Source organism: Lepisosteus oculatus, unplaced genomic scaffold, assembly GCF_040954835.1.
Source record: "Lepisosteus oculatus isolate fLepOcu1 unplaced genomic scaffold, fLepOcu1.hap2 HAP2_SCAFFOLD_113, whole genome shotgun sequence".
Classification (NCBI taxonomy): domain Eukaryota; kingdom Metazoa; phylum Chordata; class Actinopteri; order Semionotiformes; family Lepisosteidae; genus Lepisosteus; species Lepisosteus oculatus.
This window is the reverse complement of record NW_027167664.1, coordinates 54,687-110,548: the sequence shown is the minus strand read 5'-3', so window position 1 is coordinate 110,548 and position 55,862 is coordinate 54,687. Positions and strand designations below refer to the sequence as shown.

Sequence of the window (55,862 nt, the reverse complement as noted above, 5' to 3'; positions counted from 1 at the left end):
ATGGAAAAGGGGGGTGTCAGAATCCCCGCCTGCACTGACATGTGCCTGGTGAGTGATGGTGAGTTCGAAGACAGTGAACTAGCTATCCCAGTGCTGGGGCAGCTCCCTGAACCCCTAGAGAGGGAAGGGGGGAGCGAGCAGGTGTCCTACACCCACGCCCAGCGAACGATTGTAAAGATGCCAATAGAGGGATTCCTCAATCAGGAAGTGTGCAGGGTGGACCTGAACAGTGAGAATGGAGTAACAATCCCAGATCCCTCAGGTGCTCCCGATGACCACTAAGCCAAGGGTCAGGCATGCTCCACCGCTGCACCACCCCCTGCAGGGTTCCTAGAGCACAGGCATGAACAAATCGAAAAAGCAGATGTCCTGGAAATGGAGGAGCAGCATCAGCAGCTGCGTCAGATCTCCTCAGATTTCCAGGATGTTGGTGCCAAAGATGCCACATGGCATACTGAGAAAGAGACCATGTACATGCTGTGCCAGCTTAGAAAGGGGACAGTCACTCAGAAGGAGATGACTGGGATCAGCAACCCGAAAAGACTTTTGGGAGGACTGATTGCTGCCGCCACTGTTGTGTGTTTGCTATTTCTGGTAGGTTTGCGTGCTACTGGCACTCTCACCCTGACTGCCCCAAGAAGGCAGGTGTCAGAGGTGCCAGAGGGTAGTGACAGACTGTATCAACAGCAGCAAAAGTTGGAAAGCTTAGGGAAAACCCTACAGGCAACTTCCTATGCAACAGGGTTGAATCTTATCCCCCACCTAGTGGACATGATTGTTGGTGTTATACAGTGGGTTTATGCTTGTGTGCAACAGGCCAGAATGTTGACACAAGACCTGTTAAGGGAGCTTAGTGCCACTGTAGCCAGTCTAGCCATAGCACAAATCCCAACCCACTTGATTCCACTCTTCTCAGTAGAAGAGTATGTGACATTAAACCCATTGCTCATAGCTCACCAAGAAGGCAATCCAAGATTGAATTCGGTTCCAAATCTTGAGATGGGTATGGCTACCAAAGCTATCCATTGGCTGTGTCTAACTGATCCACCAATGAAGGGTGTAAAGCTACTAACGAGCAGAGGGAGGTTAATGAACCCCATGAAGAGCAGGTGGGAAGTAAATGGCTGGTCAGCACACCACATTTAACTGTCACTATAACTTGTGACAGGCATGATACAGCTACCACAATGCAGCTACCTAACCAACAGTTTCCTGCAAGTTCCCAAGGAGGCCATAGTACAGCATGGTAACTTAACACTGTACGGTCTGGAACCAGACAACATAAGACCAAACTTGAGGTCGTGGATGCCTTCAGGTGCCACACTATTGAATTGTCTGTCGGCACTATGTGGCAGCGTTGTATGACAACCCATCTCACCATGGAAAGGAACCTAACAGCTTTGGTAAGAGAGGAGAAAAGGACCTTGGCGTTATTAGCACCACGCTCTAACCAACTGAGCTAACCGGCCTCACGACAGTGCTCCTCTCTGTGCCGCAAAAAATCGAACTCAGGGAATTTCTTTTGCCCTCCTTTGAATAGAAAGCCGTGTAATTCAGTGTACGGGCTTTCTCGTGCAGTTTCATGGTTCTTGTAACCCAAATCCTACACTGGCCTGAAGTGCCCCCCCATTTCACAGCATTTTTCAGCTGATTTAAAATGTACCTAAAGGAGAAGCATTATTGAAGACCATCAATTACCAAGAGCTTTTGTCAAAGGTTTTGGTGGTCATTTTTAATGACCACAGAGCGCTGTGACCTCGGTTTTACATCTCATCCAAAAGACAGCGCCCTCTTACAACACAGCATCTCCGTCACTATACTGGGGCATTGGGACCCGCACAGACCTCAGGGTGAGCGCCCTCCGCCGGCACCATTAACACCGCTTCAAGCTGGAAGCTTTGTTTTTCCCTGTAGCTCACCCTCATCAGGGTACTGACCTGGCTCACACCTGCTTAGCTTCAGTGGGTTTTCAGTTGCGTTTCAAAAGTTGGGATGCAAGTGATGGAGCCGCTCGCTGCAAAAGCCACTGCATTGGCCAGGAATCCAAACCAAGCCTCCCGCGTGGCAGGCGAGAATTCTACCACTCAACCACCAATGCTCAGTGCCTGCACCTTCAAAAAGAGGCATTTTTGGTGTTCTGTTCAAAAAGCGTCGACATATGCTTCCAGCTGCAAAATGCCATCCGCGGACGCTGAAGAATTTATTTATTTAGACACCGCTCAGAATCCCCTGTAAGATTCTCCCTCAATTCCATTGTGCAGTGTTTTACCTTTTTCAAAAGGCTTCACTTTCCTAGTCACATTCCAAGGCTCATCAAACCCGGGCTGTTTCCTCCAGCGGTATATTATTGCAGTGAGACAGCACAATGCCTGCAAGACTATGTCACGCTAAACGCTACAGATTGTGTTTGTCCGTTCGTGTCAGTCGTCCTGCAGCCACGGGAAGTGGGACACAAACATACTGCAATGCTTTCAGGACGTTAGGATTTGTTTGTGCAACATCCGAGAAGAGTACTTGTGGCTTGAATGTGAACTGTACGTGCCCGCCCCCTTTCCTCTGTAGTGCATGAGTTCCTCCCGGCATGCCCTTCGTCATTGTTCTGTCATCTTGGATTTAAAGGGTTGTATTTCTGCTTCTGAAAATAAGCAACGGTTTTCTCACAACGGCCTTTGTTCCCGACGGAGCCCTTGTCTGTCATGAAATTCTTCAAAACCTCAAGCTAGAAGAAGAAGACGACAAATATGAAGCGTTACAGCAAGACATGCCATGAGACGATTGATAACGATTTCCATAGGATCCCCGCGGTGGCCTGGCAACCGTCAGCTTTGCGCAGTGGCAGTATCGTAGCCTGTGAGGTTTAGCCAAGGCGCGATTATTGCTCGTTGAAAACTTTTCCCAATACCCCGCTTCCGCCGATTTGCAATACAATCGGCGAAAGCAATTTTTGACAGTCTCGTCAGAGACTGAGTAAGGTGTTTAAAGACAGATTTTGTCATGGTGACATCATGGTAGAAAGAAACGAGCTTGTTACGTCTCAACAGAAACGCTCTTTAGCTCTTTCAGCATTATGCAGAGAACAGCGTCTGTCGAGATCACTTTTGAGTCAGCGCGAAACGCCGTGTGCTGTCAGTTTGATTTCATATTGCTCGTAGCGGCGCCCGGCTTTTGTCTGTCAAACGTTAGGTTGCGCTTCTTCATGCTGCATCGTCGGCATGAGTGGAGCTTTTTAAACGTCTGTACTTACTGCGCCCCATAAGAAATCGTTTGTCCCCGTTCAAAAGAGATTGTGCGATGTCCTGCAGCGTTCGCAAAGCAAACCTTTGACAGTTTGAAAAGAGGAATTTATTCTGCTTCCTGTGCGTGCAGTAGTTACAAAGTTGAACGTCTTTACACGATCTGCTGCAGTTTTCAGTGGGCGGGCTTTGTCAGATGGCTTGGAAAAACGCACTGTGTTTCGGCTCGGGAAACATCATGAGCAGTGTCCTGCATGTTTTCTGTGTATAGCTGTCTTTTAACGCATACAGAATTCATTTGAAATCATTGATTTCTCCAATTAACAAGGGTCCCTTTTTGAACCTGCCAAAAGCATTCTTTCAATGTAACAGATTTACTCCGGGGAAAGGCAGCATGACATTGAGAGTAGCTCAAGCTTTCAGCACCCGTATCGGACTGCGTGTATGCAGACACCGCTCAGAATCCCCTGTAAGATTCTCCTTCAATTCCGTTTTGCAGTGCTTTAGCTCTTTCAAAAGGCTTCGCTAGTCACAATCCAAGGCTCATGACAGCATTTGAAACCAATCGCCACCGCGTTGGCCGGGAATCGAACCCGGGCCAACTGCTTGGAAGGCAGCTATGCTCACCACTATACCACCAACACACACCCATAAATGCCCTGCAGGACACCACCAGAGAATGCTCACGATTTCGGAAGCTGTCTCCGGTACGTGCTGATTCCACACATCCTGAATAAATCATGATATTGTTAGTTGCTGTAGCTAGACGTTCAAATGAGTTTCATGGCCAGATGGACTGTTTCCTCCAGCGGTATAGTATTGCAGTGAGACAGCACGATGCCTGCAAGACTATGTCACGCTAAACGCCACAGATTGTGTTTGTGTTGGACAGTTGGACCCTACAGTTGGACTCTCGTCGACAACCTGAATAGCTTATTCAGAAGCAGTGCTGGACCGGGAACGAACCAGCTTCTTCCCAGGCACAAGAGTGACTTGTGAGGACTCGCGGTCACACTCTGTGCATAGAGACTTTCTACCAGCCAGCCAGACTGCTGGTAGATCCCCTCGGAGCAAAGACTGCCCTGCGCGCTGCAGTCAGATTCCTCCGCCCGTCCTACTCCGAGCTGCACCTTGACTGGTTGGCCGGTAGCCAGAGGACGCCGGGACAACGCCCATTGGACAACCGCTGGAACAGAGGCTGCAACAGAGCCTGTCAGCTGGTTTGGTGTTCGTGCCGGGAAATTCCAAATCCATACACAGTGGATAAGTAAACCCCATGTTCTACATTGCGTCTCGAGAATTCAATTGTACCTCAACACTCAATTTAATTCATGAGTAATGTATTTACTTCCGAGTTTAGAGTAACAGTGGGTAATAACACTGATTAGCGATTTGGTAACCGAACGATATATATTGACATATATTCTCTGTTGTGTATCTCTTTGTGTTTGCAACTCTTCGGGATATACCTCAATATACCTTGTATATTGAGTACCCTCACAGTAAGGTCTGCCACTCGTATCCAGGCAGACTAGTATATGTTTGGTGCACAATTTATATTAATAAATGTATCTAGTGTATTGAACCCCTGTGTGTGCGTTGTTAGTTGTTCTGACGATTGATTTTCTAAAAGCCCCAACGAACAACCTCGTGATTACTGCTACAATTAATAATTGTCTCAGTAAACCCATCAAACCATTACATTTAATGGCGTCCCTGGGTGGGCGAGTTTAGAATGAAATGAGAATCAGTCACACAGAATAACTGATGTTGCTGTGAGTTCAAGTTCAGCACAGCACCGCGGCTTCTATACGCGAATACCGGGTGTGCTGATAACTGCGTAAAGAAATTCCTCTGTTTTCTAGCGTTTAGTGTAACGTGTGCTGATTGGAAATCCATCTGCTCGGGTGTCTAGATTCCATACTGTATTTTGGAAAAAGAAAAAAAAAGTAATACTCTTAAAGTTTCTCTGACGTAATGACAATGGCTGCTAAAATGTCTGAAGTAGAGTCGCTTATAAGTACTATTTCTAGCGACGACAATCCTGGTTACTGGAGTGGTATCGAAAAGTTGAACTTTGATGATATTGAGAAGCTGCAAGTAGATTTAGTAGCTAAGGTAGCGAACCAGCTTAACACAGGAGGGTCTGTGAACGCAGTTCTGGTCCTATCGAGTTTCACCTTAAATCTAGCTAAACAGCTGGAACTGTCTTTGTCCGAGCTGACAAAGTTTCAAAAGCTTCAGGGAACGCTAGAAAGATATAAGGCGGAGCGAGTTGAGTTGTTGGATATAATCAGAGAAAAGAGAGTGAAAAATGAGGAAAGTGTAGACTGACTCAGGGAAGTTTTAGGTAAATTAGATGACTTGTCTGCTAGAGAAACTGCGGCTGAGGTAGCTAGGAGAGACCTGGAAGCGAGCTTGAAAGAAAAAGAAAAAGAAATTGAGAGTTTAAATGAGCTCAGCCAGGAAAGGCAAAAGGAGTCAGATGCTGCCGTACTGGAAGCAAAATAGACTAGATCCCACTTGCATGCCAGCCCACCTAGCAGCCCAGAGCGCTCACCCAGCACGCCGGGAGGAGGTTTCTCCCGGCCAGGGTCCGTGGTCGGATCGGCATGGGGGAGATCGCCGAGTCCTGCGCGAAACGCAAGGGCGAGTCAATTCAGGTATAGACCCCCTGCTCCTGATCACGGCCGTCTCCCTGCCCGCGGAGAAACCGTAAAAATTAACCTCCACTCCCTGAGGCAGTTAGCCAAAGATGTAGAAAGGTTTGACCCGTCAGTGTCAGGGAATAATGTGGAGACCTACATCGATGAGCTGAGATATACTTTGCAGTTTATGCCCGAAGCGTCCGAACAGGAAAAGGCTATGTTAGTAAGGAAAACTACCAGCCGAGTGGTCCACGAGTGGATGTCTAGACAAGGACCGGAGGTCTGTAATAGCTTTGAGGAGCTGTGTCAGGCAATGATCGGAGAATTTTCGGCTTTTATCGATCCCATAGCTGCCGTGGCCGCTGTGCACCATATTAAGCACGAAAAAGCTGAAGCCCCTCGCGACTATTATCAGAGGCTTAGGCGCACTTATTTTGCAGGGCGGAATGAAGAGGGTTGCGAAGAGAACGGGAATTTCAAAGGTTTATTCATTGCTAATCTGCATCCCTCAGTCAGGAAAATGATTGTGATGCACACTGATGCAAAAGCGATGAAAATGGCTGACATTAGAAGGTTGGCTCAAAAAGCCTGGGGAGCTGAAGTCTCTGCTTCCTCAGAGCGAAAACCTGCTAAAACAGCCGTGTTCGCCACTAAAGCCAGCAGGGTTGACGACTCGCCTCAGCTCGAGGCAGCTGAGGTTCCTGAGCTCGCTAAGCCCCGGCGCAAAATAGGCAGGCAGGACCGCACTAAGCGTCAGAGCCGCCGTGAGCGCTACGGGGAAGGCAAGGGCTCAGGCAGAGTCTATCATAAGACTGGACGAAGGGAGTCGACTGCAGCCCGCCTGGCCAGGCTTGAACAAGCCCTGCCTGAGAGATCAGGGCAGGGTAAACCTTCCGCACCGAATGCCGGAAGTGTGAATGAGCTTAGGGGGACCACGCCCCTTCTCACTGGAGGAGGCGGGGATCCGTCCCAAGCCCCTCCCTCAGTCTATCTGATTGGGTGGGAGGGTTCCTGCCTGGAAGAAGGCTGTGACTCTGAGTTGGGCGCTGACCCCGCCCCTGAAGTCAAAGAAAAGGCAGGCTTCCAACAATTCTTAGGGAATCTCAGCCAGAAAGGCAAAGCAAGGCGTATTTATATCAAGGTTTCTCTTGAAAACGTCTTAGATAGAGAAGCACTGATTGACACTGGGGCTGAAATTAGTTTGATGTCAGCCGATCTACTCAGCGAGCTCAAACGAGTAGCGAAAGGAAAAGGCATCAGACTTAAGGTAGAACCGTGTAAGATAGATATTTCCAGCTATACCCAGGATCATGCCAGGATCACACACCGAGTGTGGGTGGCACTTAGGTTCGGGCCAATAAACGTGGTGCATCCTGTTTACATCTCTAGGTTTAAAACAGAGCCACTACTCATTGGCCAAGACCTGCTTGACAGGCTGGAGCCTCTGGTGGACTGCCAGCGTGGAAAATTGTGGGCTCAGGTCAAAAACCCTAAGCCTGTTGCACAGCAAAAAGGGGGATTCAGTGGTTATGCTGTGATCACACAGTGCCCACTGAACACTATAGCTGAGTTGGAGGTTCCTCCTGGTTCCTCTGGACGAGAATAAATGTCTCTTCTTGCTTTCCAAAACTACAGGGAAGTCCTGCCCAGGCCAGCACTCCCACGGTCTCCCAACTACAGGAGCAGTGCTCCGAGCAGCTGCTTGACCCGCCAGGTAAAGCACACCCCCTTTTCATCCCTGAAGAAGAGTGGATCTCCCTGTCCGGTAATGAATGGGAGTCCTTTCTGTGCACCCTGGTACCTCAGGGGGTCCAGGACTACCACCCCATGGTGGTGGGAGGGGGTCCAGGTGGCAGAAGTGCAGGTTGATGATGTAATTCTTAGCCTCAGCTCTGAGAAGTCCATAATCAGTGAAGGTCTGTTCGAGGACCTGTCGCGAAGCTGTCAGGTGACCCTGGTGACGCAGTCACAGGTTCTGTGGTGGGCACCCCCACCTCATAGGTCCATTTGGAGCAAAGGAAGCTGTGTAGCTTCCATCTCCATCGGAAAAAGGAAGTTTGCTCACTACTTCCAGGTAGCACCTCAGCTGACCCATTCGGTCTGTATTGGTGCAGACCTATTGGTTCGACTGGGCGCCCAGCTGGACACAGTAAACAGTGTGCTGTGGACACGGGTGGACCCAGATGCCCACTCTCTAAGCGGTGACCCCGAGAACATTCGGTCAGGTCAGACGATTCCTCAGGCCTGCCAGGTAGTAAACGAATCGGACCTGATCGTTCCTGCATCAACAGCAGGGTTTCCGGTACGCCTTGCCCTAAAGAAGGGACAGAGAATGGACGCTGAGATGGTTTTCTTCCAACCATCAGCTCAGTTTATCAGACTGAACCTAGCAGTCTGTTGTACCCCCAGACTGGAACGGAATGGCCGAGCCACCTGCCTGTTGGTGCAGAACATAGCAAAACAAGATGTCAAAATCCCTGCTCGCACTGACATGGGACTGGTAATTGACAATGGTTTCTATGATTTCGAACTGGCCATCCCAGTACTGGGGCAGCTCCCTGGTCCCTTGGCCAGGGAGGGGGGAACCGAGCAGGTGTACTACACCTACCCCCGGCGGATGATTGCAATTATGCCAATAGAGGGATTCTGCAACCAGGAGGTGTGCAGGGTGGACCTTAGCGATAAGGATGAGATGGTTGTGTACACAGTACACGCAGGTGTTCCGATGGACCACTCAGCCGAGAGTACGACCCGGGATACCGCCATGCCGTCAAAAGCGGGGTTCCTAGAGCAGGTACAGGAACAGGTTGGCAAGGCAGATGCCCTGGAAACGGAAAGCCAGCGTCAGCAGCTGCGTCAGAATTTCCAGGATTTCCGGGAAGTGTTTGCACGGGACGCCTATGACTGCGGGGTGACGGATTTGAACACAGTGCGCATTCCAACGGCCCCTGGCGCCCGCCCAACCTATGTCAGGCAGTATCGCATTCCCCTCACGGCATACGAGTCCATAAAGCAGACGTTGGATATTCTACTAGAGCGTCAGATCATAAGGGAGTGTAACTCCACTTATAACTCCCCACTGTGGCCGGAGCTGAAACCCAATGGTAAATGGCGTCTGACCATTGACTACCGGCAGCTGAATAAACAGGTTCCTTTGTCACGATGGCCAATGATCTACCTAGATCAGGAGTTAGCCAAGGTGACAACAGCGAAATATTTCACCACAGTGGATGTGGCCAATGGGTTCTGGACCCTTAAGGTAGAACCAACAGACCAGTACAAACTGACCTTTTCCTTTGGAAACAGGCAGTTCACCTGGAATCGATGCCCCTTTGGGTATTCCAACTCCCCAGCGGAGTTCAACATATTTCTGCACAAAGCCATGAGTGATGCAGCCGCCAGGGGCAACCTGGTCTATGTGGACGATATTCTGATGAGGAGTCAGACCTGGGAAGAACACATGGCCGAGATCAGGCATGTGTTGACCCAGCTCTCCTGTGCAGGGGCCAAACTGTCCCTGGCTAAGGGACAGTGGTGTAGGACCCAAGTGGAGTACGTGGGACTGTTGGTTGGAGCCCAAGGCATACAGCCACAGTCCAGCAGAGTCCAAGCTATCCACAATATGAAGTCGCCCACTAACCTGTCTGAACTGCGCAGCTTTCTGGGAGTATGTAATTATTCCCAGCAGTTCATTGAGGATTACGCTGAAATAGCAAGGCCCCTCCACAAGCTGTTGCAGAAAGACGTGCCCTTTGAGTGGGGGCCTTCCCCAGAACCGGCTGTGATGGAGCTGAAGCGCAGACTCGGTAGTGCGCCGAGCTTGGCCTACCCTGACAAAAATAAGGTCTTCTACCTTGAAGCAGGGTTCTCAGAGCACTGCCTTGGGGCTGCTCTGAGTCAGGAATATAACCAAGAGCGAAGGGTGGTGGCATATGCCAGTCGAGCCCTGAGCCCAGTGGAGCAAAAGTTCTTGGACTGCGAGAAGGCCCTGTTGTCTACGGTCTGGTCGGTAGAACACTTCCGTAGTTATGTTGGGGGACAAAAGATCATCATCGAAACCTGCCACCAACCTGTGACATTCCTGCATAGCCAGAGACTGAAAGCGGGCAGGGTGTCAAATAGCAGGATTGTGGCATGAATGATGGCCCTACAAGGCTATGAGATAGAGGTACGTTATGCACAGAGCAAGAAAATGTACCTGGGACAGGGCCTGGCTTTGGGCCAAGTGTGTCACGGCTGTGACACTGACATGGAAGCTCCAGAAACAATTCCCGCTGCTGAGCTACCGAACAATCATCGGTACTACGATGAGAACGTGGGCCAGGGCTTACCCATGGCCTATGTTGACGGTTGCTCTTTTCGCCACGAACAGCAGGTGCTAGCAGGGGTATGAGTAGTCTGGCAAGACAATACTCCCTGTGGGCCGACCCGCTATAAGCTAGGACCAAAGACTAGTCAGTATGCGGAAGTAGCTGGGGTGCTGATCACCCTCCAGCAGGCCCTGACACATGGCCTTAAACAGTTTGTCATCTGTAGTGACTCGAACTACGCCCGACATAGCTTCGTGTCTCACATTCCGTATTGGAATGCCCGGGGCAAGGAAGTAAAGAACAAAGAGTTGTTCCTGGCCAGTGACAAGCTCACGACCGAGGCTGGAATGATGGTTTACTGGAGGAAGGTGAAGGGACACTCCCAGGTGAAGGGACCCGACAAAGACGGGAATGATGAGGCCGACCGGTTGGCCAAATCTGGCGCCTTAGAGGGTGAACCCTGGCAGTTCCAGCAGGAATGGCTACCCCCAGAATTCGTGGCTGAGGTCAAGGCGGTCACCCGAAGCAGGGCTAGACAGGATGTCGGAGCTGACCCTCAATCTGTAGTGCTTGGGTCACAGGGTTTTAACACCGATCTTGCGGAAATGCAGAAACAGGACCCAGCAGTTGGGCAAATGTATCAGCATATCGCTGACCCAGTGCGTCAACCTCTTTCGGAGCAGGTGCTGAGCCAGTCTCTGGAGCTGAAGGAGCTGGCAGAGGTGAAAGACAACCTAAAAATTATAAAGGGGTTGTTGGTTTGTGTACCAGTTGCACAAGGTGTCCCAAAGTGGGTAGTTCCCCACTGTCATCGGGGGGTCATGATCCAACACGCTCATGACGAACCCTGTGGGGGTCACCGGGGAATCAAGGCTACATACGACACTATCCAGCAGGTGGCATTCTGGCCTCACATGGGCCAAGACATCGCCGCGTATGTAAAGGGGTGTCTGACGTGTAGCCAGTTCCAACCATCACGGCCCTTGCACCGTGCACCACTCCAGAAAAAGGGCATGACATTCACCTGGTCCAATCTTCAAATGGATTGGGTGGGGCCGCTGGTGAGGTCATCCAGAGGGAACAAATATTTCCTCACTGTTACGTGTGCATTCACAAAATGGATTGAGTGCCTCCCAGCACCCAACGACACGGCAGAGACAACTGCAGTGCTGTTGGTGAACCATGTGTTCAGTCGATGGGGATTCCCCCTGACCGTGGACTCGGATCGGGGAACCCATTTCACAGCTACAGTAATGGCAACCCTGTGGAATATGAATGAAATCCCCCAGGTTTCCGTTCACGTTCACTCTGCTGCCCACGTCAGAGTACAGAATCTGAATCCAGCGGCTGAAACTCTCTCCGAAACCGAAGCGTTCCAGCACCCTGAACAGATAGCTGTGGTTCACTCTGTCGAAGGCTTTCTCCTGGTCCAGGCTGACCACCATCATGGGCACGTTCCGGTCCTCGGCCCAGGCGATGGCGTCTCTGGTCAACTGGAAGTTCCAGCTGACGGATCGCCCCTCCACCCCACACGTCTGGTCGCTGTGGATGATGTGGGGGAGGGCGGTTCTCAGTCTGCCGGTCAGGAGCTTGGACAGGATCTTTACGTCCACGCAGAGCATCGTGATCGGCCTCCAGTTTTTGAGGTCGGCGGCATCTACTCCCTTGAAGAGCAGGGAGATGACGCCCTCCCTCATGGTGTCTCCGAGTTTCCCCCGGCGGAAGATCTCCTGCGCCACTTCCACCAGATCTGCCGCAAGGGTGTCCCAGAAGCAGGTGTAGAATTCCTTGGGGAGTCCGTCCGGCCCCGGCACCTTGCCATTCTCCATGGACAAGAGCGCCGCCTTCAGCTCCTCGGCCGTGATCGGACCCTCCAAGTCCTCCCTCACCTCCTCCGGTACTCGTGCCGTCAGCCCCTCCAGAAAAGCGTCGCCTGCCTCCACCTCCGTCTGCTTTTCTGAAAAGAGCTCCGTGTAGAAAGCAGTGGCCGCCTCTACTTTGTCGCTCTCGTCCAGCACTTCCTCTCCATCTCCCCGTCTCAGGCTGTGGATCACCCTCTTTTTCTGGGCTCCCCGGACCTGGTTGAAGAAATAGGAGGAACAGGTTTCATTATTTTCATAATGCTCCCTTTGTGCCTTGACCAGGAAAGCCTTGGCTTTCTCCGTGTGCAGTCTGCGGAGCCTCTCCTTCAGGTCCCGTGCCCGGGCTGAATTGAAGGCTCCTCCCCCGTTAGCCGAGCTGTATTCCTCCTCGAGGTCTTTAAACACCTTCCTCAGTCTCTGACAAGTCTGTCAAAAATTGCTTTCGCCGATTGTATTGCAAACCGGCGGAAGCGGGGTATTGGGAAAAGTTTTCAACTAGCAATAATCGCGCCTCGGCTAAACCTCACAGGCTACGATACTGCCACTGCGCAAAGCTGACGGTTGCCAGGCAACCGCGGGGATCCTATGGAAATCGTTATCGATCGTCTCATGGCATGTCGTTGCGGTAACGCTTCATATTTGTCGTCTTCTTCTTCTTCTACCTTGAGGTTTTGAAGAATTTCATGACAGACAAGGGCTCCGTTGGGAACAAAGGGCGTTGTGAGAAAACCGTTGCTTATTTTCAGCAGCAGAAATACAACCCTTTAAATCCAAGATGACAGAACAATGACGAAGGGCATGCCGGGAGGAACTCATGCACTACAGAGGAAAGGGGGCGGGCACGTACAGTTCACATTCAAGCCACAAGTACTCTTCTCGGATGTTGCACAAACAAATCCTAACGTCCTGAAAGCATTGCAGCATGTTTGTGTCCCACTTCCCGTGGCTGCAGGACGACTGACACGAACGGACAAACACAATCTGTAGCGTTTAGCGTGACATAGTCTTGCAGGCATTGTGCTGTCTCACTGCAATAATATACCGCTGGAGGAAACAGCCCGGGTTCGATGAGCCTTGGAATGTGACTAGGAAAGTGAAGCCTTTTGAAAGTGATCTCGACAGACGCTGTTCTCTGCATAACGCTGAAAGAGCTAAAGAGCGTTTCTGTTGAGACGTAACAAGCTCGTTTCTTTCTACCATGATGTTACCATGACAAAATCTGTCTTTAAACACCTTGCTCAGTCCCTGACGAGACTGACAAAAATTGCTTTCGCCGATTGTATTGCAAACCGGCGGAAGCGGGGTATTGGGAAAAGTTTTCAACTAGCAATAATCGCGCCTCGGCTAAACGTCACAGGCTACGATACTGCCGCTGCGCAAAGCTGACAGTTGCCAGGCAACCGCGAGGATCCTATGGAAATCAACATGGTTCATGATTAGGTTTATGAGCAATCTAATTACTTATTCGTTTAAAACGCTATATAAAATAAAGTTTATTATTAATTTGCTGGACAGAGCGGTGAACTTTATTATGCATAAGACAAAGATAACGATCCTGATCAGTTTAGAAATCTGTGTACGCTGTAAGGTTTTTACTTCTTAAACTTTTAAAATACACGTTTCGAATAGAAAGAAATCCTCTTCCTGGTACAGTATGTATAGCAAACCAGCACGTCTTTTTTCTCCAATCAGAGGGGTGTCAGATGGTGTCAGCCAATCACCATTCTGAAGCCCTACCGTAATCTCTGGTATAGGGAGACCCCAGAATTCTGTCCCATAGTTTAGACAGATGATAGATACTTTTATTGATCCCGTGAGGGAAATAAAGTAAATCATTTTCATTTTAGGAAATTATTAAATGCTCGGTTAAAAGCAAAGGAGATTGTCTGTTATAGTGGACATAAAAACAAGAGTTCGCTGGCATTATATCTTAGAAGACACAGACCGGCGCCAGACCGGTAACATGCCAGATGAACTAGGGATTGGACAGTTTCCAAGTGCTTGTACAATTGATGGAAATGTTCAAATAAATGTGCAAAAGAAATAAACAAAATAATCATTTATTTCTTTATCATATTGGCTAGCTAATGTCCTCTCTTTGCTAGTTAGTGGCTATGTTTCTGCGTTGGGTAGCAACGGGTGACTGTTCTCAGGCGGAAGATGTAAACAGCTTAATGTTCGTGTTAAATAATTTTTTTAAATTAAAATTCATTCTATACAGCAATCGCATATTTGGGTACCGTTTCATAAAACTTTCATGCTTAAAATGTTTAGGGAGAAATGGAAGACTGGTGTGTATTTTTTCTTTAAACTACCAAGACCAGCCATACACAGTACAGTTTATATACATACAGTAATGTTTATGTTCCTAAATTAATATCGTTTATGACCTTCAGATGCATTATGCTCCTCTTCTTTTTATGCTCAGCTACTAAAATTTCCCTTTAGTGGTAAAATCCATATAAATATTCAAAACTAAGCGGATTAAAATGTGCACAGTAAAGACATTAAATGATTAAATCTTTTCACTACTAACCAATGCACCACGAGTGCCCCTGTCGGTCATTTTGGCCAGCCAATCACTTACCGCGGTGCCCTCCGGTGCCCTGCAGTGGCTTGTGGGTAGGTTACTGTACCGCGGGTTTTTACAGCGCATTTTGAATGGCTGCATCTGTATGATGTTATATGATGTTTTTTTTTTTCAAATTTTAAATGATCATTTTTCATGGAGCTTTGAAGGGGATAAATTCAGCCTCTTTAGCCAGGCCAGAGCTCCAGAAGCCTGTTTAGGATTCTAGCTTTCTCCCCTTGCAGGCATCGGGCACAGAGGACCTCATGGTTTTCCTAAAAATCTTTTTTTTTTGTATTCCTTGTTGTTCCAAACTTAATTCTAAACACTTTTAATTAGAAATTATATTACAACTAGTGCAAAAAATGACTAATTTCACAAAAAATAATGTAATATAAAACAGATGTTTATAACTTTATTGTAGTGTTTTAGAAACTAATATGTCTTCAAAAATGGTTATTTTTCACTCCTAGGAATGAAAGCTGTTGTTATATGATGTTTATTTTCAAATTTTGAAAAATCAAAGGATTCTAGCTTTCTCCCCTTGCAGGCATCGGACACAGAGAACCTCATGGTTTTCCTAAAAATCATTTTTTATGTTCCCTGGTGTTTCAAACTTAGTTTTAATTTGTTATTATGTTAAAAACAGGGTAATAAATTTCTAATTGGACTATAAATAATGTCATATTGTCTGCTATAAAACTGATGTTTTCAACTCTGTTCTAGAGATTCTAGAATCAACTAATAGAGAATTGAAATAAAAAAGGGCATAAGAAGACATTACCAACAACGACCACAAGATGGAGATAGTGTCTAGACATTACCAACAACGACCACAAGATGGAGATATTATCCAAAGAGGCAAGAGGGCAAAGCCGCGATAAGGTAAAATCATTTTTTGAAAGAGATTGCTGTCAGAATGCACATCCGTATCCCAAACAGAATCTCTAGTAAAATATGATCATTTGTGAAACAGGCAAATGAGTGTCTACTACAATATGATTGCTACATATCTGCATTTGTTGGTTTTTAAGGAGTAAGAGTGGAGGGGGTTTAAACCTGCGATCCAGTGTGTTGAAGTATTTCACAACACTACCCCTAGCACATCTGGAAATAAATCCTCATAATGATTATTGCCCTGGGCATGTACCAAAAAATCAGTGAGCATATATATATATATCAAGTAATAGGTTTATTCCATGCTGAAAAAAAATTTTTCAGCATGGAATAAACCTATTACTTGTTCCTTTGCAGCCTACGCATGCTGACGCAGCTACCCACCTATATATATATATCACTGTGTTGAAGCTAGAGACACAGAATAACTGCAAACACATCCTAAATACAGTGTAGTTCAGGTGAGTAGCTGCGTCAGCATGCGTAGGCTGCAAAGGAACAAGTAATAGGTTTATTCCATGCTGAAAAAAAGAAGAAAGAGAACACAACGTTTCGGCCGTGGAGCCTTCTTCAGGTGTGAGAGAGACAGGGCAGTAGGCAGAGGTAAAGTAGCGGGAGAACAAAGGTTGGGAGGGAGGAGGAGTGAGAGGCGGGAGCAGGGGACAAAAGAGAGGCCAATCAAGAGGTGTGAAGTCAGAATGGGTGCAGAGAGGTGTGAAATGAAACTTCCAATGAATGGAGAAAATTTAAAAGAACAGTAGTCTGTCATTAAGGGAAGGGAGAATGTGTGATCCTAGCTGCAGAATAATTTTAGTTTCGGTGGTCTTTCTGATGTATGAGTTCGGAAAACCATTTTTGAGAACACAGACGGAGAGATTAGAGTGGTCGTGGCCGTCAGAGGTGAAATGAGAAACAATGGGCTTGGAGAGATCTTTAATCTTCACAGCCCTGACGTGTTCTCTGAAGTGGTCTCCGAGTCTCCTTCCTGTTTCTCCAATGTAGATGGCTGGACATTTACTGCAAGAGATCCAGTAAATGAGGTTGCTGGAAGTACAAGATGCTGTCTGGGTGATCCGGAATTATCCTGAGGGGCCTTGAATGAGTGTGGTGGTGGCTGTGTACTTGCAGGTGATACAACGAGCTCTGTTGCAAGGGAAAGTGCCTGGTGTGGATGGTTGTTGAGGGCGGTCAAGGGAGCTGTGAACAAGGAGGTTAAGCAGATTAGGTGGTCGGCGATATGAGATGATAGGGCAATCAGAAAAGAGGGCCCCAATGGAGGGATCATCCTGTAGGATGGAAAAGTTGTGGTTAATGGTCCTGGGGATACGAAGTGTGTTAGGGTGGTAAGGAAGCACCAAAGGAATGCGGTTGTTACGGCGGGAGTTCCTGATCGGGTTGATGGTCCAGGGGGTGTTTTTGGCTCGGGCAAGGGCCCTGTCAATCACACTGCTGGGGTATCCTCTGTTGATGAAAAATGAGTACATTTCGAGGGCTTGGTTCTCAAAGTCGATGTCATCGCTGCATAGTCGTCGTAACCTAAGGAACTGTGAAAAAGGAAGAGAGTTTTTAGTATGGTTGGGGTGAAATGAGCTGTACAGGAGGTAGCTGTGTGAATCCGTGGGTTTGTAATAAACTGAAGTGGACAGTCGGGGGTAGTTGATAGACAAGTGGATGTCTAGAAACGGAAGAGTGGTGGAAGATATGTTAACCGTATATTTGAGGGACGGGTGGAAGTTGGTGAAATGGTGCAGGAAGAACTCAAGCTGATCGCTGGAGCATGTGGCGGCACCGACGCAGTCATCAATATATCACTTGTAGAGGTCAGGGACATAGCCAGTGTAGGAAGCGAAGAAGCGTTCTTCTACCCAGCCGACAAAAATGTTGGCATAGCTGGGTCCCATTCTGGTGCCTATGGCAACTCCACTGACCTGTTGGTAAAAAAGATTATTGAAAGAGAATGCGTTCAGTGTGAGGACCAATTCTGCAAGGCGTACCAGGGTGTGGGTGGGTGGATCAAGCACTGTGCGTTTGTCCAGCGTGTGCCTGAGGGCTGTAAGGCCGTCGTTATGGGGAATGACGGTGTACAGAGATGTGATGTCCATGGTAAAAATGTGGCATTCGGTACCCTGAAATTGGAAATCATTGAAAAGTTGGAGCGCGTGGTTGGTGTCTTTGATGTATGAGGGAAGATCTTCAACCAGCGGTCTCATGAGGCTGTCGAGAAAGGCTGAGATGTAAGTAGTTGGACAGTTACATGCTGATACGATGGGGCGTCCAGGGGTGTCCGGTTTGTGGATTTTGGGGAGGAGGTAAAATTGAGATACCTGTGGATGTTCCATGATGAGCGGGTTCGCCTCCTGGGGGAGCTCGTTACTGCTAATAAGAAGGGAAATGGTGGATACCCCTTCCTTTTGGTAGTCAGTGGTAGGGTCCTGTTGGAGAGGGAGGTAGGCAGAAGTGTCAGTTAGTTGTCTAGAGGCTTCAAAGATATATAGATCCTTACGCCACACCACAACAGCACCTCCTTTGTCCGCTGGTTTGATGACGATATCATCCCTGTTGCGGAGAGACAGGAGCGCCTGATTTTCTCCTTGGGTGAGGTTAGACCTATGTTTGCTGGGTATAGAGAGTGCCTTGGGAGCTTGATTAGTGCATTGGTTGATGAAATATTCAACTGGTGGAAAACGGCCAGAGGAGGGAGTCCAACAGCTCTGTTTGGGATTAATGTTGTTAATGACATCAATAACCGGGTTATAAAGGAACAAGTAACAGTGTTCCTGCACCTTTGACCTCATCCAGAATGTATCGTTTTTTGAAAGGGATTGCTGTCAGAATGCACAACTGAATCCCAAACAGAATCTCTAGTCAAATATGATCATTTGTGAAACAGGCAAATGAGTCTCTCAGGTGCCCATTGCTCATTTTCAGACACAATTATGCAATACTTTCACCATGCGTTGAGCAGTAGGGATTAAAGATACCAGAGGTAAGGTTTAAAAGTGATTCTGAGGTGCAACACATCGGCGATACAGCTAGGCATCTGAAATGCGGGATTTGAGAGCCCTTCAGGGAACACTGTACCCTAAAGGTACAGATGCAGCCATTCAAAATGGGTGAGGTATTTCGCGGCATACCCCGGTGGGCGTGTCACAGTATCACGCAGTATCACGCGGTATCACGTGTGTCACGTGACTAACTATCCGGCGTCGCCTTGTAAAACCGCCAGGGGGAGCTTAACCTCTCATGTACAGCATTTGAGCCTTTAATTTTGAACTGTGTATTACAGCATGTTAATCATCAGTCACTAAAATGTTGGTATATATTATTAAAGCAAGATTGCTCAGTTGGACAGAAGTACACAACCTACCTTTATCAGAAATATTTATGCATCAAAGCCTTTACTGAAGATATTACTAATAGTATTGATAATGGATGACTTTGGACAAGCTGTATACTCAAAGTATAATTTCTTTAGCACATTTGTACAAGCACTTGGAATCTGTCCAAGCCATACTTTGTCAGGCATTTTGTTTTACTTCAACGGGGCATAAAAACTTCCTTGCTTTTAACAGGGCGTTTCATAATTTCTAGCTACGAAAATGATTTAAAATGCGACACCTATCATTCAACTAGAGCTTAAAATATCACAAGGAAAAATACACACCGGTATTCCATTTCTCCCTAAACATTGTAAGCTTCGAAGTCTTTAACTAACGTGATACCGGAGTCAACAAGCATACTTTTAGAATTTGATTAAAAGGGAATATAATATGGAATCGCGTATCTAAAGAATTTAATAACGGTATGATTATATCCGTGTACTGCGGCAGGACTGTGTAAGGCTGTTTCGCCTACCTGATTATGCGAGCTGTCTTGTAGCCTACTGGTCTAGGTGCGTGACTACCAGCTGGCAGGTTGTGTGTTTGAATCCAGCTGGTGCTGGACTTTTATTTTAACAAACATTTCTTCGAAAAAATAGGTAAGCGATATTATGGACAATCAATTGACTTTTATATTTCAAAATATCGCAACATGATCGATATTTGCGATATTTTGAATATATCTTCCCTTCTGACAGCGGTTCCTGCTTCTATTGTGTGTGTGTGTGCAACAGTAAATTTTTATAGAGAAATGGAGGCTGGACAGTATGCGTTACAATATAAACATTTATATTGATTTAAATCGTGTTCTGATTTAAATCGCAAACGCGTGTTTAATTATGTGTTTTTTAATCATGATCAGGCTAATGCATTTCTTCATTTTCTGTATGAACCAGCTTAGAGGTTCATACAGAAAGACAGCTTGTGTTTAAATTGAGTGTAAGGTAATTTATGCTTCTAAAGTCATGGTCAGTATTGTTGTACTGTGCTGTACTGTGTCACATTATTTTATAGCGTTTTTATTGCGTTATTAAATCCGGTGGCGCTGTGTTAGTTTCCTGACTCACATTATTTAAACTGCGACACTGATCATTCATCTCTAAATAAACTTTATTTTATATAGCGTTTTTAAGCAAATAGGTAATTAGATTGCTCATAAACCTAATCACTTTTTCTACATAAACACAGCGTGATTGCTCTCTGAAAATGCTTTTCCTTTATTTTTAAAGTAGGCTCAGATTTCAACTATAGATCGTATTATTATAAACTTTCTTGGAAAAATGTATTTTATGTAAACCATGTTTGCTATTAATTCATTTAGGGCTAAAATACGTTCATTGTCTTCTAATCGAGTCGAGTTGACATTGGAAGCCTGCCACACCCGGACTGTTAAACCAACGCATTAGCACGTCAAAGCCCATTGAGCCAGTATTGGCTTTAGTATCCCCCCCTTCTCCCCTCAATTCAATTCAGTTCAAGGTGTTTTATTTGCATGACAGATGGGTACAAGCAGTGTTGGGTACTGTATGTATATTGTAACGCTTATGGCAGACAGGCACTGTGTAGGAGCCGACGCACCAGAGCAGCGCCTGCAATTTTTATATTTATAACTTAGTTTTTAAAATTAGTCAAGCAATACGAAGCATCTCCTTTTACTTAGTGCCTGAGCATACTGCAACGCGTGTGAAGCCCATAAACGATATTAATTTTGGAACTTAAACATACAGTATATGGCTGGTCTCGGTACTTTAAAGAAAACATACACACCAGTATTCCATTTCTCCCTAAACATTTTAAGCATCGAAGTCTTTAACTAACGCGATACCGGAGTCAACAAGCATACTTTTAGAATTTGATTAAAAGGGAATATAATATGGAATCGCGTATCTAAAGAATTTAATAACGATATAATTATATTCATGTTGCAAAAGAACTGCAACGGACATAAAAACTCCCTTGCATGGTTTCATTACGACCAGAATCGGTCTTGAGATATTTTTAACTTGATTTACAGTATTTGAGAGGTATGTCTTAACACCGATACTACAGTCCTTAAGTACTGCTCACGTATATGTTTCTAGGTTTATATTATGCATTTCATACGGTCAAATTACTTTTGAGCAATAAGAAGCGAGAAACGGTATGCGTTTTACTTTCGTTTTGTGCTGGGACCCGTGGATTGATTAGAGATATCAAGTACATACAAGTCATTTTTTAAATGTTGTAGTTCGTCTTGAAAAAATGTTACGAGAACATCATCTATCAACAATTACACAGGTTCTGTTTCCATATTGCGGATTTTGGTTACGTAATATTATTTTCTAGATTTCACGTTGTGAATATGATGGGATGTCTGATGGGATGTTCCTAAAAATCCATCCTCTGTAAAACGTCTTCTCTAGTTGTCCTGCATATGTATTCGCTAATGAAGCTGTGTGTTCTGAGCCTAGCCAGCTTAGAGGGCTAAAGACAGCTTGTGTTTAAATTGAGTGTAAGGCAATTTATGCTTCTAAAGTCATGGTCAGCATTTATCTTTGTACTGTGTTGTAAACTTGTTCTGTGCCAATCACAAACTCGTTTTCAATAATATTATTTTATTAATTCAGCAGTTTGTGAGAGGGACATCCAGCAGGGAGACACACACACACCGGTTTTCATTGACAACATTGTTTTTTTTTCAATTCCTCTTGTCTAACAGGAATGTTTTGTTTGTGGACAGACTGTTAGACAAGAGGAAAAGACCGCCTCCTCCTACGAAGCATTTCGTTGATCCGATCACGAATTCTTTTCCAGTCGTACGCAGCAAGGGTTGAGAATCTCCGATTCACCATCGTACTAATGGTTTCCCGGAGATTGGGTTAAAAAACAAAACAAAAAACATACTAACAACTGTGCCATCCTACTCCTTAGTTAATATATTTTATTATTCATGAACAGTTAACATTGTTAGCAAAATATTTTGAATTATATTTAACCCTATTTTTTCTTTAGTTTTGTATTTTACTTATATGATAGTCAGACTTAATGTATATTTGAACAATGAAAATATATTTTTACAAGATTTTACATTTAACACTTAAAATTAATATGGTTAATAATAGTAAACTGTAACATGCTGTAACAAGATCGGTTACAAGAAGAAAATGCTTTCAGAGAAAATGTTTCAACCAAACCTGTTCCCACACACCCCGCCCCCACTACCATTAGAATATACACAAACATTTTAGCGTTTCATTCTGAGCAGAAGACCCTCACACCTGAAGAGTGCTGGCTGTGACGAATTAAACCGGTTTTACAGGTTTCAATCACAGACCATGTGACATGGGACTCAGTAAACTACGGTAACACCGTATTTGATAACGCTTTAAAAACGCTATAAAATAATGTGACTTGGCACAGAACAAGTTTACAACACAGTACAAAGATAAATGCTGACCATGACTTTAGAAGCATAAATTGCCTTACACTCAATTTAAACACAAGCTGTCTTTAGCCCTCTAAGCTGGCTAGGCTCAGAACACACAGCTTCATTAGCGAATACATATGCAGCACAACTAGAGAAGACGTTTTACAGAGGATGGATTTTTAGGAACATCCCATCAGACATCCCATCATATTCACAACGTGAAATCTAGAAAATAATATTACGTAACCAAAATCCGCAATATGGAAACAGAACCTGTGTAATTGTTGATAGATGATGTACTCGTAACATTTTTTCAAGACGAACTACAACATTTAAAAAATGACTTGTATGTACTTGATATCTCTAATCAATCCACGGGTCCCAGCACAAAACGAAAGTAAAACGCATACCGTTTCTCGCTTCTTATTGCTCATAAGTAATTTGACCGTATGAAATGCATAATATAAACCTAGAAACATATACGTGAGCAGTACTTAAGCACTGTAGTATCGGTGTTAAGACATACCTCTCAAATACTGTAAATCAAGTTAAAAATATCTCAAGACCGATTCTGGTCGTAATGAAACCATGCAAGGGAGTTTTTATGTCCGTTGCAGTTCTTTTGCAACATGAATATAATTATATCGTTATTAAATTCTTTAGATACGCGATTCCATATTATATTCCCTTTTAATCAAATTCTAAAAGTATGCTTGTTGACTCCGGTATCACGTTAGTTAAAGACTTCGAAGCTTACAATGTTTAGGGAGAAATGGAATACTGGTGTGTATTTTTTTCTTTAAAGTACCGAGACCAGCCATATACTGTATGTTTATGTTAAGATTTCCCTTCAGTGGTAAAATTAGATATGAATATTCAATACTTAAACGGGCACAGTTAAGACATTAAATATACATATACATATTGTATACAGTACAGTTTGCATACGGTAATATGTTTATGTTACGCGATTAAAAAATAAATAAATAAAACTGGAAGGTCCAGCACCACCATTATGTTTATATGGTTGTTTTTGTTGGTTGGTTGTTATTATGGTTATTAATAATACGATCTATAGTTGAAATCTGAGCCTAAATAAAAAGAAAAAGCAAGTGATTAGGTTTATGAGCAATCTAATTACTTATTCGTTTAAAACGCTATATAAAATAAAGTTTATTATTAATTTGCTGGACAGAGCGGTGAACATTATTATGCATAAGACAAAGATAACGATCCTGATCAGTTTAGAAATCTGTGTACGCTGTAAGGTTTTTACTTCTTAAACTTTTAAAATACACGTTTTGAATAGAAAGAAATCCTCTTCCTGGTAGTGTGTATAGCACGCCAGCACGTCTTTTTTCTTCAATCAGAGGGGTGTCAGATAGTGTCAGCCAATCACCATTCTGCGTTGGGTAGCAACGGGTGACTGTTCTCAGGCGGAAGATGTAAACAGCTTAATGTTCGTGTTAAATATTTTTTTTTTAATTCAATTAAACGGGCACAGTTAAGACATCAAATATACATATACATACTGTATACAGTACAGTTTGCATACGCTAATATGTTTATGTTACGCGATTAAAAAATAAAAAAATAAAAATGAAAAGTCCAACACCAGCTGGATTCGAACACACAACCTGCCAGCTGGTAGTCACGCACCTAGACCAGTAGGCTACAAGACAGCTCGCATGAGCAGGTAGGCAAAACAGCCTTACACAGTCCTGCCGCAGTACACGGATATAATCATACCGTTATTAAATTCTTTAGATACGCGATTCCATATTATATTCCCTTTTAATCAAATTCTAAAAGTATGCTTGTTGACTCCGGTATCACGTTAGTTAAAGACTTCGAAGCTTACAATGTTTAGGGAGAAATGGAATACTGGTGTGTATTTTTTTCTTTAAAGTACCAAGACCAGCCATATACTGTATGTTTACGTTCCAAAATTAATATCGTTTATGGCCTTCACACGCGTTACAGTATGCTCCTATTCTTTTTATGCTCAGCTACTAAGATTTCCCTTCAGTGGTAAAATTCAATATCTACAACGGGCACAGTAAAGGCGTTTACAGTAAGTCTTTCTACGACAGACCAACGGACCACGAGTGCCCCTGTCGGTCAACCAATCACGCACCGCGGTATCGCGTGTCATCTTACCTGCAGTATCTGTACTGCGGTGTCTGTACCACGCACTTTGAATGGCTGCATCTGTACCAGAAGTCCACTAGTATAAGCATTAAGTCGCTGTCACCCCTGTTACAATGTGATTGCTACATATCTTCATTTCTTTGGTTTTTAAGGAGTAAGAGTGCAGGGGGTCTAAATCTGCGATCCAGTGTGTTTAAGTATTTCACAACACTACCTGTAGCCCGTCTGAAAATAAATCCTCATTCTGATTATTGCCCTGGGCATGTACCAATAAATCACTGAGCATATATATATATATCACTGGGTTGAAGCTAGAAACACAGAATAACTGCAAACACATCCTAAATACAGTGTTCCAGCACCTTTGACCTCATCCAGAACGTATCATTTCTTGAAAGGGATTGCTGTCCGAATGCACATCTGAATCCCAAACAGAATCTCTAGTAAAATACGATCATTTGTGAAACAGGCAAATGACTGTCTCAGGGGCCCATTTCTCATTGTCAGACACATGTATGCAATGCTTTCACTGTGCATTGAGCAATAGGGATCAAAAACACCGCAGGTAAGGTTAGAAGTCATGTTCTATGATCATTTCTTTCAGCATTAGGGACTAAATATACTAAACGTATGATGCTAAAATCCTGAAAAAAGGATGTGCTCCATCTTGTCAGTAGATTGGATTCCAAAACTGATTTGGGTCAATATACATTACCTTTGAAGATAAGGTACAGTCTACTGTAGGGAACCATCAACTTAGAAAGCATTGGCCTTCCCTGGGGGTCAGGTAGGTGCAAAAGATAAACCTTTATCCTATCTTTATATTAAGATAAGTGGCCAAGCAGTATTTTTCCAAGTTTCACCAAGCTGATCATGTTGCCATAGTAGACAAAGTTCTATAAAATGTTAAATAACTTTAAAAAAAAGCATCTTGGTCTTTCAGTACTGTACAAGGTGAATTAAACTGTCCCTGGTAATAAAAAGTAATTAGAAGCATCCCAGAAACTTTATCTCTAGAAACATTAGCTGTTTTATATCATGTAATTTAGTGTGATGTTGTCAGAATTCAAGGACATTATCACACACAGAAATTGGTTCAGTTAAATCTAAAAAACACAGCTAAACATGGGTTTAAATGTAAAATAGAAGTCTTACCTCTTGTCAAAAGATTTAATTCAAGAAGCGATGTAATAAATGATTGCTTATGCTTTATAAACAAATCTAATTAAAATAAAAGCTTAAGTTTTGTATTTATCTTGTACCATAGAACATGATTTTCTTTGTATTTCAAGCCCACAAAGTGTCCAAATGACGCACTACATGATATAAGGAAGATTATCGCATGCATATCGGTATTATCTTTCTTATAAAAATGCATTCCTTTCATTACCTTTTACTTTTTAAAATGAACTCAAATTGTGTATAATGTAATAATTTAAGTAGAATAGATTCAGGTAGGAAATATAGAGTCATGATGTTTATGGCTGACATCATTTCACATGGGTGAATTTTAAGCTAAGAAACAAAAACATTTACAATGAAGATACCATTGCTTAATTTTTAATGCCTTTAAAAAATAAATACCTCCTGAGAATAATTTGCCACTCCCAGATCCTTGGTAAGGTACTGTTTGAATCCAATCAGGAGAGGAGCATCCAGGGAGTGCTTTCTATAGAGTCCAGCTTGGGCCACTCTCTTCCGGCCTGCTGATACTTTTTAACTACTCAGGGCCTGTAAGGATATAAAACACCGGTTTAAACATTTTATACCTATAAGACAAATAGAATTTTAGTAAAAAATAGATACATCTGAAAAATAAAAAGTCTTACTGCTGATAGAGTTCTTCAGAGCTCACATCTTCCCCTTCCTTATCCACTTCTGTTTCAGTTTGTAGAGCAGCCTCTGGCATCTCTTCCTCCTGGACAGCGGCCTCTTGCTCAGGGCCGCTGGAATGCAGGTAGATTCTTTTCAACATGCTTTTACATAATATGTTGTAACAATGATTTCAAAAAGAAACTACAGAAGCCTTACAGATTAAAAATATCTCACCTTGTGCTCATTTCCCTCTATTCCCCGTGTTGCAGTGGTGGGATGATGTAAATTACTGCTTCGACACGTAACGGCATTATAATCAAGTGCAGGAGCTGAGGGCTTTAGTTTTGTTTCGTTTTCCATGGCGTTCGTAAGCGCGCAAATCAAAGGCAATTCCTGCGTCTAACACGAATGTAAATGCTTTTGAAAGTGCAGTGTGGTGCAGCTTGTAAAATCCTTGTCCACATTTTTGGTTTGTTGATGTTTTTTTCTGTCTGCCAAAGTTGCATTTTGACATCCGGACGGGGAGACTTTATCATTTGAACGTGAAGCCAGCCTTAAACCCTCTGAGGCGTGTCTGTCTGCCGGCACGTATTTTGTGAAAGGTATTTTTTTTTTAACGGAGAGCGACTTTGAAAACGTTTCCGCAGCCACCTCGTACTCCGTGTTAGATTAAAGGAGGAATGCGGCAGCGGCGAGCTCGCTGTAGTCGTGGCCGAGTGGTTAAGGCGATGGACTCGAAATCCATTGGGGACTCCCCGCGCAGGTTCGAATCCTGCCGACTACGGCGTTTGCCGCACATCGCTTTGTGCCTGCGCTGAAAAGGCGTAGTGCCGCTGCTCCTTTCCTCATGCTATAAAAACGCTAAATCGCTTGTCCCCGCTGCCATGGAAATCAATTCTTCAGGTAACCACACACTTTGTGTTCGCACCTCTGGTGCTCTTCTTATGCCTTTGAAAACCTAATGAATAAAGCTGAAAGAACCGACACAATATGTAGGTGCTCGTAAAGCACGCAGTAAAGAACTGTTAACAGCAAGGGTTTCAGTGGGTTAACTGAGGGAAGGCGTGATCGCTAATTGTTGACTTTGTATTTGGTGTTAGAAACACTCTTACTGTGCATGACGTGCAACAAATGTAGCCACAGAAATTGCATCACGCTTTCATGTATGCTATTGCAGACACCAACGTTGCCTAGATAGAAAACCGAAATAGCCGTGGGTTTGCTTGCTGGTCTGAAGGATCTCTCTTCGAATATCTATCATTTGTCAATGGACGTAAAAGGCGCTGCAATCTCATACGTTCAGAATCAAGCTCGCAGCTGTTGTTCGACTTTATTTCTTGACTAATTACAACTGAGTGTTGCATGAGCAGTTATGTAAACTTGTCTGGTATATTTGAACACAGGTGCCGTTCTTCAATTAAAACTAACAGTACATTGTCAGGGACATTCAGTTCTATAAAAACAAGAGACAGACAAGAGAATATTTCTACCTTTCATGTGGACTACGTGTTGACTTACTGATCGGAATAATTGAAAAGTTCGGGTCATAGCCGATGCAGTGCGTGCTAATTAGAACAACAGCAACGCTGAGCTCTCAGCACCGTACTGAGCCCAGGTGTTTTTCTAAAGCTGTCAGGTGCAGTTCATTTACAGTACGCCCCGTGTCTCAACGGTAGGACGGAGTCAAATACTGCCTCGACACGCAACAGCATTATAATAAACCGCAGGACTTGAGGGCTGTTCTCTTTGAATGTTCCAAGGCATTCGTAAGAGCGTAGGTCAAGGGCCATTCGTGCATCTCCTGTAACTCGAGTAAAAATGCTATTCAAAGTGCAGTGACTGAAATCGTCGTCCACGTCTCCGTTGTTGATTTCTTTCTGTCTAAGAAAGTTCTATTTTCATGTCCGAACGGGGAGACTTTATCATTCCAACTTGAAGCCACCCTTAAGTCCTCTGAGGTGTGTGTCTGCTTACACGTATGGCGTAAAAGGTTTCTTAAACGGAGAGCGAACTTGAAAAAAGTTGCCGCCGCCGCCGCCTCGCACTCCCTGTTCGATTGTAGCAAGAAGCCAACAGCTGGAGTATTTACTGTAATCGTGGCCGAGTGGTTAAGGCAACAAACTTGAAACCTGTTTGGGTTTCCCTGCGCAGGTTCAAATCCTGCCGATTACGGTGTCCTTTGCATTTGCTCTCGTGCGTGCGTGTAAAAGGACCAGCGCTGTTTTGTTTTCGCTGGGACCTTTAACACTCTAAATCGCCTAGACCCACTGCCTTGGAAATCGATTCTTCAGCACCCACGAGTGACGCTTTGCAGCTGGACGCAGGTAACGATGCTTTTCTGCAACGAGCTTTCCAGCTGAATTTTCTCGGTAGCTCTATACTGAACCTGTTCTCCATTGCAACATAGCGGAGGCTCGTCACGTCTATAGCAAGGCTGTGTAGGACCGCATACGCCACAGTGACTTGTACACAGACCACATGAAAGGAAAGCAAAATACACTTTTAAAATTCCAAAGACTCACAAGGTCAGAGGAACAGCGATGACCTGAACAGATCTGTTACAGAAGTCTAGGTTGACCTTTTTAGAGCTGTAATTGCATTTTTGTTTAATAGAAGATCAAATCTACTCGCATGTACCAGCACCTTACAGTTTATTGATGTTAATTCTATTTAAGTAATAAGATTGCTAACGATGTTGGACTTTAGCCGGTGTTTTTTAGAACAAATTGCTTACTCTTCTGTAAGGAATACGCAGTACGTGCCTTTGTCAGTCATTGCTCACCATACCTGTAACTTTCTTATCTAACTCACTTCCTCAAATGGTGAAGGTCCACAAACATAAATTAAAAAAAAAACCCTTGTTGTAGATGAGGTGCACAAAAAAGCAGCCCCTGATAGTGTATAACACATTTATACTATTGCAGAGACACATGTAACATATATATACTGTATATATATATATGAAACAGAAATAGAAACAGAAACAGGAATCGCTTACTCACCTGGAGAATCTCTGTAGGAATATCTAGCATTTATCAATGGAAATAAAAGATGCTTTAATACAGTGCATGTTCAAACTCAAACCCTCAGCTGCTGTTCTTGTTTGTTTTGGGACAAATTGCAACTAAGCATCGCATGAGCCGTTACGTACCCTTATCTGTTAGGGAATTTCAAGGGAGGAGTTAGGTCAGAATGGGTAGGCTGCAAAACAACAAGTAAAGATTTATTCCAAGATGAAACGTTGTGGCGGTTTTCTTATCTTTTCAGCATGGACTAAACTTTTACGTGTTCCTTATATGCTATATATGTATATATTAGCACCAATGTCGTTCTTAAAAACTAACATGAAATTGTCAGGGACATTCAGCTATATACAAAGACGAGACAGACAAAGTAATAATTCTATATTAACGTGGCCTACATATTGACGTAATGATCGAACTAACTGATGTGTTCTGATTCAGATCCCCTGCAGTTCATGCCAATTAGAACAATAGCAATGCTGAGTCCTCCCCACCCTACTGAGCACAAATTCAGCTGCTCTCCAGTTCTGTTCTGCATGTTTTTTCATTGCAATTGAGCTCGGAGCTGGAGATGATCTCCATACAGTTCTGTGTTAACTAGCCCGCACTTGCGTGCTAATTTACGGGTTGTGGCAGATGCTTTTCTATAGTTCATATACATGACGGCATGTAACATGATACCGAGGAACCTGAGAGGTTTAAAAGCCTCACGAGCCAGGCAGGACTCGAACCTACAATCTTCTGATCCAAAGTCAGACGCGTTATCCATTACGCCACTGGCCCATAGAACATGCGCTTGCACTCCACCACAAAGAGCTCTACACTGCTACTAGTAGTACACTTCCCCATCTAAATTTTCACAGCAAGAAACTTGTGTTTCCTACTATTTTTATCAGGTTTAAAATATCATCTCCTTAAAACAGAAAAAGTGTTGGTGTGTCGTGCTGAAATTCTGATTGATTTTGAATTCAAAGAAAAAAGGTTTTCTACCAAAACACCGTGAAATTGTCACATCTTGCAGACAATAGGTGTATTCCATGTTGAAAAGAGAAGAAAGAAAACCATGCAGCCTTTTACAGGTGTGAGGCTTCTTCAGGTGTGAGAAGACCTCACGGTCGAAACGCTGTGTTTCCGTTCTTCTCTTTTCACCATGCAATAAACCTATTACTTGTTCCTTTGCAGCCGAGGCATGCTGACGTAGCTACCCAGCTGAACATCTTGCAGACTCTACAGTACTTCTCTCCTGTAGAAGTAAAGCAGGGCTTGCTGGGTGAGCTTTTGCTCCGGTAAATTAGGTCACGTGTCATATTAAATCACTTCTTCTAAACACAACATTTGCTGGTGCTAGCTTTCCCCATGAAAAGAGACATTTCCCTTACAGTACATGACATATCGTTTTTATTCTATCAATAAGTATAGAAATAAAACAAAAGAAAAAATGTTGTCGCCAAAGAATGCACAGCTCTGTCGCCTTGGGGAGGTGTCAAGGGCATTGAGCTCCTTGGACATGAGAAGTGCCAGATAAATGCCATTTCTCATCATTTCTCTTAGCTTCAGCTCTGCTATTAAATGGGACGGAGGCAACGGGCTCAGAGAGCAGGTTAAGTGCACACCGAACGCAGATGTGTCCAAGTGTCTGTAAAAGCGTGGTGCTCCGCTGGCGCTGTTCCCTAGTGGCTTAAAGTGCCTGCCTAGTAAGCAGGCGATCCTGGGTCTGAATACCAGCGGTGCCTCTCTCCGTGTCTTGTTGTGCCGAATGTCTCATTTCAGACAAACATGTACAGCTTAGTTCAGTTTAATGCAAGAATTCATTTCCTTTCTGGAATAACTTGTTTTTGAAGAAATCCATACAGCTTGTGAAAGATTAAATCCATTTCTTGGTTGTCAGTGGAAAAAGATTGCCGGCTGCAAGAAGCGCAAGTGATTGTTTTCTTTGACCATAAACCTGCAAATGTAGGGCACACAAAAGACTGTCAGACTCTGTGGTGCTGAAAAGTTGGTGGTTCAAGCCCCTCCAGTATGCGTGTCTCAGTTTTTCCAATGTAAACATCATCACCATCGCTAAAGAAGATGGCGCAGAAGGCTCCACAGCCGAAACGTTGTGCTTCTTTTCTTCTCTTTTCAGCATGGAGTAAACCTTTGCTTTATCCTTTGCAGCCTAAGCATGCTGACGCAGCTACCTTTCTCTTAATACGCCTCAATCATTATTCACCAAAACGATCAGCAGAATAAGTCGCCTTTATGGTGATGTCACTCCTCTGCTTCACAAATGTCCTTAGTGACGGGCCATTTCTTTCTGCCATTTTTCCGGAGCGGTTATTGATTGCTCCATCATTTCCCTCTTACTTTCCATCACTAGATTGAAAAAAAAAACAGAAACAGGCTGACAGGACGACAATCAAATTGCAAAAACTCATCAAAGCACTCGATAGAGTATTTGAATCCACAAGTAGCTACGAGCAACTTTGTCCTGGCTTGCATGAAAGTCGGAAAATGTCAAAAAGAAAAAGATGGTGGCTTTTTCATATTCGTTCTTTTATTTTCAGTTCGTTGCTTCTTCTGTCCATTGTCCTCCTGCCTGGCTCTTGACCTGTGACTGTTTGAACGCACACAGTAGACTTTCATGCAGGGGATTTGTCCTGAGCCTCTGTGAAAGACCCACCCACCCCCATAAATAACTGCTCTAGAAACACATGAATGCAAAACTAAACCACAGCTTAAAGAGGAGCTTGTCATGACCGCCAGGCAGTTAAGACCAACTCTTAAGCAATCTAAACAGCACCAGCAGCGGGTGATTATTAACAAACGCCGCCGCACGAGTTAACCCACCTGCACACACTCCACCGTGCGGTACGCAGTGCTATTTTTACCATCTTTACCTGCTTCCCGCTGGTATTGATTCTACTCCTTGAGAGCTCTACCTGGCGTTTTTTCCATTACCTCGTTTATTCTGGATATTGGACTCCCCTTCTGCCTTTTCGACTTTGGACCTCGCCTCTCACCTCGGACTGTTTGCCACCAGTGTTCTCCCTGGATTACGACTTACCTTACGCCTCTTGACCACGAAACAAAGCAAAGCAGAGCAAAACAAAATGAACAAACGAAAACCCTCACGTCCCGCACTTGCATATAACGCCGTTACGTGCCCAAGCGGTATTGTACGTCATCCTAGCACTGCACCCCGGGGCGTACGGTATATGGGAACGAGCACACGCCACGAATCGTCTCAAATCACTCCCTACAGCTGTAAGGCACCTTGAAGCGTGCACCCCCAACATTCTTCTTTGCGCATCTGTGAAAGGTAAACTCTTGAGCAAACTCTGAACCAGCTCTAAGGAAACTAATCCGATTAGACGTTACTTTGACTCATCCTTTAAGGGACCCTTGTTAATTGGAGAAATCAATGATTTTGAATGAATTCTGTATGCGTTAAAAGACAGCTATACACAGAAAACATGCAGGACACTTCTCATGATGTTTCCCGAGCTGAAACACAGTGCGTTTTTCCAAGCCATCTGACAAATGCCCGCCCACTGAAAACTGCAGCAAATCGTGTAAAGACGTTCAACTTTGTAACTACTGCACGCACAGGAAGCAGAATAAATTCCTCTTTTCAAACTGTCAAAGGTTTGCTTTGCGAACACTGCAGGACATCGCACAATCTCTTTTGAACGGGGACAAACGATTTCTTATGGGGCACAGTAAGTACAGACGTTTAAAAAGCTCCACTCATGCCGACGATGCAGCGCATGAAGCGCAACCTAATGTTTGCATTCCTAGAAAATTCCTGTTATTTTTTGATAAATAAAGACAGTCTTGTTTAACAAACAACACACACAACATTTTACATTGTCAATTCAATTCAAATCAATGTATTTCTATATAGCGCATTTCACAACAAGGTTGTCCCAAGGCACTTAACAATGCAAGTTGTTAAGAGCCTTGTGTCTAATATGCCGCCTAGGTTACGTGCTGTCTCTTTGAGGCAAATGTTTAAATCCTCTGAGTTAAGTGCTGAAGTTATAGTAGTCCTATCAGTATTGTTGCCTCCGATCAACAGATCCTCATTTTTCTCAGAATTGAGTAACAAAAAGTTTTCACACATCCAAGTATTTCCTTCCTTAATGCATTTAACTAAACTGATAATAGAAGAGTTGTCGTTTGGTGTAAACAAAATGTTTATTTGAGTGTCATCAGCATATGAATGAAAGTTCATATTATTTTTCATATTATCCTACCTAGCAGCAGCATGTAGAGAGAGAGAGCAATATTGGTCCCAGCACTGATCTTCTGGTACCCCAAATTGAACTGGTGACATTGATGAAGCAGTACAATTATTAGATATTTGAACATAATGAAAACGATGAGTAAAATGTGAAGCAAACCACTGAAGGACGGTTCCAGATAAGCCAACCTCAAACTCAAGCCTGTGTAACAAAACAGAGAGGTCAACCGTGTCAAAGGCAGCTCTAAGATCTAGAAGCACAAGCACTGTTGCATTCCCCACATCAGTAGCTAAGAGAATATCATTTACGACTCTTGTTAATGCAGTTTCAGAAACCAGACTGAAATTTCTCAAGTATATTATTTGAATCCAGATACGATTGACGTTGGGCAACAACTATTGTCCCAAGACTTTTAGATTGAAATGGGACCTTTGAGACAGGCCTGTAGTTGTTAAGAACTTGTGGATCCAAATTTGACTTCTTAAGGAGCGGTCTAACAACCGCTACCTTAAATTGATCAGGTACAACGCCTGACGCAAGCGATGCATTCATCATACTAATTATAGGTCCTGCCAGTCCTTCGAGGGAATCTTTGACTAGCTGAGTGGGGATGGGATCTAGCAAACAGGTGGTTGACTTTGTCTTACGTCTGTGTTCATGAGTCCACCATAAGAAGAAATCTGAACAGGAGTGGTGATCATGCGAGGTCACCATGGAGGAAACCACTGCTCTCCCCCCCAAAAAAACCACCACTGCCCCTCTCAAGTTTGCTAAAGACCACATGGATGTTCCACAGCAACTCCTGGAACAATGTTCTGTGGACAGACGTGACAAAAGTTGAACTTGTTGGTAAATGTGCACAGCGTTATGTTTGGAGATAACAAAACACTGCATACCAACTCCAAATCCTCATCCCACCTGGGAAGCATAGCGGAGGCTGTACGGCTGGGTCATGCAACATGACAAAAACAAAGGAGTACATCAACAACAGAGTGGCTGAAACAGAAGAAATTCCGTATTTTGGGATGGCCAAGTAAGAGTCCTGACCCCAATCCCATTGAAGTGCTGTCGCGTGATCTGAAGCAGGCCGTTCAGCGCAAGACATCCCAAAAATAAACATGAACTGAAACAGTTTTTCATAGAGGAATAGGCCAAAATACCTCCTAACCGCTGCTCAGGTCTGACAAGCCACTACAGAAAGTGGGGGGTTGAGGTTTTTGTCATAAAGGAGGTTCCACTAGCTCCTTAATATAAGGGTTCACGTACTTTTTCCATCAATGACCTTGATTGTTTAAACCATTTGGTCAATAAAGAAACAGCAATGTCAAATGTTGGGCGTGTGTTGTTTGTTAAATCAGACTCTCTTTATTAATTATTATGACTTAGATAAAGATAAGATCACATGTTAGGAGCCATTCATGCAGAAATCCACATCATTCCGAAGGGCTGTTTACAAAAGTTTTTCTCCCAACTGTATGTGAGAGAAAAGCAGAGACGCTCACTGAGTAAGGTGGGGTTGCAGCTTTGCAAATCAAAAGGACATTTGTACGCTCAAAATGGGACAGGAGCACCCCAGATGGGACTCGAACCCACAATCCCTGGCTTAGGAGGCCAGTGCCTTATCCATTAGGCCACTGGAGCACACTGGGTGGGGTCGATCACGCTGATGAAGAGCCAGTTTTTTTTTTCCTTTGCTTTTTCAAAGGGATCCCCAAAATTAGGAAAGTTAGGCAGCAGAAGGTTTACTGTGACCTGAGAAGGACCGGCATCCAATCACGGTGGTACACACACACACACTCTCACTCATCTGAGCTACACGGCTACCAAGATGATCTCAGGTGCGCCGAGCTGGTACGGAACATATTGAACTGATCGCGGCGAATTGTCTCTCAGACAGGCTTTTCACCTCTGAGCTCCCTGACTGACAGTAATCAGCTAGGTAGTGAAACAGTCAGCTGCTTCTAAGCCTTAAACAGCTGCATCTCGGCGCTTCCACAGAGAGATGATTTGAAAGCCAAACATCGCCCATTGGGAACACCTTACTATCACTAGTTTAAGAGACTCTTAAGGTCTTGCAGAGGTGCCTGTCTAATAGCATGCGCTTTGCAAGCTATAGGTGTTTAGGCTGAGGCAGAATGCCTGTTAACAAAATGTTTTTCTAAAGGGGCCTCGCACTCTTTTCCAAGCAATGGTCACCATCCCTACCGAGTGTCACAATGTAGTCATGTCCTAGGACATCACCTGTTAGTCTCCATTTGTCTGCCACCAACACTTTAGGTTACGGGGTCACGACCGCACCCCGGAGACCAGAGGAGCCGTTGGCGTTCTGGCGGCGCAGATTGGGCTGAAGGTGGGGCGCTTGAATCTCGCTGTTGGAGGCCGTCTGAAACTGACCCAAGCCTTTCCCTTGAATTAAATGTAAATAAGAAATGAACCCCAGATGCACATGGAATCAATCACGTGTTTCCTTTGAGCCGTTTCAGAGACTGCTCCAGAGTTTACCTTGCACAGATGCGCAAAGATTAATGATGGGGGTGCACGCTTCCAGGCGTCTTACAACTGTAGGGACTGATTAGAGACAATTCGTAGCTTGTGCTCATTTCCCTCTATTCCACGTGTTGCAGTGGTAGGATGACGTAAATTACTGCTTCGACACGTAACGGCATTATAATCAAGTGCAGGAGCTGAGGGCTTTAGTTTTGTTTCGTTTTCCATGGCGTTCGTAAGCGCGCAAATCAAAGGCAATTCCTGCGTCTAACACGAACGTAAATGCTTTTGAAAGTGCAGTGTGGTGCAGCTTGTAAGATCCTTGTCCACATTTGTGGTTTGTTGATGTTTGTTCTGTCTGCCAAAGTTGCATTTTGACATCCGGACGGGGGGACTTTAGCAAATGATACATTTGGCACAACCAGACACGGAGAGAGGCACAGCTGGTATTCAGACCCAGGATCGCCTGCTTACTAGGCAGGCACTTTAAGCCACTAGGGAGCACCGCACTTTTACAGACACTTGGACACATCTGCGCTCGGTGTGCACTTAACATAATCTCTGAGCCCGTTGCCTCTTTCCCATTTAATAGCAGAACTGACGCCAAGAGAAATGATGAGAAATGGCATTTATCTGGCACTTCTCATGTCCAAGGAGCTCAATGCTCTTGACACCTCCCCAAGGCGACAGAGCTGTGCATTCTTTGGCGACAACATTTTTTCTTTTGTTTTATTTCTATACTTATTGATAGAAAAAAAACGATATGTCATGTACTGTAAGGGAAATGTCTCTTTTCATGGGGAAAGCTAGCACCAGCAAATGTTGTGTTTAGAAGAAGTGATTTAACATGACACGTGACCTAACATACCGGAGCAAAAGCTCACCCAGCAAGCCCTGCTTTACTTCTACAGGAGAGAAGTAGAGTCTGCAAGATGTTCAGCTGGGTAGCTATGTCAGCATGCCTCGGCTGCAAAGGAACAAGTAATAGGTTTATTGCATGCTGAAAAGAGAAGAAAGGAAACACAACGTTTCGGCCGTGAGGTCTTCTCACACCTGAAGAAGCCTCACAATTGTAAAAGGTTCCATGGTTTTCTTTCTTCTCTTTTCAACATGGAATACACTTATTGTCTGCAAGATGTGACAATTTCACGGTGTTTTGGAAGAAAACCTTTTTTCTTTGAATTCAAAATCAATCGGAATTTCAGCACGACACATCAACACTTTTTCTGTTTTAAGGAGATGATATTTTAAACCTGATAAAAATAGTAGGAAACACAAGTTTCTTGCTGTGAAAATTTAGATGGGGAAGTGTACTACTGGTAGCAGTGTAGAGCTCTCTGTGGTGGAGTACAAGCGCCTGTTCTACGGGCCAGTGGCGTAATGGATAACGCGTCTGACTTCGGATCAGAAGATTGTAGGTTTGAGTCCTGCCTGGCTCGTGAGGCTTTTAAACCTCTCAGGTTCCTCGGTAACAGGTTGCCGTCATGTATATGAACTATAGAAAAGCATTTGCCACAACCCGTAAATTAGCACGCAAGTGCGGGCTAGTTAACACAGAACTGTATGGAGATCATCTCCAGCTCTGAGCTCAATTGCAATGAAAAAACATGCAGAACAGAACTGGAGAGCAGCTGAATTTGTGCTCAGTAGGGTTGGGAGGACTCAGCATTGCTATTGTTCTAAGTGGCATGAACTGCAGGGGATCTGAATCAGAACATGTCAGTTAGTTCGATCATTGCGTCAATATGTAGGCCACGTTAATATAGAATTATTACTTTGTCTGTCTCGTCTTTGTATATAGCTGAATGTCCCTGACAATTTCATGTTAGTTTTTAAGAACGACATTGGTGCTAATATATACATATATAGCATATAAGGAACACGTAAAAGTTTAGTCCATGCTGAAAAGATAAGAAAACCGCCACAACGTTTCATCTTGGAATAAATCTTTACTTGTTGTTTTGCAGCCTACCCATTCTGACCTAACTCCTCCCTTGAAATTCCCTAACAGATAAGGGTACGTAACGGCTCATGCGATGCTTAGTTGCAATTTGTCCCAAAACAAACAAGAACAGCAGCTGAGGGTTTGAGTTTGAACATGCACTGTATTAAAGCAGCTTTTATTTCCATTGATAAATGCTAGATATTCCTACAGAGATTCTCCAGGTGAGTAAGCGATTCCTGTTTCTGTTTCTATTTCTGTTTCATATATATATACAGTATATATATATGTTACATGTGTCTCTGCAATAGTATAAATGTGTTATACACTATCAGGGGCTGCTTTTTTGTGCACCTCATCTACAACAAGGGTTTTTTTTTTAATTTATGTTTGTGGACCTTCACCATTTGAGGAAGTGAGTTAGATAAGAAAGTTACAGGTATGGTGAGCAATGACTGACAAAGGCACGTACTGCGTATTCCTTACAGAAGTGTAAGCAATTTGTTCTAAAAAACACCGGCTAAAGTCCAACATCGTTAGCAATCTTATTACTTAAACAGAATTAACATCAATAAACTGTAAGGTGCTGGTACATGCGAGTAGATTTGATCTTCTATTAAACAAAAATGCCATTACAGCTCTAAAAAGGTCAACCTGGACTTCTGTAACAGATCTGTTCAGGTCATCGCTGTTCCTCTGACCTTGTGAGTCTTTGGAATTTTAAAAGTGTATTTTGCTTTCCTTTCATGTGGTCTGTGTACAAGTCACTGTGGCGTATGCGCTCCTACACAGCCTTGCTATAGACGTGACGAGCCTCCGCTATGTTGCAATGGAGAACAGGTTCAGTACGGAGCTGCCGAGAAAATTCAGCTGGAAAGCTCGTTGCAGAAAAGCATCGTTATCTGTGTCCAGCGGCAAAGCGTCCTTTGTGGGTGCTGAAGAATCGATTTCACAGGCTGCGGGTCCAGGCGATTTAGAGTGTTAAAGGTCCCAGTGAAAACGAAACGGCACTGGTCCTTTTACACTCACGCACGCAACCAAATGCAAAGGACGCCGTAGTCGGCAGGATTTGAACCTGCGCGGGGAGACCCCAACGGATTTCAAGTCCGTCACCTTAACCACTCGGCCACGACTACAGCGAGCACCGCGGCCGCTGCCTTTTTGCTACAATCGAACAGGGAGTGCGAGGCGGCGGCGGCGGAGGCAACTTTTTTCAAGTTCGCTCTCCGTTTAAGAAGCCTTTTACGCCATACGTGCAAGCACACACACACACCTCAGAGGACTTAAGGGTGGCTTCAAGTTGGAATGATAAAGTCTCCCCGTTCGGACATGAAAACAGAACGTTCTTAGACAGAAAGCAATCAACAACGGAGACATGTGGATGACGATTTCAGTCACTGCACTTTGAATAGCATTTTTACTCCAGTTACAGGAGATGCACCAATGGCCCTTGACCTACGCTCTTACCAATGCCTTGAACATTCAAACAAAACAGCCCTCAAGTCCTGCGGTTTAATATAACGCTGTTACGTGTCGAGGCAGTATTTGACTCTGTCCTACCGTTGAGACACGGGGTGTATATGGAAACGAACACATGCTACGGATCGTCTCTAATCAGTCCCTACAGTTGGAAGGCTCCTTGAAGCGTGCACCCCCATCATTCATCTTTGCACATCTGTGAAAGGTAGACTCTTGAGCAATGTTTGAGCCAGCTCTAAGGCAACTAGTGCTATTGGACAGACACCTCTGGAAGATCCTAAGAGTCTCTTAACACCACTTCCAGCAGCAAGCTTAATTGTTCGCTGGAGGTCTCCCACCCAGGTACTGACCAGGCAAAGAATCACCAGTACATTGAATGTGGAAGTTAATCCTGAAATCCAATTACATATCTCAAGGTAAGACAAATCCATAAGAACATGTCTTAGTATTACTTCGTTTACATTAGTATGGCACTGAGATGGTGCTCCTCTTTAAGCTGTGGTTTACAGATGCAGCCATTCAAAACAAGCGGGCGATAACGCAATATTTTGCGGTGCGCTTTACTCAGTCTACCACGACTTACCGTAAATTCTCCTATAGTACCGCAATTAAAATAATAGTATCCGGAATTTCCACAAGGTGGAGCTAATAAAGCTCAACCTCTCATGTTTGAGCTGTCGCCATCAAAGTCTTTAATGAAGATATTACTAATAGTATTAATAATGAATGACCTTGGACAAGCTGTAAACTCAAAGTAGTGCCCTGGTCCACATTCTTTTTTTCATTGACCGTCTTTGTAAAAGTAACACCACAGCATTTCGCAATCACGCATTTGTTTCCAATCATGCAAAGTACAGTAATTTTTGAGAATCTCCGATTCACCATGCCTTTCACATGCTCATAAAAGAGATTGATTTAGGAACATAAACATATTACTGTATGCAAACTGTACTGTATACAGTATGTATATGTACATGTATATTTAATGTCTTTACTGTGCCCGTTTAAGCATTGAATATTTATATGGAATTTTACCACTGAAGGGAAATCTTAGTACCTGAGCATAAAAAGAATAGGAGCATACTGTAACACGTGTGAAGGCCATAAACGATATTAATTTTGGAACTTAAACATACAGTATATGGCTGGTCTCGGTACTTTAAAGAAAACATACACACCAGTATTGCATTTCTCCCTAAACATTTTAAGCATCGAAGTCTTTAACTAACGTGATACTGGAGTCAACAAGCTCCGGTACAAGAATTTGATTAAAAGGGAATATAATATGGAATCGTGTATTTAAAGAAATTAATAACGATATAATTATACTCATGTACCGCAACACAAGAATTGTTACATAATGTTTTGTAGGGCTTTTTCGACACACTTTGTGTGACCTTGCTGGTGGTGCTGTGGGTTAGCTTCCTGACTCCTACATCACATGTTGTGTGTTTGAATCCTGCTGGAGCTGTTTTTTTTTTAATAAACATTTTTTTAAAAAAATACAATGTTTCCCTGGCTCAGAGATTAAATAAAACTTCACTCGCACCAAACAAATTTATATTTCTAATTATCACAACATGATCAAATTTAAGTCATTTTAATAACAATGAATAGTCACCTAGGCGTTACAATATAAACATTTATATTGATTTAAATATATAAATAAAGCTGATACTGTTTAGACTTTTAATTATTTAAAACTGTATTACAGCAGCACAATGCACAATGCAACGTAATAATAATAATAATAATAATAATAATATTCATAATAATAATAATCATAATAATAATTGCTTACATTTATATAGCGCTTTTCTGGACACTCCACTCAAAGTGCTTTACAGGCAATGGGGACTCCCCACCAATGTGCAGCATCCACACATAAATCGCTATCTTTGTCTTCCGTGTAATAATGTTCACCTCTCTGTCCAGCAATTTAACAATAGTAATAATAATGAACTTTATTGTATATGGCGCCTTAAAAGCTGGCTCCTCAAAGCGCTTTACAGGATAAAAACAATAACAACAATACTGTTAGGCTGGGCAAACGATTTTTTTTAAAGAAATACAAAATGAGATATAATGATGTGTTCCGGCTTAGACATTAATGAAGAGCATAACACGTGGGTGGCCAGCGGGAGTGCTGGCTGTGACGGATTAAACCGGTTTCACAGGTATTTTCACAGTAGAAGGGGACCAGATTTCCAGCGAAAGACACCTTCCCCCCTCAAAAACCAAGGAAGTACAGTACTTACTAGTTAAGAAAGCTAGGCTCCTCAACGAAATCGCTTTAACATGCTAATGCGATGGTGTAACAGTCCGGGCGTGGCAAGCTTCTAATGTCAACCCGACTATGGCGAATGGAACCCTTCTTTTATTGGAAGAAAATGAACATATTCTAGTCCTAAATGAATTAATAGCAAACATGGTTTACATAAAAGACATTTTTCCAAGAAAGTTTAGCCTTTGTCACTAATGAAACCACTAAATAAAGACATAAATAAAGAAATCCCCTGGAGCAACATTCACAGGTTAGACAGGAGGTTCAGCTGGATGCTGAGACTACTGCGCTGTGGACACACCTGATCCCAGATGCTGATTCCCTCTGCTGTGACCCAGGGAACCTGCAGTCAGGTAACATTATTTCTCACAACTACCAGGTAGTGAGTGAGATTGACCTGATTGTTCCTGCCTCAACGGCAGGGTTGCCAATACACCCAGTCCCCCAGAAGGGACAGGGAATGAAAGCCGAGTCGGTTTTCTTACAGCCACCAGCTCAGTTTGTCAGTCTGAGTCTGACCAACAGTGGTTCAGCACCAACCACTGGAGCTGGATGGGCAAGCCACCTGACTGTTAGTGCAGAACATGGAAAAGGGGGGTGTCAGAATCCCCGCCTGCACTGACATGGGCCTGGTGGGTGATGGTGAGTTCAAAGACAGTGAACTAGCTATCCCAGTGCTGGGGCAGCTCCCTGAACCCCTAGAGAGGGAAGGGGGGAGCGAGCAGGTGTCCTACACCCACGCCCAGCGAACGATTGTAAACATGCCGATAGAGGGATTCCTCAATCAGGAAGTGTGCAGGGTGGACCTGAACAGTGAGAATGGAGTAACAATCCCAGATCCCTCAGGTGCTCCAGATGACCACTAAGCCAAGGGTCAGGCATGCTCCACCGCTGCACCACCCCCTGCAGGGTTCCTAGAGCACAGGCATGAACAAATCGAAAAAGCAGATGTCCTGGAAATGGAGGAGCAGCATCAGCAGCTGCGTCAGATCTCCTCAGATTTCCAGGATGTTGGTGCCCAAGATGCCATATGGCATACTGAGAAAGAGACCATGTACATGCTGCGCCAACTTAGAAAGGCAACAGTCACTCAGAAGGAGATGACTGGGATCAGCCACCCGAAAAGACTTTTGGGAGGACTGATTGCTGCCGCCACTGTTGTGTGTTTGCTATTTCTGATAGGTTTGCGTGCTACTGGCCCCAAGGAGGCCATAGTACAGCATGGTAACTTGACACTGTACGGTCTGGAACCAGACAACATAAGACCAAACTTGAGGTCGTGGATGCCTTCAGGTGCCACACTATTGAATTGGATAGAAATCCAAGAAACAGTAAGCCCTCAGGAGGTACAGGTAGTTAGTTTGCTTTAATGGAACAAACCTCCAAACCACCCTGGCAGGTGCCCAACACAGGTGTCATGGTTCATCAGGGGGGCTGGAAACATTATTGTAACACTGCTGCTGGGAAGCTGGATCATGACTGACAATGTACTCTGAATGCTGTACTCTTACATCAAGATGTACTCCGGGTAGCACGAATGAGTCAAAGGTAGCATTTCAAAAGAAAGGAAGTTACCTCTTCCCCAAATATCTGCCTACAGAGGTATCAGATACTGACAGTGAACTTCCTGATTTGTAATGCCTAGACTGAGATGATGTCTCCTACCGTGTTTATACATACTCCAGATGTTTTTCATCCTGTTTGTTCCCAATGCTGGTTCCGGTATGAATTCTCGAGGAGAAATGTGGACATTTAAGGTTAATGTTCTAATGACAGGGGACATCACTTAACTCTGTTTTGTTTTGAAGGCAACAACGTCTCAGGACCTCGTGACCTTCAAAAAGGGGGGATATGTAGAGGCAATGCTTGTTAATAAGACAGAAATAAGTGTTGCTGTGCTTTCCCAAATGAGGCCCCATCTCTCTCTTCATCTCTGTGGTGCAGCCACAGAGAAACTATTCATGCAGGCTGATTTAAAGATGTTTTCTTTTGATAAGGGACAGCTCCCAAATGGGGATGCACTTAGCTAAGCCTGGCTATCATGATCAATGGTGTAGCGGCAAGGCTTAATAATAATGCAGAATTAAGTGTTTCTGAGCTTCCCAAATGAGGCCCCATTTCTCTGTTCATCTCTGTGGTGCAGCCACAGAGAAACCATTCATGCAAGATGTTTTCTTTTGATAAGGACAGCTCCCACAGGGGGATGCACTTAGCTAAGCCTGGCTATCATGATCAATGGTCACCCATTGGCGCCTATCTGTCTAGGGAGTGCCAGTTGGACATCTGGACTACATTACTAAGTGTCAGGACTAAGTGACTCATACCTCACCTTGATCAACCAATCAGGGACTGGTAGGGCCGAGTAACCCACGTGGGACTCTGATGCCCATGGAACTTTCAGCCAATCAATGAGCTGAAGTTCCTCCAGGTAAAAACAGGCAACACAGAGAGCCTGATAGATTCAATAAGATTCAGATTCAGAAAGGGAGATTCAACAAGATTCAGTAAGATTCTGGAGAGGATTCTGTAGACTGTTCAAAAGGGAATTCAAAGGAGAATTCCAGGGCAGGACGGCCCAGGAGCAGAAGGCTCCCAAGGGCAGGACATTCTCGCAGCGCGCCTCCTGACCATCCTGAGACTCAGCCCGGACAACCACGGAACGGCCAGTGTGTCCGAGTGCCAGAACTTTCCTTTGTTCTAAGAGTCTAGAGTGGAGGTTGCCAGAGAGTAACCAGCAGCAGGCCTCGTGAACAGGTCGGAACTGTGGACAGCTGAATCACTATTCAGAACTAGCTCTTCATCAGGAACGAACCGGTCCTCTTCCTGACTTGCTGGGACCCACAGTCATCTTTTCTCCTGTGCACAAACTTTGCTAGTTAAAGCCAACAGTGAGCATCAGCAGCGCACCGTCGCAAGCCGCACAGCACAGCCTGGCATGGAGCCAGAGAGCGCGGATTGGACAGCAACAGCCTGCAACTGTTTCTTTGTGCCCGCAGGAGATCTGAATCCCCAAAGATTGGATGAGTATTCAACTTCAATGCATTACAGCTCGAGAATTCAATTGTTATCCCAACCAGTTGATATCAATTTAATTCCTAAGAGTTATGTACTTGTTTGAGTATCTAATGTAGAAGTTGTAACCAAGTTCACTTTACGAAACGGTCTTAATGAATGATATACTGAACGTATGTCCTCTTGATATGTGTAACACTTTGTAACTGATTGAATATATACCTTTTGTATTCTGATAACCCTGTCGATAAGATCTGTTAGGTTTATAGGCATATTCTATGTATTAATAAATGTATCCTCGTGTATTAGTACCTGTGTGTGTGCGTTGTTTGAGTTATGTCGCATGGTTGGATTCTAAAGCCATCAAAAGAATCAACTTTGTGATTTACTGCTACAATTAATAATTGTCTCAGTAAATGCCCAAACCCTACAGAACTGGTGCCTTCAGAGAGCCACTATGATTACATATTTGGCGTCCCTGAACCGGTTTTCCCTACATTTATTTGGCGTCCCTGGCACGGGCATGGCAAGACTGAAATGAGTCAACCAAGCGGAATAATTCAATATAAAACGCCGCGGGTTTCATACACGACAATACAGTGTGCTGAAAGCCGAAAGAAAAAGTTCCCCTTGCTCTTTAAGCAGTGCTTGATTGTTTTGTGATCTTTTGCGATCTACCGGGTTGATTGCATACTTGATCTTGTGGTTTTCTGTGGTAAAACTGTGATTTCGTACTTAAAAGTAATACTCTTTAAGTTTAACGATGGTTGCTAAAAGGTCTGAATTCGAGTCGCTATTAAGCACTCTCTCTAGCAGCGACAGGTCTGACCACGATCTCTTCCATATCTCCGTCAGCGGAGAAGCTAGGATAAATCTCCATTCTCTGAGAGAGCTAGCGAAGGACATAGAGAGATTTGACCCGGCAGTGTCAGAGAATAATATCGAGAGTTATATTCAGGACCTCAGGTATAACCTGCAGTACCTGCCAAACGCCACAGAACAGGAGAAAGTGTTTCTGGTCAGGAAAACTACCAGCAGAGCTGTACATGAGTGGATGGCTAGGCAGATGAAAGAAGTCTGTAATGACTTTGAGCAGCTATGTCAAGCACTTATCGAAGAATACAGTGCGTTTATTGACCCGACTGCTGCGATAGCCGCCGCTCTTAACATTAAGCACGAGAGAGCAGAGTCCCCTCGCGAATATTACGAGAGACTTAGACGAACTTATTTTGCAGGGCGAAATGATGAGGGTTGCGAAGAGAACACACATTTCAAGGGTTTATTCATTGTGAATCTCCACCCGTCAGTCAGAAAGATGATCTTAATGCATACAAATGCACAGACCATGAAAATAACTGATATTAAGAGATTCGTGCAGAAAGCCTGGGAGTATGATGTCCAAAGTCGCTCTGAGCAAAAAGCTGTTAAAGCGACTGTGTTCGCCGTCAGAGCCAGCAGGGTTAATTCCCTCCTGCTCGAAGGAGCACAGGCTCCTGAGCTGGCTAAGCCCTGTTCCAAAGCTGGCACACAGGACCGCACCCAGCGTCCTAAGTGCCATGAGAACACCGGGGGAGGGAAAGGGCTAGAAAAAGCTGAACAAAAGGATTCAGTAGCCGCCCGCCTGGCCAGGCTTGAACAAGCTTTATTAGGACAGGGACAACCGCTCCCCAAGGCTGCCGGAAGCGTGAATGAGCTGATACTCTCCATTGGAGGAGGCGGAGACCCGCCCCCTCTCCCTCCCTCAGTCTATCTGATTGAGCGGAAGGGTTCCTGCCTGGATGAGGTCAGCCACTCCCAAGTGAGTGCTGACTCCACCCCTGAAGTCACAGAGCAGGCAGTAAAACACAGAGGAAAAGCAGGAAGCTTTTACCTCAAGGCTGCCATGGGAGATGTCTTACACAGTGAGACACTGATTGACACTGAGGTTGAAAGGTGTTTGATGTCACACGGCAAGCTCAAAAGGGTTGAAAAAGAAAAGGGCATGCGACTCAGAGAGGAACCTTTGGTGGATCGCCAGAAAGGCAAAGTGTGGAAACAGGTCAAGGCTCCTAAGCCTTCTGTACAGAAGGAAAGGGGGGCCAAGAGGCAGACTGTGCTCACACAGTGCCCACCGAACACAGAAGCCTATGTGGAGATTCCTTCTGTTCCCTCTGGACAAGAAATAAAAATATTTCCTTGTTCCCCGGAAATACAGGGAAGTCGTGTCCCGGCTGAGGTCACAACAGCCTCCCTGCCACAGGAGCGGTGCTCCAAGCAGCCGCCTGATCCACCAGGTAAAGCACACACCTTTTACGTCCCTAAAGAGGAGCAGATCTCCCCACCTGGCGATGAAAAGGAGCTTTCCCTGTGCACCCTGGCATCCAAGAGGGGTCAGGACCACCACCCTGCAGTGGTGGAAGGGATCCAGATGGCAGGAGAGCAGGTTGGTGATGTAGCCCTCGCCCTTAGCCCTGAGAGGTCCTCTATTAGTGAGGATCTGCTTGAGCAGCTGTCACAGGGCCACCGCCAGGTGCCCCTGGTGCAACATTCACAGGTTAGACAGGAGGTCCAGCTGGACGCTGAGACTACTGCGCTGTGGACACACCTGATCCCAGATGCTGATTCCCTCTGCTGTGACCCAGGGAACCTGCAGTCAGGTAACATTATTTCTCACAACTACCAGGTAGTGAGTGAGACTGACCTGATTGTTCCTGCCTCAACGGCAGGGTTGCCTACACACCCAGTCCCCCAGAAGGGACAGGGAATGAAAGCCGAGCCGGTTTTCTCACAGCCACCAGCTCAGTCTGTCAGTCTGAGTCTGACCAACAGTGGTTCAGCCAGACTGGAGCTGGATGGTCAAGCCACCCACCTGCCAGTGCAGAACATCGCAAAGAGGGGTGTCAGAATCCCCGCCTGCACTGACATGGGCCTGGTGAGTGATAGTAAGTTCAAAGACAGTGAACTAGCTATCCCACTGCTGGGGCAGCTCCCTGAACCCCTAGCGAGGGAAGGGGGGAGCGAGCAGGTGTCCTACACCTACCCCCAGCGAACGATTGTAAACATGCCGATAGAGGGATTCCTCAATCAGGAGGTGTGCAGGGTGGACCTGAACAGTGAGAATAGGGTAACAATCCCAGATCACTCAGGTGCTCCAGATGACCACTCAGCCGAGGGTCAGGCATGCTCCACCGCTGCACCGCCCCCTGCAGGGTTCCTAGAGCACAGGCATGAACAAATCGAAAAAGCAAATGCCCTGGAAAAGGAGGAGCAGCATCAGCAGCTGCGTCAGATCTCCACAGATTTCCAGGATGTTGGTGCCCAAGATGCCACATGGCATACTGAGAAAGACACCATGTACACGCTGCGCCAGCTTAGAAAGGCAACAGTCACTCAGAAGGAGATGACTGGGATCAGCCACCCGAAAAGACTTTTGGGAGGACTGATTGCTGCCGCCACTGTTGCACGTTTGCTATTTCTGGTAGGTTTGTGTGCTACTGGCACTCTCACCCCGACTGCCCCAAGAAGGCAGGTGTCAGAGATGCCAGAGGGTAGTGACAGACTGTATCGACAGCAGCAAAAGTTGGAAAGCTTAGGGAAAACCCTAAAGGCAACTTCCTATGCAACAGGGTTAAACCTTATTCCCCAACCAGTGGACATGATTGTTGGTGTTATACAGTGGGTTTATGCTTGTGTGCAACAGGCCAGAATGTTGACACAAGACCTGTTAAGGGAGTTTAGTGCCACTGTAGCCAGTCTAACCACGGCACAATTCCCAACCCACTTGATTCCACTCTTCTCAGTAGAGGAGTATGTGACATTAACCCCATCGCTCATAGCTCACCCAGAAGGCAATCCAAGATTGAATTCGGTTCCAAATCTTGAGATGGGGATGGCTACCAAAGCTATCCATTGGCTGTGTCTAAACGATTCACCAATGAAGGGTGTAAAGCTACTAATGGGCAGAGGGAGGTTAATGAACCCCACGAAGAGCAGGTGGGAAGTAAATGGCTGGTCAGCACACCACATTTAACTGACACTATGACTTGTGACGGGCATGATACAGCTACCACAATGCAGCTACCTAACCAATAGTTTTCCTGTAAGTTCCCGAGGAGGCCATAGTACAGCATGGTAACTTAACACTGTACGGTCTGGAACCAAACAATATAAGACCAAACTTGAGGTCTAAGATGCCTTCAGGTGCCACACTATTCAATTGGATAGAAATCCAAGAAACAGTAAGCCCTGAAGAGGTACAGGTAGTTAGTTTGCTTTAATGGAACAAACCTCCAAACCACCCTAGCAGATACCCAACACAGGTGTTGTGGTTTATCGGGGGCGGGGAACAGGAACTGTTGTTATTGTAACACTACTGCCAGGTAGCTGGATCATGACTGACAGTGTACTCTGAATGCTGTACTCTCACATCAAGATGTACTCCGGGTAGCATGAATGAGTCAAAGGTAGCATGTCAAAAGAAAGGAAGTGATTTCTCCCCAAATATCTACTACAGAGGTATCAGATATTGACAGTGAACTTCCTGATGTGTAATTCCTAGACTTAGATAATGTCTCCTACCGTGTTTATACATACTCCAGATGTTATTCATCCTGTTTGTATCCAATGCTGGTTCCGGTATGAATTCTCGAGGAGTAATGTAGACATTAAGACATGTTCTAATGGCAAGGGACATCACTTAACTCTGTTTTGTTTTTGAAGGCAACAATGCCTCGGGACCTCGTGGCCTTCAAAAAGGGGGGATATGTAGCGGCAAGGCTTAATAATAATGCAGAATTAAGTGTTTCTGAGCTTCCCAAATGAGGCCCCATTTCTCTGTTCATCTCTGTGGTGCAGCCACAGAGAAACCATTCATGCAAGATGTTTTCTTTTGATAAGGACAGCTCCCACAGGGGGATGCACTTAGCTAAGCCTGGCTATCATGATCAATGGTCACCCATTGGCGCCTATCTGTCTAGGGAGTGCCAGTTGGACATCTGGACTGCATTACTAAGTGTCAGGACTAAGTGACTCATACCTCACCTTGATCAACCAATCAGGGACTGGTAGGGCCGAGTAACCCACGTGGGACTCTGATGCCCATGGAACTTTCAGCCAATCAATGAGCTGAAGTTCCTCCAGGTAAAAACAGGCAACACAGAGAGCCTGATAGATTCAATAAGATTCAGATTCAGAAAGGGAGATTCAACAAGATTCAGTAAGATTCTGGAGAGGATTCTGTAGACTGTTCAAAAGGGAATTCAAAGGAGAATTCCAGGGCAGGACGGCCCAGGAGCAGAAGGCTCCCAAGGGCAGGACATTCTCGCAGCGCGCCTCCTGACCATCCTGAGACTCAGCCCGGACAACCACGGAACGGCCAGTGTGTCAGAGTGCCAGAACTTTCCTTTGTTCTAAGAGTCTAGAGTGGAGGTTGCCAGAGAGTAACCAGCAGCAGGCCTCGTGAACAGGTCGGAACTGTGGACAGCTGAATCACTATTCAGAACTAGCTCTTCATCAGGAACGAACCGGTCCTCTTCCTGACTTGCTGGGACCCACAGTCATCTTTTCTCCTGTGCACAAACTTTGCTAGTTAAAGCCAACAGTGAGCATCAGCAGCGCACCGTCGCAAGCCGCACAGCACAGCCTGGCACGGAGCCAGAGAGCGCGGATTGGACAGCAACAGCCTGCAACTGTTTCTTTGTGCCCGCAGGAGATCTGAATCCCCAAAGATTGGATGAGTATTCAACTTCAATGCATTACAGCTCGAGAATTCAATTGTTATCCCAACCAGTTGATATCAATTTAATTCCTAAGAGTTATGTACTTGTTTGAGTATCTAATGTAGAAGTTGTAACCAAGTTCACTTTACGAAACGGTCTTAATGAATGATATACTGAACGTATGTCCTCTTGATATGTGTAACACTTTGTAACTGATTGAATATATACCTTTTGTATTCTGATAACCCTGTCGATAAGATCTGTTAGGTTTATAGGCATATTCTATGTATTAATAAATGTATCCTCGTGTATTAGTACCTGTGTGTGTGCGTTGTTTGAGTTATGTCGCATGGTTGGATTCTAAAGCCATCAAAAGAATCAACTTTGTGATTTACTGCTACAATTAATAATTGTCTCAGTAAATGCCCAAACCCTACAGAACTGGTGCCTTCAGAGAGCCACTATGATTACATATTTGGCGTCCCTGAACCGGTTTTCCCTACAATGGTCATCCATTGGCGCCTATCTGTCTAGGGAGTGCCAGATGGACATCTGGATTGCATTCCTAGGTGTCAGGAGTAAGTGACTCATATCTCACCTTGATCAACCAGTCAGGGACTGGTAGGGCAATGTAACCCATGTGGGACTCTGATGCCCATTAAACTTTCAGCCAATGACAAGCCAAAGTTCCTCCAGGTAAAAACAGGCAACAGAGAGCCTGGAGAACTTGAACTTGAACTTGAACTTTATTGCCATATGTAACCGGTACTGGTACAATGGAATTCTTACTTACAGAAAGTCTCTCGATTGTAAAACAAGTGTAAAAAACAAAACAAAGTGCAACCAGTGCATCAAGACAATGTACAAACAAACAATAGACAATGTGCAGGAGAACTAGTAGGACTATTCCAGTAGGAGAATTCTAAGGAGAATTCCAGGGGTGCAAGACAATTCCATGGCAGGACGGCCCAGGAGCAGAAGGCTCCCAAGGGCAGGACATTCTCACAGCACGCCTCCTGACCATCCTGAGACTCAGCCCGGACAACCACGGAACGGCCAGTGTGTCCGAGTGCCAGTACTTTCCTCTGTTCTAAGAGTCGAGAGTGGAGGTTGCCACGAGTAACCAGAGGATCCACCCGAGGTTAGCATCAGCAGCAAGCCTCGTGAACAGGTCGGAACTGTGGACAGCTGAATCACTAATCAGAACAAGCGCTTCATCAGGAACGAACCGGTCCTCTTCCTGACCTGCTGGGACCCACAGTCATCTTTTCTCCTGTGCATAAACTTTGCTAGTTAAAGCCAACACTAACTAGCCGGTCAGTGAGCATCAGCAGCGCACTGTCGCAAACCGCACAGCACAACCTGGCACCAAGCCAGACAGCGCGGATTGGACAGCAACAAGCCTGCAACTGCTTCTTTGAGTCCGCAGGAGATCTGAATCCCCAGAGATTGGATGAGTATTCAACTTCAATGCATTACAGCTCGAGAATTCAATTGTCATCCCAACCAGTTGATACCAATTTAATTCCTAAGAGTTATGTACTTGTTTTGAGTATCCAATGTAGAAGTTATAACCAAGTTCATTTACGAAACGGTCTAAATGAATGATATACTGAACATATGTCCTCTTGATATATGTAACTCTTTGTAACTGACTGAATATATACCTTTTGTATTCTGATAAACCTCTTGATAAGATCTGTTTGGTTTACATGCATATTCTATGTATTAATAAATGTATCCTCGTGTATTAGTACCTATGTGTGTGCGTTGTTTGAGTTATATCGCATGGTTGGATTCTAAGGCCATCCAAAGAATCATTTTATGATTTACTGCTACAATTAATAATTGTCCCAGTTAATGCCCAAACCCTATAGAACTGGTGCCTTCAGAGAGCACGCTACAATCTATACAAGTACGATTCTAGAAATGCTCACCAAATTACGTTTTAAGAAGGAACTGTGCCTCAGGTTCCGCCGAGATCTTAACTCGGATGGCAGGATTCAGAGCCCGGAGTGTGGACTGATGGCGCACGGAGGGTCCACATACTGTGGATCCCGCAGTGATCTTCCGCGTGTTCAAACCGCCAGCGTGTGACTCCCCTGTCCCCGTGACCTCATTACTCTGCTCTCGCCTCTGTGCAGCCGAGCCCGACTCATGGTAAAGTGGAAAAAAATATGCCCTCAACGTGAGATTTACTCTGGAGCGAGGATAGATGTTACCTTTTTATCGTTGAACAGGATGTATGTGATGTGGCAACTAGGTTCAATTTTGATTCCTGCGGCGATTCCTGTGTCTACCACTAATGTAAGAGCTATTTCAAGTGTGGCGTGGTGCGGCTTTTCAAATGCTCAACAGGATGACTTCGCATGCACGCGTGCTTTCATGCAGTCGTTTGTGAAACCATGTCTGCTTACGTGCAAACGGACGTGGTTTCATGTATGCAAAAAACTTTCCTGGGCTTTTCTGAAGCACATAAAATTATTTGGAGATATACATTTGTCTTGTTTTCCTCTTAGGCTCTAGAATTGATAACTTTTTTTTCATTTTTGGCCTTTTTCTTCGTTTTCCAGAAAGTGGTTGCAAGCCCAATATCATGCGAAGAAACTTCAGGATTCGGGGATCAGTCAATGGATTTTGTTCAAAGTTGGATTGTTGCTCTCTGTGGACCAAGAGATGTTGTTCTATAATGTTTTTTTTTTCAAATTTAAAAATATCATTTTTTCATGGAGCTTTGAAGGGGATGGATTCACCCTCCTTTAGCCAGGACAGAGCTCCAGGAGCCTGGGTAGGATTCTAGCTTTCTCCCCTTGCAGGCACCTGGCACAGAAGACATCATTTTTTTTCCTTAAAATATTTTTTTTTGTGTTCCTTGTTGTTCCAAACTTAATTTTAATCACTTTTAATTAGAGATTTTATTAAAAATAGTGCAAAAAATGACTAATTTCACAAAAAATAATGTAATATAAAATGGTTGTTTTTAACTTATTGTAGTGTTTTAGAAACTACAATGTCTTCAAAAGTGGTTGTTTTTCACTCCTAGGAATGAAAGCTGTTGTTATATGATGTTTATTTTCAAATTTTGAAAAAATCAAAGGATTCTAGCTTTCTCCCCTTGCAGGCATCGGACACAGAGAACCTCATGGTTTTCCTAAAAATCATTCGTTATGTTCCCTGGTGTTCCAAACTTAGTTTTAATCAATTTTAATTTGTTATTATGTTAAAAACAGGGTAATAAGTTTCTAATTGGACTATAAATCATGTCATATTGTCTGCTATAAACCTGATGTTTTCAACTCCATTGTAGAGATTCCAGAATCAGTTAATAGAGAATTAAAATAAAAAAAGGCATAAGAAGACATTACCAACAACGACCACAAGATGGAGATATTGTCCAAAGAGGCAAGAAGGGCAAAGCTGTGATAAGGTAAAATCATATTTTGAAAGAGATTGCTGTCAGAATGCACATCCGTATCCCAAACAGAATCTCTAGTAAAATATGATCATTTCTGAAACTGGCAAATGAGTGTCTGCTACAATATGATTGCTACATATCTGCATTTGTTGGTTTTTAAGGAGTAAGAGTGCAAGGGGTTTAAACCTGCGATCCAGTGTGTTGAAGTATTTCACAACACTACCCCTAGCACATCTGGAAATAAATCCTCATAATGATTATTGCCCTGGGGATGTACCAAAAAATCAGTGAGCATATATATATATATCACTGTGTTGAAGCTAGAGACACAGAATAACTGCACACACATCCTAAATACAGTGTTCCTGCACCTTTGACCTCATCCAGAATGTATCGTTTTTTTAAAGGGATTGCTGTCAGAATGCACAACTGAATCCCAAACAGAATCTCTAGTCAAATATGATCATTTGTGAAACAGGCAAATGAGTCTCTCAGGTGCCCATTGCTCATTTTCAGACACATTTATGCAATACTTTCACCATGCGTTGAGCAATAGGGATTAAAGATACCAGAGGTAAGGTTTAAAAGTGATTCTGAGGTGCAACACATCAGCGATACAGCTAGGCATCTGAAATGCGGGGTTTGAGAGCCCTTCAGGGAACACCGTACCCTAAAGGTACCAGAAGTCCACTTGTATAAGCATTAAGTCACTGTCACCCCTGTTACAATGTGATTGCTACATATCTTCATTTCTTTGGTTTTGAAAGGAGTAAGAGTGCAGGGGGTCTAAATCTGCGATCCAGTGTGTTGAAGTATTTCACAACACTACCTGTAGCCCGTCTGGAAATAAATCCTCATTCTGATTGTTGCCCTGGGCATGTACCAATAAATCACTGAGCATATATATATAGCACTGTGTTGAAGCTAGAGACCTGTATGTAATAATATGATGCTAAAATGTTATTTTCAGATATATTAATGTAATAAATGATTGCTTATGCTTTATAAACAATTCTAATTAAAATAAAAGCTTAAGTTTTGTATTTATCTTGTACCATAGAACATGATTTTCTTTGTATTTCAAGCCCACAAAGTGTCCAAATGACGCACTACATGATATAAGGAAGATTATCACATGCATATCGGTATTATCTATCTTACGAAAATGCATTCCTTTCATTACCTTTTACTTTTTAAAATGAACTCAAATTGTGTATAATGTAATAATTTAAGTAGAATAGATTCTAATAATATAATGATCCAGTGTGTTGCACTACTTCAATGCTTCACTGCTCTATGCCATCTGGAAATAAATCCTCAGACTGCTTACTGCCCTGGGCATGTACCAATAAATTACAGGAGCACATCTATATATCACTGCGTTGAAGCAGGGGACACACAATCACTGCAAACACATCCTAAATACAGTGTTCCAGCACCACTGACCTCATCCAGAACGTATCATTTCTTGAAAGGGATTGCTGTCCAAATGCACATCTGAATCCCAAACAGAATCTCTAGTAAAATACGATCATTTGTGAAACAGGTAAATGACTGTCTCAGGGGCCCATTCCTCATTCTCAAGACACATGTATGCAGTACGTACACCATGAATTGAGCAATAGGGATTAAAGACACCACAGGTAAGGTTAGAAGTCATTCTGACTATATTCTAAAATATTGGACTCATATTCTTATGATGGCAGACATGATCCTGCGTTTAAAACCGGGGTTAATGAACATTATATGACTGTCAATTCTGTTTTGTTTTGGAGACTCTTGGCTGCCTATGTGGTACAGTGCAGCGTGAAGGAAACATTTTCCAAAACTGTGTCAGCTCAAAAGTTGTAAGAGAACCTCTCCAGCTGCTTTAACTCTCTTCATTTTTGTCATTTAATTGTCTCTCGGCACTATGTGGCAGTGTTGCATGACAACCCATCTCACCACGGAAAGGAACCTAACAGCTTTGGTAAGAGAGGAGAAATTGACCTGGCCCGTACAGGGCTCGAACCCACAACCTTGGCGTC

At 44.2% G+C, this 55,862-nt stretch overlaps 9 non-coding genes across 9 annotated transcripts; 3 read left to right on the top strand and 6 right to left on the bottom strand.

Annotated features, from left to right (window-relative positions):
- The first annotated feature begins 2,821 nt into the window (after window positions 1–2,821).
- LOC138226205 (U4 spliceosomal RNA) lies at window positions 2,822–2,963 on the top strand. Its single transcript, XR_011184429.1, has one exon. It is a non-coding gene; the product is annotated as a U4 spliceosomal RNA (small nuclear RNA).
- Window positions 2,964–3,805: 842 nt separating this feature from the next.
- trnag-ucc (transfer RNA glycine (anticodon UCC)) lies at window positions 3,806–3,877 on the bottom strand. Its single transcript has one exon. It is a non-coding gene; the product is annotated as a tRNA-Gly (tRNA).
- An 8,590-nt stretch (window positions 3,878–12,467) lies between these two features.
- LOC138226204 (U4 spliceosomal RNA) lies at window positions 12,468–12,609 on the bottom strand. Its single transcript, XR_011184428.1, has one exon. It is a non-coding gene; the product is annotated as a U4 spliceosomal RNA (small nuclear RNA).
- A 686-nt stretch (window positions 12,610–13,295) lies between these two features.
- Window positions 13,296–13,437, bottom strand: LOC138226207 (U4 spliceosomal RNA). The gene has a single exon (XR_011184431.1). It is a non-coding gene; the product is annotated as a U4 spliceosomal RNA (small nuclear RNA).
- Window positions 13,438–26,973: 13,536 nt separating this feature from the next.
- Window positions 26,974–27,055, top strand: trnas-cga (transfer RNA serine (anticodon CGA)). The gene has a single exon. It is a non-coding gene; the product is annotated as a tRNA-Ser (tRNA).
- Window positions 27,056–30,004: 2,949 nt separating this feature from the next.
- trnaq-uug (transfer RNA glutamine (anticodon UUG)) lies at window positions 30,005–30,077 on the bottom strand. Its single transcript has one exon. It is a non-coding gene; the product is annotated as a tRNA-Gln (tRNA).
- A 5,011-nt stretch (window positions 30,078–35,088) lies between these two features.
- Window positions 35,089–35,161, bottom strand: trnar-ccu (transfer RNA arginine (anticodon CCU)). The gene has a single exon. It is a non-coding gene; the product is annotated as a tRNA-Arg (tRNA).
- A 2,212-nt stretch (window positions 35,162–37,373) lies between these two features.
- trnar-ucg (transfer RNA arginine (anticodon UCG)) lies at window positions 37,374–37,446 on the top strand. The gene has a single exon. It is a non-coding gene; the product is annotated as a tRNA-Arg (tRNA).
- Window positions 37,447–39,003: 1,557 nt separating this feature from the next.
- Window positions 39,004–39,085, bottom strand: trnas-uga (transfer RNA serine (anticodon UGA)). Its single transcript has one exon. It is a non-coding gene; the product is annotated as a tRNA-Ser (tRNA).
- Window positions 39,086–55,862: the final 16,777 nt, after the last annotated feature.